Raw genomic sequence first — 72,089 nt, 5'->3', positions numbered from 1 at the left:
GCAGGTTAGGAAGCTGTTACCAAACCCAGGCACTCTGGGTAAATGTGTGACTATTGCTTGCATTTCAAAGAGAAATCTTGCATTCTAAACTCGGAGTCTAAAACCAGGGCCTATTGGGCTGAGACCTGGTGAAACAGAAAGAAGTGTTTGGACCTTGTGACCCATTGTGTGACATCTGACTATGCTTATAGTAGCAATGTGAGATCTTGAAAAGTAGGGCAGTCCTGAGGGAGGCATCTAAACTCTCCCGGGGCCTCAGTTACCCATCTATAAAATGGGAATAATAATCGTCCTTTTCTCCCACCTGTTCTCCATCTTGTCTATTTATCCTGTAAACTCACACACAGGAAGGGACTGTCTCTTACCATGTGTATGCACAGCACCTAATACAATGACTCAGATGGAGACCTCCAGGCATTACTGTAATACAAAGGATCAGTGTCATCCATGGTAGCAGGGACTACAAGAATAAATGACCCAGGGCCCTTGGCTTTGTGTTTTCCCTGTACCTGTGAGTGAACAATACCTTCTTGTGTAATTTAAACTACACGTGTCATTATCCACACTGATTCTCAGATACGAAGACCGTCTTCTGAAAGCACAACTTACCAGTGTGATGCCATGGCAACAAAAATGGGTGGGTACCACTGAAGTTCATAACAGGTATTGTAAGAGGCATCCCTGTTTGGCTGACAGTCAGAGCGGGGTGGGTGTTAATGATGACAAGAAGGATGGTCCAATAGCTAAGGTGCAAGCCTGGGTCTTGGGAGACCTGCATGCAATTCCACACTCTGCCACTGACTTCCTGTGTGACCTGGAGCAAGTCATGTGGGGTGGGAATCATAAAGGTTTTTAGGAACCTAACTCCCATTGAAGTCAGTGTGCTCATCTCACCCTTAGCCTCTCTGTGTGTCAGTACCTTGTCCGTACAAGAGGGATAATACCCCTGTCCCACCTCCCAGAGGTGTTGTGAGGATAACCACATTAAAGTTTGTGAGGTGCTCAGATGCTACAGTGCCGGTGGCCATGTAATTACCTTAGATGAACTCAGGATCATAGAAGATCTAGTCTAACCCCCTGCTCAAAGCAGGACCAACACCAATTAAATCATCCCAGCCAGGGGTTTGTCAAACCGGGCCTTAAAAACCTCTAAGGATGGAGATTCCATCACCTCCCTCAGTAACCCATTCCAGTGCTTCACCACCCTCCTAGTGAAATAGTGTTTCCGATTATCCAACGTAGACCTCCCCCACTGCAACTGTAGACCATTGCTCCTTGTTCCGTCATCTGCCACCACTGAGAACAGCCGAGCTCCATCCTTTTTGGAGCCCCACTTCAGGTAGTTGAAGGCTGCTATCAAATCCCCCCTCACTCTTCTCTTCTGCAGACTAAACAAGCCCAGTTCCCTCAGGCTCTCCTCGTAAGTCATGTGCCCCAGCCCCCCTGATCATTTTCGTTGCCCTCTGCTGGACTCTCTCCAGTTTGTCCACATCCCTTCTGTACTGGGATGATCCACTCTCTCCCCGTGCCTACTGCATTCACTGTGGGTCATTTCTCGCTTTCTCAGTCAGATCACCATGGACTAGCTGCTGCCACTCTTACTCATACTAACTAGCCCACCATACTCCGTTCCGTGTCATGCTGTGTCTGCACTGCAGGGATTAGACTGGCATAGCTACTTCGATACAGCTATGTCAGCATAACCCCATAGTGCAGAGGCCACCTACAGCAAAGGCAGGGGTGTTTCTGGTGGCATAGCACCAACCCCTATTCTTCCATTGGGGTTGGGGGGGTTAGGCTGGCATAGCTGTACCACGCTGCGGTGTGGCTTTCTCACACAGCTGCGTCCGCCTTACGTTTTAAGTGTAGCTCAGGCCAAAGGCTGGCAGAATCAGGCCCAGCAATATGCATTAGATTTACCGTCTTCCCAACATCCCAGTCCATTTGTTTTCACTAAACCAAGGTTTTTAAAATCATTCTTCTTCTTATAATAAATTCCACCATCTTCCCCTTGTGTCCCCCCGCCCCAAACCCTCGAGGTCGCCTTGTAAACAGACAAAATCCAGGAAACTCAGAGTTAACCCTGGTGTTCCTCCCCGTCCTGGTGCTGTGACCAGAATAGCGTCCTGGAAGTGCTGCAATGAGTCAGCCTTTACCCTGCATTCCCTGACTGGGCTAGTACAGCTTCACTGCCAGTCCCCGTGGTACCAGAAGGGTGGAGGCGGGTGGGAGAAAGTAGGCTGTAAAACATGTATCATTCACCGAAGGGGCTGTGGGCCTCCTGATTATGTTTCTGTTGACAAGGGGAACCTTCCTGGCAAGCCCCTAGTGAGTAATACCCTGATCCTGCAAGCTGCTCCAAAGTCAGTGGGGCCCCATTTGGGGTCTACCAACTTGCTGAAGTGGAGCCTCAGTAGGAATTTAGGGTCCAATGAAAGAAGGTTGGTTGGGGGCTTTTAAAGCACTGGAGTGATTTAGGAGCATATCCAATGGGATTTGTGCTCCTAGATCACTTAGGCCAAAATCCTCAAAGGATCTGGGCCTTCGTGTCCCAGTGCATAGAGCACTGGACGGGGCTCAGGAGACCCAGATTGTATTCCCACTCTGCCACTCTCCTGCTGAGTGACCTTGAGCAAGTCATTTCCTCTGTCTGTCCCTCAGTTTCCCCATCTGTAAAATGGGAGTAATAAGACCGATCTCCTTTGAGCTCCACAGTGGGAAAGCCTTTGAAAATCCCACCATTTACGGCTAGAGCTGGTCAAAGTATGCGGGGAAATTGTGAACATTTTCACAAAAACTCTGGCCCTGTCTTTTGCTGGGAAATGTCAGACTTTAAAATTTTTCAACTCACTTTAGTGATGAGAGTTCTTTGAGAAGTGAGTGCTGAGGATGTCTACCAGGGGATTTGTAAAAATCCAGTCTCTCTGCCCATGTTTTACCATTTTTTCCCCTCTACATATAAACTAATCTGTCAGTGTAATAAGGGTTAATTTTTTAGAAATCATACCCCTCTTTTGAGTCAGACTTGCGGGAAAAAAATCTGAACTGGTTTGTCTTCAGTTTATTGCACTTGTATTGTTTCGAATGGGTCAGACCAGAAGGAATATATTTTATTTTATTTTATTTTTTTTTAATCATATCAAAACCAACCCTAAATGATTTACTCTCAGCCTAAGATCTTGTGAACCAAAGTTTCACCTGGTGGGTTTTTATGGCTGAGTAATAAACCAATTCGGAGGAAAAAAAGGAGTGGGGGGGGCAGATTTGACAGACTGATACAATTTCCATTGCTATAATTACATGCCTGTTAATCATTAATCACATTCATGTATTTGCATAGCTACAGAGGCTCAGTGTGTTAACCTTTCATAGATGGAACTGTTCTACCCTGAAGACTTCACATCATTTAGGGCCTCATTCGGAGTCTACAGAAGTCAAGAGGATTCTTGCCATCTACTTCAATGGGCCTTGGATCAGGCTCTTAAAAGGGAGGAATTAGGCTCTTAAAGGGGAGGAAAATGGGGCAATTAACATCAGCGTAGATCCATGCAGCTTTGCAAAGCTTACAGGAGAATTTACCAGTCTAAGCACAAAAATTTGCCCTCCCCATGATGACTGATAAGTAAATAATGATGTTTTATACTCCAAAAAGAAAAATTCCCATCCAAGAAGGCAAGCCGTCATTTGCAAGGTGGGTTAATTTTGCAGCTGAGCGAATAATTTGCAGTGAATACTTTACCAGGTGAATTTAGCTTCTGTTTGAGGAATGTCTCTGAGCAGATTTCAGATTCCCTCTCTCAATCACAGGTGTAGGTTTTTGTGGTTTTAGAGCGATGTAGGGTTTACAAAGGCTGGGCTTCTCTGCTGCCCCTCCTGGACCGTCTAAGGCCAGGAGAAGGAGAGTGCAAAGACATCGGTAAGCCACTGTTGCATGCTCAAGATTCTGGGCTACTCTGCCTATGGGTTGCTCTACAATTGGAAACAGCTCAGGATCCCTTTACTATTTTGCATTATGGCCCTGCACATTCCTGCCACTGGCTCCACCCCAGCGCTGCAAACCATGTAGCCCTGACTATGACATCCCAGGTCCTGCCTGCAGGCTGTTTACAACCCCTGCATACCAAAGTGGGGAGCACAAGCCCTCCCCTTGAGTGTTTGATATTCAAATTTCAATAGGCATTGGTTAGCTGTGATTGGTCACTTAAGCCACAAGGTATTGTTTCCTTTCTCTGATTGGATGAGTGCGGCTCTTGTAACAAGGAGCAGGGCATGGCAAAGACAGGGGCTTTGATTCTGTAAGGGAGTGAGAGCCGATAAGGGTATGTCTACATTGCAAGTAGATACTGTGGCCTGTCTGACTTGGGCTCGGGTTGTTGAGCTGTTCAGCTGCGGTGTAGGCATTCCGGCTTGGGCTGAAGCCTGAGTTCTGGGACCCTCCCACCTCACAGAGTCCTAGATTCCGGGCTCCGTCCTGAGCCGGAATGTCTACACCACAATTAAACAGCTGCTTAGCCCGCGTCTGAGTCAGCTGGCATGGGCCAGCTGCGGGTTTTTAATTGCAGTGTAGACATACCCTCAGTGGGGTTAGGGAATTAAAATCAATCAATCAATCAATCAAATCCATCTTTTCCTATGTGGGCCAGGCAGGCCTCACCTACGGCATCGTTCCTAGGGGGAACAAATAGGCTGCTATCAGATTGAAGGTTTCAAAGCACAGTCCAAGTTATGAAGGGGGTAGTCAGAGCCTTGCCTGGCTAATGAAGTGGCCTTTCCACCGGGGTTCTGGCAAACCTTGTCCCTTTGTGGTGTCATGCAGCATCTCATCCCTGACCTGCAGTCTGCCAGTTTTGTTCACTGGACCTTCATTTCCAGCACGTACCCTCTGACCTCGTCTTGGCCTTATGCTATGATTTTGTTTCTGCACAAATTACATTTTAGAAGGAAATCAGTTCTTCTGATGGGATTGTATTAATTTACACAGGTAAATGAACAAATTTACAACTACTATGACGTTGTTACATTAAGTTCACAGGACAACTCAGACCATAGTCTTGTGAGAGGAAGAATGGTCCCGTTCAAATCATTGTTCTGGCACAGGCTTCCTGTGTGAACCTGAACAAGTCAGTTAATTTCCTTGTCTCAGATCCCCATCTGTAAAATGGGGCTAGCACTTCCTTACCTCACCCGGGTATTGTGAGAACAAATACAATAAGGATTGTGAGGCGATCAGGTAGTAGGTCAATAGGTACCACAGATAGATTCCAAATCTAGAGGAAACTCACTTTCTGATGATATGTGGCATGACCTTCAGCTCTGAATTGTTTAAGTTGGAGATGTTAGACTGTGCATTTTTTTAAATTGCTTGAATTGTAATACTCCATCCATGATTAGCAATGGCCCAACTCATTCAACCAAGGATGGTTACCTCGGTTATTATTTTCCTACATAGAGCACAACAATGCTGTCCAGATTGTTCCCCAAACTATCACCCTCTTGCAATACACCATACTTCCACCAGAGGTGGCATGTTAAAAAGAGGACATAGTATCTTGGGAAATGTTGATTAGTTGACAGTGTGAGGTCAGCTTCAGAGTAATGTCTGAGAAGTACATTAAAGTTATGCAGAGGGGATGGCTTAATTACCTAAGCCTAAGGTATGAAATACTCAGACACTCTGGAGCCAGTTCCAGAGTCAACTCATTTCTTCATCCTTCTCAGTTAGATAAATTGAGTTCCTTGCACTTTACGGTGTGTATTTTTCTGATGAGACAATAAAACCTAGGTCCTGGCTTCTCTACATGGACAGCTAAGATTCCATGGAACATTTTGTAAAAAAAAGAGTAGGGCAAGGGGCACTGGCCCAGTTTCCTTGGACAAACTTTCCCTTCATCCACATGTGTGCTCTGGGGTTGCTGCTCTCCACTTCAGAGGTGACTGCATTTCAGTGGTGTACATGATGCATTCAGTTCTTTGGGATCCTTCTGGATGGAAGGTACTGTCATCATTACGGCAACTGAAATGGTATTTTGAGGATGCCTGGTAGCACCCACCTTCATATCCAAAGCGTCCTCATCTTGTGCATTGGATATCTAAAATTGCACTGTGGATGCATTTGTTTCTTTTAAAGCAGTGGTTTTCAACCTATGGTCCGTGGCCCCTGGGGGTCCACAGACAATGTCTAAGATTTCCAAAGGGGTTGGCACCTCCATTTGAAATTTTTTTAGGGGTCCTCAAGTGAAAAAAGGTTGAAAACCACTGTTTTAAAAAGCCCCCTTGCATAATGCCAGCCACTCAGTGCAGGGTCTGCCTGTTTTCTTCCATTGTTGTTCTTGTACGGCTCTCAATACACTGAGCCACCTTCTCTGTTGAGAGGCTCTGCACTTGAATGCCCTAGTAATGACAACACCTTGCACACCTTTTCCATGAACTCCTCAAGCCATCTGGAAATCTTTCATAGGTTGGAGTGTGTGAGTGTGCGGGGGAAGGGAAGGGGGTGACTCTTCTATGAACTGGATGAATGCCCCGGCCCCAGGAAGATAAATTCCTCAGTAATTCACAGCGTTTTGAGACAAGTGTGGCCCAGACTGGGCAGAACAATATCTCTCCTGCTGGTCTGTTTCAACGAGTCTTTATTTCTATTATTATTTGTATTGTGGCAGTGCTTTGGACCCATTCACAGGTCAGGATCTCACTGTACCAGGCAGGCCCTGCCCCAAAGAGATTACAATAAGTAGTTGTTGTTAGCGCCTCTCCATTGTACCTTCTTTTGTTTTGATTTAACGTTGGGGCTAAACCTCAGCCTTGAGATCCTTGCAGTTTATTTTTCTAGAACCCCTCTTCCCCCTCCATGATGCATTGATGCTGTGTCCAATGGAACTCCCCATTCTCTCCTGACTCCTAGGATTCTCCAGTATCACAACAATGCAACTTTTGTTTGCTTGTACCACGCTGTTACTACTGGGAGTGTTAGTGGATTGCTTCCTAGGACCTGGTCTAAAGCCCATTGGAGTCTACAGGCTTTGGATCACAACCCCAGTGATCGATTGTTCACATCAACAACCACCACTTCCCCTCTGCATGCAACACTACATTGGGCATGTTTGCAGCCTCACCGTAAGATCGAAGGAGTGAGTGGCCAACCCAGACCCACAGAGGCAGCCACCCAGTCCATGTCAGGGTTGAGGCACAGGGATGGGTAAAGCTGATCAAGGAAAGTAACGAGATGTTGTAAAACATTTCCACCGACTGAAGTGGTTTCCATTTCATGGGTTTCTAAACACTTCCCAAGGTTCTTTTTAAAAATAATTTTCCCCATTATTTTTTTTTATCAAAAACATGATTGAAATCTTTTGTTTGCCAAAACCTAGCTTTGCTCTAAACACAACTTTTTGATATCCGTTACAATGTTGATAGAAAATGTTGTGGGAAACAAAACATTTCTTTAAGAGTTGACAGCTGTTACCAGTATTTTGAGGGGGTTCTTTTAGAGGGCAGCTTTTCAATCCAAAAACGGTTTTCATGCCCCTCGCAAAAATTTTCTGGACTGGATCTTCGACGGTGTAAAGGGGAAAGGTGAAGCAGCTGCCACCTGTGCTGTACCTGTCCTGTGGCTAGTGAGGACTCCCCATTCCCCACAGGTGTTGATGCAGCAAATTTTACCAACAGAAAAGACACGAAAAATTAGAAAATGAGCATTATGGGAGGCAGATCGTAGTGCATGCAGGTTACATATGGAGAGGTTTGTGGGGTTTCTTAATTCAGTCTTCTTCGTACTTTGATTTAGTGGTATATTTTATATTGCATTTCACTTTTATTTAAACTGTTGGGATATTGGATTAGGTGAGGAATCCCAAAATTCTTAGCTTTTCAAATAACATGTTGACGATGTTACCTCGTCGGCCCCACCACTGCCCCACCTGCCTTGGGAATCCATTTAACCCTCTTACTATCAATGCAACCAATCACAGAGCTTGGAGAGAACTTTATAAAAGCACACGTGGGCGTCGCCTGGAATGTTTTAGCCACATATGTGCTTTGTTTGCCATGGCACTTAAAAATGTCTCACCAGTGGCATGTGGGATGGAAGCAACACTTTAAATCCAGGCACAGAAATCTCCCTGTCACTAACATTTAGAGTTGGTGCCTATAAATCAAGGGGCAGGAACTGGGTCTGTGGAAACAGGCCATCTGTTTGTAATCCTGGGTCAATGCAGTTATGTTATAAAGGATAAAAACATATAAGGGATAGAAATTCTCAGCCTTTGGGGCATAAGCTTCTCACTAACTGTTGATTTAGGAAGGAACTTCTATGGACAGGTTATTCCATAACAAAATTTTGCTGCTGATGTAGGAGCACGTGATGGGCATTTGGCCAGACCTCCATGTTGCTTGGAAATAGTGCCTTCTCCAGGAGCTTTATGGGATACATCGCCAGGGAATCAGGAGATTTTCCCACGGAGTTATGGGTGCTTGATCCCGCCTCTCAAACATTCCTGTGGGAACACACAAAATATTCCACAAAGCCTTGCAGTATCTCCCAGAATACACAGCTGCTTGGAGCTGATGGGAACTCTGGGATATTTACCCAGAAGGCACTGCAGCTGAACTGAGTGGAGCCCTAGTGTGGATGGTGGGCAGAACTTCAAGCAGATTAAGCACCATTAGTCACATCTGGAATCTTCACACTGATCTACTTGTGCAATAAGCAGGGCAAAACGATGTATAGAATTACAAAGAAGGTGGCACTCTAGCCTAGGCCAGGCCTTTAGGGTCAGCTGGTATGACACAGCATGGCAATTCCTAAATGCGAAAGATCAGGTCTTCACCTGATGTATAAGAATGACTTTAATGGAGCCACGATGATATACATCAGTGGCTTCTAATCTGTTAAACTGCTGAGGCAGAAATTAATGAAAAGAAAGTCAAGGCGGTGGAGATATGTGGGGCGGAGAGGGGACAGAAGAGAAGAGATGGGAGGTTGAGCTGCTAAATGAAGTTGAGGGATTAACCACATTAGCAGCCTCTTAAAGGGTGGGCCCCAGTCCTCCCTGCTCCCTCCCCTCTTCCTCCCTTACTGTGCTCCCTCGTCACCATAGGGGAGGGAGTTGGTCCTCTAACAGGCTTGTTAATGATATTGTTGTACATTTTCAAAAGGCTGTTAAATGGTGTCATTAAAAAGTGGTTCCTCCCTCCACAGCTCTCCAGTATTTTCCTCTGACTGGCAGTCGGAGGCTGGGTGGGGGAAGCTATTCTTCATAAGTCTATCAATAGGATGTTTGCTGTCCACTGAAATATAGGTAACAGCTTTCTTCACAAGTCTTTCAACCAAGTGGCACCAGCTCCAACCACCAGCCATTGGCCGGTCCTAGCATGACCTGACATTGGTTATTTTTTGACGATGCTCCTTAGGGTCAAAGTGTAATGGTTAAACTTTTACCCCCAATCGGGGAGATTGCAGATTATGTATTCCTTACGCCACCCGTTCCTAAACCGAATTTCGCACCCCTTGATAATCTGTACCTTATTCCCTGATAACCAGAACCTTCTGTGCTTAAACTCTGTACCATTTTCTTTTTACTTCAACATTATCTTAATAAAATTATTAAATCTGTTCTGTAGTTCCTAGATTGGGCAGATTCTGCCCTGGCTGGCAGGGGAAAGGACTAGATGACATAACCCGTCTCCTGTGTGTAGCACGGAGATTGCTCATCTGCCATACCCCAAGCATCATGATAGCATTAGTACTCACCACCTCTATATTATCTTTCCTCTTCAGATCACCAGTGCATTAGCATTATAACATACAACAACCACTCAGTGTAGGTCTGACTGATATGGAAACTGAGGCGGCAGAGAGATTACTTGAGAGGCCTAAAGTTTCAGAGCTAATCGATGGAAGAATCGGACATAGCATCTAGATCACCTGTCCCCTTGCTCTGACCACTAAACAATGCTCGCCCCCACCCAAGCACAAAAACACACGCTCGCGTGACAATATTCCAAATGTGCGCTCATGGTTTTAAAGGGCTACTTGCATTTTTTGAGGATCCAGAAAAGTGATTTTGGTTTGTTTTCTAGCATGTTAGCAGTTCAGAGGGTCCCAGCCCTCCTGGCATCTCTGCCAGGTGGCCTTCAATTGCAGAGATGCCAGGGAACGTAAGAGATCCATTGCCTGAGCTTCCCCATTTCATTCCTCAGTGTAGGGGCAGTACGAGGACCTTAACATAAAAGTTGTCAGTATCACAATTAAAGAAACCTGATTATTTGCATTATGAGAGTGCTTTGAGATCCCTGCTGAGATTTGGGGCCGCATTGTGCCAGGGGCTGAACATACTCCTAGTAAAAGACAGTCCCTGCCCTTAAGAGTTTATAGTCTATGCAGACAAGACAGACAAAGAGAGTGTTATTATTTCCATTGTACAGATGGGAAACTGAGGCACAGAGCTACTAAAGGCCAGGCTTTCAGGTATGCACAGTCCCCAGCGCCTCCCCATGAAAGCTGCTAGATAGTAGTTCTCAAACTTTTTGTATTGGCAACTCCTTTCACACAGCAAGCCTCTGAGTGCAACCATCCAGCCCCCACTCCCAGGTGGCTGGGGCTGGGGCTGTCAGCCATATGCGGGATTGACAGCCCCAGCCCTGCTGCCCGGGGGCTGACAGCTTGTGACTCTCACAAAACCACCTTGCAACCCTCCGAGGGGGCGCAACCTCCAGTTTGAGAACCCCTGTGCTAGATGCTAAGCTCTTCTGGAAACCTGGCCAAGGTCGCACAGGAAGTCTGTGGCAGAGCTGGGAACTGAGCCCAGATCTCCTGAATCCCAGGCTAGCGCATTAATCACACAGTCATCCTTCCTCTTTCTTATGTACACAGCAGTTCTGCAAGTAATAACCCCTGGCGGTGGTGTGCTGTCAGGGGCTCCCCTCGGCAGAGTCGTCTCACACCCAACTAAAGAGAGGCATGTTCACCCCCTCCTCCTTGATGCTGCCAAGCCATCCCTGCTGCTGCTGCCTCACATAAAGGCTGCTGCAGAGCGCATTTTGGGCCTTGGGAATGGACCAGGGTGCAGCAAGTGGCAGGTATTTTAGAAATCGTGCTCCTGTGGGGGAGGAGAATGTCCTCAGGGCCCCCTGCAAGGTCCTCACCTCACCCCATTACAAATTACACAAGCGGAGCACCATGCTGTCCTGTCAATGTGCTCAGCGGATTTCTCAGCAGCAGAGTATAAACATTTCCAGAGAAGTGCACTTAGTGTACATTCGTTTGCCAAGTGCTGGTGCCTCCCTTCCTTGGTTATGCTTATGAGAATGTGTTTTGTTTAAATGATAAAACAAATCATTCATCTCTCCCCCTCCGTTCTGTGAGCGCACACCTCCCTGGTACAGCGGGCCTATCCCAGGCAGAAGGGGAACGTTTTTGTAAGGACCTCCTCATTTATAACATTGGCAGTTCACCACCAATTTCGTAGCAGAGCTTCCTGATCGAACCCATCCCAGTGTGCACTGACTCCAAGAGCAACATCATCGTTGATAGTACAGTAGCACCTAGAGACCTCAGTGCAGTTCGGTGCTTATGTACAGACCACAAGGGGCAGTCTCTGACCTGAAGAGCTTACCATTTAAACGGACAAGATGGAGAGAGAGAGAAAAGGTAGGAGAGGTAATATCCTTGATTGGTGGAAGGTACAAGCTTTCCATGAACAGTAGTTGGTCCAGTAAAAGGTATTACTTTACCTACCTTGTCTCTCTCCTATCCTGGGACCAGCCCAATTACAATAATCCAGCAGCCAAAGATGGAGAAAGGAAGCATTATTACCTCCATTTTACGGATGGGGTACTGAGGCACAGAGAGATTAGATAATTTGACCCAGGTTGCACAGGAAAACCAGAAGCTGACCCCAGCTCTTTTGAGTTCTAGCCCAGTACCTTCACCCAGCACCATTGTCTTTCTCTTGAAAGAGCCTAACCAAAGAACTACTCTGTTGTGGAAAGCCAAAGGACTAGCAGTCCAAAAAGTGAGTCAGAAGAGGAGGTAGAAACAGACAATAAAATGCCCTGTTTCTTCTCTCCTCAGGTTTTTGCTGCGCTGAGGCTGCAAAATTCAGGTCAGAATTCCCAACGCCGTTTGTTGGATCTAAGAGTCCAGCTCATTTTAAATGCTCCTGGAGCTTCAGAGAGGGCGTGGCGGGGCTGAGTAATGAAAGACAGCAAAGGTGAGGGTCTCTGATAAGGTGGGAAGTGGCTTCTGGAGAACACTTAAGAATCACATCCAAAGATCATCCTGAAGACAATGAGGACTAGACACAAGGACCCACTGACTGAAGTGCAGCAGCAAGAGAAAAAACAGTCAAAAGACATGCCTGAAAGATACATAGCTGGGATTCCAGAATTCCTCAGAGGTATTTTGTCTTAGCCAACATACGGTGCTGTTTTAAAGCAATTAATTACTCAACAGACGTATCTCCGCCATTCCACCCTGCTTAGAATCTCTATGGCAAATCAAGATCTAGTATATAGTTCATAAAATGTGTCATGTGTACATTAATTGTAACAAGATGTATCAGACCCATTTAAACTATTACCCATTTGTGATATTTCCTGCCTAAGGCAGGACCAAGTATGCCTATTATATTTGAAGATCTTGTGGATTTTCTATGAAGAGAGAGAGACCCATAGACAGAAGTAGAGTCAACCTGAAGGCAGCTGTAGAATACATCAGGAGCAGGGGGGATCTTGGACCATGTCCACACATATAAGTTGCACCAAACCAAAATTTAACCAAAATTTATTTGAACCCCTATATGGACCCACTTATATGTCTTTAAAACGGAATATTTTTGTTTAGCATGTGCCTGTAAATTTATTGCAGCAAATGAAACCAATATAAAACAGATTAAAATAGATTTAAGCATGTCCACACGGGTTTGCATCAGTTTATCTACAACAGCTTAAAACCATACCTGTAGTCAAACTGTGCAATGTTGTGTTTCAGCCAGGCTTTAGATTGTAGGGATTTGCTACTGACAGAAGGCAGGTGTTGTAGCATGAAACACTGCCTTTGTGTTGCTGCTGTTCCACAAAGCCATCCAGCGGGGGACAGAAGAATATTGCTGTTTGTTACTGTGTAAAGCCTACGGGCCCCAGCTGATATCAGAGCCCTAGCCTGTTAGGTGCTGCACAGACGTACAGTGAGACACAGTCCCTTCCTATCCCAACAGGATTCCAATCTATAAAGTTTCTCATCTGCCCTCCTGCACCGTATTTCTCAGGCATCACTGGCAAGCTCTTTTAACGTAAAGATTATCCCATAGCCCTACACAGAAAGTCATAATTCTATGTATTTGCACAATGCTATAAAGGCCAACTTTGTCCCTTGTTATTTGGAAGGGCTGATTGTGCCTGTCAGAGTTTCACATTTGTGCTTAAAGGAGTTTGGACTTTCCTCCCCATGACATTCCAGTAAGTATTTCCATAGAAATGCTAGAAAGAAAGAAAGAAAGAAAGAAAGAAAGAAAGAAAGAAAGAAAATGGTGATATGGTTAGCTGTCAATACAGCCTCAGAGCTATTTATCTTCCTTCTGCTGCTACATCATACCTTCTTTGGATCAATTCACCTCTCAGGGAATAAACTCAAACGAGGTTAATCCTGGGTTTTGCCCTCTCCCCCATTTCTTCCTACTGACGTAAGGATGATATTTGCCTGAGGCTTAATGTGTTTTTCTTTATTTTGCTTTGATTTCCAAACACCCCCCCCCAGTTTCCCCCTCAAATACAGACACACTCCTTTAAAGAAGGGAAAATAACCTGCCTTTTTTCTCTTTCGGTCAACAGCTCTTTCTTTTGTGTCTTTCTTTCTTTCTTATCCTCCCCTCTCTCTCTTTCTTGACACAATGCACTATTTATTTGCACTGAAGGATAACTAAGAAGCAATTAAAAGATCAAAGGCACAAACACAAGTGGATCCAATGGCAACTTGTGGGGTTTATTTTGTTGTCTGTGGTGATGTTGTTGATGATGAAGGCTCACCCAACATGCTGGCTGTTTTCACTGAGCTGGTGAGATACCTCGCATGATGGGGTCATCTTGTCCTTACAATATAGTTTTTGATTATCATTATTGTTCACCCTCTTTGTTTGCTGTTGCAGTTGTTTACTGGAAAATCACTTGTTTTTTTCTCAGAGAGATTAGCCCTCTCGCCCTCTCTAGGTTTCTTTTGTCTACTCAAAGGAGGTGCTGGTGGCAAGTTGGGGGAAGGGAAGTCAATTCTTCTCTCTGGGCTGCTAACAGCCCCATTTGACCACCTTGGATATGGTTTTGTTTTTAAACAAATGGGGAAGGATCGTTGTGAAAAAGAATACAACTTTCTTTCTCATCTATTGAAAGTTTTACATTGGATGAGGTGTAAAGGTATATGGCCAAGATTTCCAAACCAGGGTGTCTAAAGTTAGCCTCATAAATCCATAATTAGGCACCTAAAGAAGTGGCCAGGTTTTCAAAAGTGCTGAGCACTTAGCAGCTAATTTCCATTGAGGTATGGAAAACCAAACCACTTATTTAAGTGCCTATATATGGATTTAGGTGACTAACTTTAGGTTTCAGAGTAACAGCCGTGTTAGTCTGTATTTGCAAAAAGAAAAGGAGGACTTGTGGCACCTTAGAGACTAACCAATTTATTTGAGCATAAGCTTTCGTGAGCTACAGCTCACTTCTCCGATGAAGTGAGCTGTAGCTCACGAAAGCTTATGCTCAAATAAATTGGTTAGTCTCTAAGGTGCCACAAGTCCTCCTTTTCTTTTAACTTTAGGTTGAAAATCTTTCCTGTATGTATGTATGTTTTATCAGCACCATGCCCTCCTCCCTGTTCTGATGACATCTTTAGTTTAAGGACATTGCACTGGCATTGGGTTGTTTGGTGGGTCTGAAATGCAATGATACAATCCAGACATGGAAAGAAAATTAGGGTCGAATGATGTGATCCAAAGAACAACCTGATGAATGAACAGATTCTTGAGAGGGTGATGTGTCCTTTAGGAGGTCAAAAGCCTATAGAGAAAGTACCAGCCCTTCTCCCTCTTTGGTTTGTCTTTGGGAGAAATCTTCTAAATTCCACTTGTTTGGAGAAATCCTTCAGTCGATTCCCAACCTCAGCGAGAAAAAAATCAATTATAAAAATAAAGCATTATTTTCTATTGTTTAAGTGTGCGTTGGCATGTTGTAATAATGTAATCACTGAATTTCATTAACTATTTGAGCACTGACTGGGACTTGGCAGTTCAGGAGACCTGGGTTCTATTCCCATCTCTGACACTGACCTGCTGCATGACCTTGGACAAGTCAGTTCACCTCTTTTTTTCCCTCCTACTCTTTGTCTTGTCCATTTAGATTGTAAGCTCTTTGGAACAGGGCACTGTTATCTTACTTATACATATCTGCAGCGCCTAGCACAGTGGGGTCCCTATCGTAGTGCAGGTCTCTTGGCACTACAGTAATCAATAGCAATAATAATTCATTTTACATTTTACTCTGCACAGCTTTATATGCACAATTAACTGTAAGTATGGGAGAATTCCCATTATCTTAAATGGGATTATTCATATGCATAAATCTTTGCAGAATGGGGCTTTAATTAGGTTGGTGGACAACTAAAAGTGAGCATGAGAGCCAGAATACAGCAATAGGTGCAGAACACACTGTATCTGTCTGCCCTAGATAGGCAAAGTCTCCATGTTTACTTTGGGATAGCAAGGATGTTAATGAAGTTATGAATGATTAACTGCTTACCAATCACAGTGAACAACCCCCTCCCATGCCTACCTCTTTGCTTCTGAAATCCTGCATGTGTCAAAGTCACTTCAGTCGGTAGGTGACTGTAAATTAAGGCCTGCCTCCCATACCAACTTCTTCACTGACTGAAAATCACCTTCGCTAATCACTGAAACATGTCGTTACCCCAGGAGTTATTTTGAAGGTAATGTGCAGGACCAATGGTGAAAAAGCAACTATTGAAAATAAAGATCAAATATTAGAGTAACCATCTAAATTTTATTTCTTGGAAAGTGAGGAATTTTGACTCAGTTAAGGAGCTCAGCGGATGTTGTGTGAAAGGAGGAAAGATCAGATTCAAGATGAAACAGGCATCTTTTAAGAAAAGTACACTGACTTGGATGAAGAGGTTTCAGTGTGGAAAATGGGTAGTTCTCCCCATGGAAAAGAACTATGTAGACTCACTGCTTGGTACCCATTGGCTTATGAATTACGACTCAGCTGATATTGGATTGTTTTCCCCATAGGGATCCTGGTGAAATTAAATGAAACACCGATGAACTCAAAGGCAAACATTCCTAAACATTTGGTCGCGTTAGTCTGGAACATGGTAGCCCTAGTAGGGCATTTGGCCACCCCAGAATGAGCTGCTCTTTTTTGAAAAATAAAAACTGCATTCATCTGTTCACATGCTTATTGCTCACTTTACCTGCATGTGAAAAGCAGCATGCAATGAAAGCAGACACCCTCCTTCTGCCCTCACCCAAAGGACAGGGATTTTTTTCTGCATGGAGCAGTAGCTGCATTCAACCCCCTGAGAGGAACATTCTATGAAACCATGTTACTGAAACTTTTTCCTAGTGTGAGACTCCGAGGGTTACACGAGAGAGAGAGAGAGAGAGAGAGAGAGGGAGGGAGGGGGAAAGAGGGGTTAGATAACTTCTGCAAGGTTATTGGCTGAGTTGCCTTGATCGTTGTTACAGTAGAAGTTGGAGCATGCCCATTGGATGGTGTATAAAAGAAGGGGCAGTGAGTGCTCTCAGCCTGTCTCCTCAGTTGTGGAGCAGCTAATTGAGACTATAGCTGCAGCTGGGAGAACCAAGCCCCACCAGCTCAGACTCTTGGAAAAGCAAGAACAAGCCAAGAGACAGCAAAGCAAAACCAGCAACATCCTCGTAAAACAGGGACTTGACACACCAAAAACCTCCCCCCCCCAAAATTAAACTAAACAACAAACCAAGCAGGACAGAAGCATGTCAGGAGCAGAGAGATACATGGATGAATGCTCCAGCCACCCAGCCTTACTCCAGGTCTGCACACAAGAAGTTGAAAGTAGCAGTGGAAGTTTAAAGGTAAGGGCAACATTAAACAACCCATGCTGGACTTGTCTCTAGTGCCGCAGCAGGCAGAGGGGGCAGCCAGGGGGCTCGCTGAGCTAAGATCAGCCCCATCAGGCTTTTTGATGGTCAGCCCAGCAGATCCAGAGCCTCCTCTCTGACTCTTCCTTCTGCTCAGCGCGCGTGTCCCCAGTTCACAGAAGGACGCGGGGTTGGAAATGAGCTGAAAAAGCTGCCCAGCTCGCTGCGAGAGATCTCTCGCCTGCAGGAGCTGGGGGCCGGGCTTGGCGCTTTCTTTTTTTTAAGCAAGGCAGGAGGGTTTGGGTTGTGTCGCTTTGGACTCATGCAAACAACGTGATTACAACCAGGAGCCGCGTTTGGCTGGCAATTTGTATTTCTTGTTGCTGCATCCCGGCATTTCCTGTGTAAGTGAGTGATGGTGAAGTCCTTGCAAGAGGGTGCAATGGGATATTTGCAAAAGTGACCGGTGTAGGAGGGCGAGAGTATTTATGAGCTGCTTCCCCCTCACCCCCCCCCCCCCCCTTTCTCCCTTGGTTGCGTGTGGAGCTTGGGCTTTGGAAACAGAAAAGCAAGAGTTCCCGCCTGGCTGCAGTTCCCCTTTAGGGTCGCTAGAGGGACCTCAAATGACGGCTGAGCCGCTTCACTTTAAATTAGAGGACTTCTCCCAGTGGGAGCCTAACAGGTTAAAAAAGGGAAGGGTGACACAAGTTGCTGGCTAGGCTGTAACAGCATTGCGCTGTAGGGACTCCTCTGGGGGCTGGGTGTATATGCACAGCTACAGAGGACTGAGAGGAGAGCTGTGCCCCTGCAAGGGGGTGGCTCACCCTTAGAAAACTGGTGTATGTCTGCACACTGCACCTGGTGGGACACTGCTCTTGACTAAGGGGAGGGGAGTTGAGATCTGTCACTGGGGGACTGCAGGGAACTCGTATGCTCGCTCTGGACTCCTGAGTCCTTGTATGAATGGAGATACTGGCATCATGCCGGGATTCCCAGACTGGAGTTGGAGTGGAGCAGTTTTTTTTTTTTAATGGATTTTCTGCTCCTTGTGCATGTGTGCATACGTTCATTTAAAGCTCAAAAGTAAATTAGAAGCATTGCCCTTGTATACCAGCACCACAGCCAGTATCGGAAACTGAATAGCAGGTGATCATGGGAGAATGATATATGGAACTCACTAGGAATGTTTATTTCATAGGCAAATACTAAGATCACCTTAAGTGTGTGTGTGTGTGTGTGTGTGTTTATATTAGAGGGCTCAAGTCACAACATTCTGATCTGCACTCAAATTATGGTGTTTAGATCTCATTTCTAGTATACGAGGTCATGCAAGGTCACCTATGGGCTATTGGACAGAACTTGAAATAGACCTCTTCTAACAAAATATTGCATGCTTTTCTTAAGTCGTTTGGCAGGGGGGAATATTAAGATTGTGCATTGTGTGGAAGGGACAGACAGTTCTTTAGCTTCAGAGCCTTAAGAGAGTATTAAACGCTATTCTGAGAAACACTGCAGCATGTTCGGTCTCAGAGGAATGAAAATTCGGAGAGGAAAAACAAGAAAATGAAGCCAAAATGGAGTGAGAGTTAATGGTTGGCATGGAGCCTTCTACTTTGTGTGGAGTCTTTTTTTTTTTTTTCCCTTCCTTCCTTCCCAATTGCTTTTCCCTACAGTAATTGTTTTAAGAGAGCAACTTGGAAAGGTTTTAGCACTCTGTTCAGCGGTAGGGAATTGGGGCACATGAGGAAACTTTGATTTAACATAACTGTACCAGCAGATGTGGCTGCCTTGCTTTCAACCAGTGGTACGTTAACAGGGTTTCTGATACACTAGGTCTTGCTCAGGCAACACTGAGCAATCAAGTGTAAAAATAAGACTTGTGTGGGTGGTTTTAAATAGACACTTTGGGAGAGCCTCTGTTTTAAACCCTTAGATTGGAACTTCCCTATACAGAGTATATAGTTTTCTTCCTAACACCAGGACAGGCTGTAGAGCCCAAGGTTTGCAGAAGTAGGTTTTGTTTTTTTGACATAACAGGTTGTTAGGCTTTTATTTTTTCCCCTGGGTTTGTTTGACTCTGGTTGCATATTAAGGAAACAATGAAACCCCATAATCTGGGGCAGTAAAACCAGATGACATTTCTGGTTTGGGCTTCTCTGGACCAAAACTGACAAGTTTGGTGGTGGGGAGAATGGGTCACAGATGCAAAACCCGCTCTGATTTGTTGACAGGCACATGTTCACTTAACCTGTCAAAGGGGCTTTCTGTGAAAATTCATAAAGGGATAAACAAATCCACTTTTCCTGCCCCCCCCCCCCCAAAAAAAACAACTTGTTGGGCTTTTTCCCCTTCCCAGCAAAATTTCAAAGCCAAAATCTGTGTGTGTGTGTGTGCGCTTTCTACTGACTATCCTTTACTATAACCTGTGTGGGAGGATCACTGGCTGGACCAAATTACTACACAGAGTCTTCCTCCAAAGCCCAGTGAAGTCACTGCGAGTCTTTCCATCAATGACCATGGGTTTTGGATCAGGCCCCAGCTGCATAACAGAGCATTGTAAGAAGGAATTGCTCTAGTTTCTAAAATAAAGCAAACACAGGTCTTCTTTTTAGAGAGACAGAGAATCTGGTGCTTTTCCAGGATATCACATAGGTGCCATGCAGGTGGTGCACCCTCTCCTGTCCACTCCCAGTCCATATCCTGGGACTGAGCTCGCAAATCCTACTTTGGTTTGTCTTTGCTTTAAAAGCTTCTATATCTAGAGACAGGCTGGGGCGGGGTGGGTGTGGGTGTGGTTTACTAGCTTCAGTGGGAGTGGGATAAAATACACACATTGATCACTTGTATGAGATAGAACGGAAAGGGTTAACCGTGCTCTGCCAAGACCTAAAGCCAGTTCAATGTGTTGTGGGAATATCACTTGCCAGAAAACTCCAACCACCACAATTTCTGATTAAACGGCTTAACTCTTCTCTCTTTATCGTTCCACTTGCTTTGCTGTATTTGCTTCCAAAACCTGGAGTAAATCAGAAAAAAGTTAAATGAGGCTACTAACACTGACTTTGAAATCCCTTCTCCAGATTCTGCCAGCTGTCTTTAGAAGAGTTAAGCAAGATTGCATTTCCCTTTTTAATGCAATAAATCAAATATTTCTGGGCTGCATACCAAAGTTTGTGCAATACACTCCCGAGTAAATAATACTGAGTACCCGTTTCACCTTTTTCTAGTTTGATTCCCCCCCGGCCCCCCACATAGTTTCCCCAGCAAAGACTATTGTAGCTAACACCTACTGTACAGAGAGAGATCCCCTCAATCTCCCAGTGTGGGACAGAGGGAGCTGAGGGTATGGAGGGAACCCCCCTCCCAGAGTGGGGCACGGAGGGAGCACATTTCCCATTTAAGACACAAGAAAGTAAGAGCTAACATAGTGTTGCCAGCCTCAGGCATATAACAATCAAGAGTCAGGTGCCAACAAATCATGAGATTTGCTTAAATCATGTGATTTTTAAAACTAGCAAACTTGGGGTTCATGTTATCTGCCTTCCAGTGTTTGAGAGCTGACCTTTCATCTCAACCATGAGGGCTAGAAACTTCATTTTTTTTACAATAAAAGCTAAGAGTTTCATACAATCAGATGATTCCAGTACCTAGAGCTTTAAGGAAACACCGAATATCATGAGAACTGGCAGCTCTGGGGCTCACTAAGCATGTTCCTAGGAGACACACTGGCACGTTGTACAAAGATTAGTCCTCAGAAAACTACTGATGTTACCCTGAAGCCACTCCCTAGCAACTCACTTCCAGAGTAATGCATAGCATAGGCCTCCTTCATAATACCACTGTGCCATCCGACATGGCACTGGGCTCTGAGTTCCTCCCCCTTCCTATACAGGGAAGGCTTTTTGTGTGTTAGAATGGCAAAGAAGTCACAGTAACATCGGATGCAGGTCTTGCGCAACAGACCCACACTTGTGACATTCTAAATATTAAGATGAAACACCTTCCCCTGCACTCTTATAACTTCCAGACACTCCCAGGTCTCTGGAGTGGTAACAGCACCTCTGTCCTGGGTGTGCATTAAGTCAAGGCCTGACTTTCAACGGTGCTGAGTGTCTGCATTCTCCCATTGACTTCAGCTGGAGTTCTGGATACTCAGCATTTCTGAAAATCAGGGTCCACATTCTTGTTTATGCTGCCAGAGTGGTATCAAGGGGCCCTTAGAGAGGACGCGTTTCCCAATGGTTTGGGCATCAGCCTGGGATCTGGGAGACTGGCTTTGCCACAGACATCCGGTGCGACTTTGGGCAGATCACTCACTCTCACTGAGCTTTGGTTCCCCATGTTTAACTGCCCTATCTCTGAGGGGTGCATTGGGGATAAAGTAATTAAAGACTGTGAGGCACCCCAGCAGGATGGTAATAGGGAAGGCACATAAGTACCTGAGATAGTGTAATTGAGATTCAGGAAGTCCCTGTGTAACTGCCAGGCAATCTCCTGCCTAATATCGTTGAATACATCACTCATTATGTCTGTTAACTTAGGCTTAATTCTCCCTTGCCCTGTTACATGCGTAATTACTTACACCAGTGCAAAGTGGGTGTGAAATGCTATCAAATGGGAATTGCAGCTTTACAAACCCATTCTGTAGTGTAAGCGACTTCCTCAGGGGAAGAATTGGACCCACTATCTCTGACTCCAATCTTGTAGATCGGGCCATCTCTCTAATTTGATCCTTCTGGTAGAATGAAACTCTAAAGTGGGCCAAACCAAAGGAGGAACTGGATCAGTCAGGAAGTTTGGTGATTTGCCTGGCCGGGAGCTCACACAGGAGAGAGGCATCACAGGGGTCTAGTAGCCTAAGCACCGACCCGCACACAAGGCACTTCTGCATTCTCAGCTCAGCTCTGGTACAGCGCCTTCGGTTGGCCTCTTATTCTCCAGCACTTGAGTGGAGCTGACGTACCCAGCTGACTGTGCTGTACGTAGCTAAAAAAAAATCTATAACAGCAATAAGGGAGGCTCTTCCACAAGCTTCAGCTCACGACACAGCAGAGTGCAGGTATTCTGCATAACCTCCCGTGGACACTCACCTATTGCTGGCATACCACAGCACAGGTGTGACTGCTATTTCAGCATATCGGAGTACAGCTCAGGGCTTGTCTAATTATTATTAGGGTTGTCAAATGATTAAAACAATTGCAATTAGTCATAGGTTTAATTGCACTGTTAAACAATAATAGAATGCCATTTATTTAAATAGTTTTGGATGTTTTCTATATTTTCAAATACATTGGTTTCAATTACTACACAACACAAAGGACACAGTGCTTACTTTGTTATTATTTCTGATTACAGATATTTGCACTGTAAAAAAGATAAACCAAAGAAATAGTATTTTTCAGTTCGCCTCATGCAAGTACTGTAGTGCGATCTCTTTATCATGAAAGTGCATTACAGGGTGGGGAATTACAGGTAGGACCCTGTAGATATAAACAAACTTGTCTTAGCAATTGACTGAACAAGAAGTAGGACTGAGTGGACTTGTAGGCGCTAAAGTTTTACCTTGTTTTATTTTTGAATGCAGTTATGTAACAAATATACATTTGTTTATTGCACTTTCACGATAAGGAGATCGCACTACAGTACTTGTACGAGGTGAATTGAAAAATACTATTTCTTTATCTTTATTACAGTGAAAATATTCGCAATCAAAATAATAACAGTAAGCACTATGCACTTCACATTGTGTAGTAATTGAAATCAATATATTTAAAAATGTAGAAAAACATTCAAAAATATTTATAATAAATTGAAATTGTTTAACAGTGAAATTAAAACTGTGATTAATCACAAATAACTTTTTTAATCAAGGTAATTTGTTTTGAGTTAATCACTTGAGTTAACTGCGATTAATTGACAGCCCTAATTATTATTATTTTTTGTACTGGTATAGCTGTACCAATGTAGCTATAATTAGAGATGAAAACCCTGTATGGACAAGCTTCACCGGGACAACTTTAGTGGCACTTAGAGGCCCCAAATTAGGGATCAGGGCCCCACTGTGCAAGCCATTGTGAAAACAGCCTCTTTCTCTGAAGAGATTACTATATAAACTTGCCCCAGTTTCAGCCCCACTTTGCCCCAGTGCAAATGCATCTGTGCTGGGGCTTTGCATGAGTGTAGCTTATATCAGTGCAAAAATCCCTGAAACAGACAAGCCTTTTTAGATAGCCACTCTGAAATGTGGTGGAGGGTAAATAGACACACCTGAGTAGGGTAACCAGATGTCCTGATTTTATAGGGACAGTCCCTATATTTGGGGCTTTTTCTTACATAGGTGTCTGTTACCCCCCACCACTGTGCTGATTTTTCACACTTGCTATTTGGTCACCCTGTACCTGAGTCAGTGTGGGGCAGATGGTATGCTGCAGGTGAATAGGATTCATGCTCTTGTCTTGTTTCAGCTCCTCACTTGTTCACTAGCAGTGCTGGGGAAGCAGATGGTAGAAGCCTTTTATCATCTAAGGGAATCCTAAGTTTGATTTACTTGACCGGTGAGGGACCAATCAGCCTGGGTAACTGAGAGAAATAACTTGCATCCTCCCACTTGCAGTGGGCCTGGAAGAGGCAGCTTTTGTGTTGTTTTTTTTTTTTTTTCAGTACAGGGGCTTCTCCCCACTCTGCTTCTCCGGTAGACCCTGACTTAGAGGGACGACTTTCTCTGGAGGGGAGAGGGATATTCAGTCTCTCTCTCTCTCTCTCTCTCTCTCTCTCTCTCTCCCCCTCACCGGCAATTTCATTTGGGGCACTGATTCACACTAGAGGAACAGCTCCTCTGCTGAACAGTGTGGAAACATTGTGCAGGAGCCGGTGTCGCTGAATGAGCAGAGAAATTACAATGAGCTGAGGAGAGAACGAGGAGCCAAAGACAAATGTTACAGTAAAACTAGCCACTCTAGGGACACTACGCTACAAAAAAATAACCATATTTAAACTCATATAAAACATGCTTGTGGCCCAACAAGCTTTCTAAACCTGGTGGAGTTTTACTTGTCTGTGTGTCGAGAAAATCATATTATAATGACGTTATTGGATAATTTAACCCTGCTAAGGACTGTTTGACTTCATGTCCGTGCAGGCAAGAAGAAACAGCATTATACACACAGCTGAGCCAACCTGATTTCACAAGAGTGCAACGGGTTGATTTTTTTTTTCATAGTGAAGACCCCCCCCACCCGCCATGGTGCTGTGTACCTCACATCTTAGCCAGAAAAACTTCCTGAGTAAGTTGAATATTGCCAGCCATTTTCAGCCCTAATCTATTTGTATTATATTAGTGCCTAAGACCTCATTGTGCTAGATCCTATACACACAGTAAGAGACTGTCCCAGCCCTGAAAAGCGTACTGTCAAAATAGATAAGATAGCCAAAGGGTGGAAGAAAGGCAGTATCATCCCTATTTCCCCAGTGGGGAACTAAGGCAAGGGCAGATTAAGAGACTCGCCCAAGGTCATGCAGCAAGGTTGTGGCAGAGCTAGGAACTGAACCTAGATCTCTCTGACAACAACAGGCAGCGTATCCCAACTGGAATTTAGGAGGCTTCCTCCTGCAAAGTGATTTTGTAACCAGAAAAAAATAGGCTTTGTACACTTGTGGAAGTGACCTCGAAACACCTCTCCCCTTCCAGATTGGGGTGAGATGTAACTGGAGAGGAAAGAGAGCAGATTGAATGTCCTCCAGGCACTCTCTGCAAGTGACAATGTCACAGAGGTCAGAAGGCCCATACAGAACTTGTCATGCAGTCAAGCCTGCTGGGTATTCCAGAGAATAAACATGGCAAATGGATAAATAAAGGTCTATGGGACTGTGTGGGATTGCAGCTACTTTAACCAGGAGAAAGTGCAGCACTAGGTAGTAAATATGCTTTTTGCTTGCTTGCTTGCCTGTCTGGTTTCTCATTACATTGTTCTGTGGAAGGGAGGGGAAAAAAATACACGCAAGGTAAAAATCACCCTGAGACCTGTCTGTCTGGAAAGAACCAGCATTCAGAGTAAGAGGAGGGGTTATAGACTAGGCAGTTCATTGGATCACACATGACCATATCGGTATTGGGTTAGATTACAGCATCAGTACCATCTCTGTCCTCAGAGCCTTTAATACAGGGCATTTAAAAGGGGCTCTGTACCTAAGTCAGTGGGTCATTTTTGGGGTGGAGAGTAAACTGATGGCACGCGTTTACTCTGTATGGGGAGAAGGGCTGGGGGCCCAGCTTAAATGGTAATTTAAGCCTGGAGGTGCTGGCATTTTCCAAAGGAACTGAAGTTTTTTCCACAGAACTGGAGTGTATCAGGTTACACTGCTGACAAAAACTCTCCCTCCCGGTATGTGTTTATTCTCTCCTGGTACATGGTAGGGATGGGGAGACTAAGGGAAAAACCATTTGTGGGTAGCTCTGCTTGGGACTAGGCCACAGCTGCTTCTTTGGTTAAGGTGAAGGCTCTGGGAAGGAGGGGAAGAGCCGAATACAGGTCACTTGGGGCCTAATGCATCACTGGCGTAACTCCATGGAAGCATTTGGCCTAAGGTGTTTAGTCCACTGGGGTCTGTGGCTACTTGCTGCTCTATTTTCTCTGCTAGTGCACACAGGTGGGTAGAAAAGGAGCTGTCTTCCCTGTTCTCTGTCAAGACACCTGTCTGGGGTGGAGGGTGTCACTGCCAGGGCAGGGGACTTCTAATGAGTTTAGACTAGAGGTACCAGAGAGGAACCGATGGGTCTAGCACTACTCCCTTCAGAATATCCCATCAGTTCCCTTGTGTGGTTAGGATGGGGATGGAAATATATAGCTGGATACTAGCTTGCTTGGAGAGGGATGGATCAGAGGAAGTGACCTTTGTTCCAGAGCAGCTACCCCTTGTGTTTTGGACATGACTTATTTCTGGGTTGTGAAACAGGCAGCTCTCTGTGCATGGCAGCTTTCAGAGCAGACCCACAGTGCTGACTCGCAGCAGGGGGGTCACTTGCTTGCCTGATAGATGTTCTTAAAGTGTGACCCTAGCTAATGTTGCAGATAAAAGTATACAGGCTTGTGGTCTGGGAGAGGATTTTATCAGGGTTCTTTCAAGATTCAGAGACAGACAAAGCCCGATATCTTAGTCCTTCTGCAGAGGGTTGTTTTTTTGCCCAGATTGGTCAAACATAAAATTAAGCAATCCCCTTCTGAGGAACTGACTGTGGTGGGATAGGGATGGGGGTGGGAAGGGGGAACTGATGACAAGTTTCTTGGTTAACCATGGTGCTCATGTGAGCAGGAGGTTAATTGGAAGTGGGGGACGATTTGGTTGTCCTTAAGCCCTATATCAGCTGCTTGTGCAATGACACTGCCTATATACCACCTGCTACCCTAGTGATGAGCTGCAAGCTTAGCTTAAGCCCCAGGGGACATTAAGCAATCAGAAGCCTCATAAAAATGGGATAATTGTGCTAATTAGAGATCACAACCATGAAGTTGCTACATCTGGAATATGACTGAAGTGCACAGGAAGTACCGAGGTAATGCCAGGGAGCATTGGTCACGACTCCCAGCCCAGGCCATTAAATCAGGTTAAAGCCTTTTCATAGGAAACACTCTAGCTTGGAAGGGTGTATGAAAATGAAATCATGGCTCAGTGATATTCCTCGTGTTTCTCAATGGAGGTGCAGTGCAAGCCAAAACCTCAGTAAGTGACTAAGAGCTTGATCCCATTGAAGTCCCCACTGAGCTCAGTAGTGCAGGGTCAGACTCTAAATGTCATCAGAACATAAGAACAGCCATACTAGATTAGACCAATGGTCCATCTAGCTCAGTATCCTGTCTCTGACAATGACCAGCCCCAGATGCTTCAGAGGAAATGAACAGAACAGGGCAATTATTGAGTGATCTATCCTTTGATGTCCAATCCTAGCTTCTGGCAGGCAGAGGTTTAGGGACACCCAGAGCAGGGGGTTGCATCCCTGACCCTCACTATTAGCCATTGATGGACCTATCCTCTCTGAACTTATCTAATTCTTTACTGAACCCAGTCATACTTTTGGCTTTCACAAAACCCCCTGGCAAGGAGTTCCACAGGTTGACTGTGTGTTGTATGAAGAAGGACTTCCTTATATTTGTTTTAAACCTGCTGCCTATTAATTACATTGGGTGGCCCCTGGTACTTGTGTTATGTGAAGACTTGCTAGAGCTTATGCACTTTTCTGTTTTTCTCAGTAAAAAATTTGACTTCTAATTTTTAAAAGCCTCTTTTACTCTGTTTAGCCATGGTGGAAATTTTTTGGTCCGCTTACTTTTTAAAATATATTTGTGGCATACATATAGTTGGAGCCTCTATTATGGAGGTGTGGGTGGGTGGGGGTTTAAATCCATGCAGCTTGCAACTATTTCATTCTTGTGATTGTTCCTTTTAATTTCTGTTTAACTGGCCTTCTCATTTCTGTGTAGTTCCCCTATTTTGAAGTTAAATGCTACTGTGGCGGGTTTCTTTGGTATTTCCCCTTTACAAGGAAGTTAACTTTAATTAAATTATGTGCTATTACCAAGCAATTCAATTGTATTCACCTCTTAGACCAGATCCTATGTACTATTTAGGATTAAACCAAGAATTGCCTTGCCTTGTAAGGTCCAGGACTAGCTGCTCCAAGAAGCAGTCATTAATAGTGTCTAGAAATTTTATCTCTGGATCGCGCCTGAGGTGACATGTTCCCAGTCAATATGGGGATAGTAGAAATCCCCCCGTTATTATTGGGTTTTCTGTTTTTGTAGCCTCTCTAATCTCCCTGACCATTCACAATTACTGTCACCATCATGGTCAGGTGGTTGGCAGTATATTCTTATTGCTATACACTTATTACTCAAGCATGGAATTTCTATCCAGAGAGATTCTGTGGTACAGTTTGATTCATTTAAGATTTTTACTATATTCAACTCCATGCTTACTTACATATAGTGCCACTCCCCCAACAGTGCAATGTACTGGGTCAGTCCTATATATTTTGTACCCTGGTATTACTCTGTTGTATTGATTATTGTTGTTCCACCACGTTTCTGTGATGCCTGTTATCAATATCCTCATTTAATACCAGGCACTCAAGCTCACCCTGTCTTAGTATTTAGACTTCTTGCATTTGTATACAAGTACTTATAAAATTTGTCAATATTTAGTTGTCTGCCTTCCTATGATTGACTGTTTCTCTTCAGTTCCTACCTGTACTTTATCAACTTCTATCCTCTCCTCCTTACTAGGATATAGAGTATCCCCTTTAATAAATCCTCCCTTAAGAGATGTCTGTCTGAATGTTGTGCTGCTCCGCACCTGTCAGTTGTCCCCCAGCCCTTAGTTTAAAAACTCCTCTACAACCTTTTTAATTTTACATGCCAGCCTGTATATCTGGCCTGAACTGCAGCATCTTCCAATAGGAGGATTTTAGGAGTGTTGCCAGGTTAGGAAGACTAACAAGTACCCAGTGTACTGGCTTGTGGGAACACAAACCAGGACTACAAGGGACAGTGGCAGATCGTGTCAGTTTATGCCCTGTTTGGACCTGCAAGTGAGGATATGATGTGCATCTTTCTCTTTGCTACTTCTTCATAACATGTCTTCATACAAGCTAGTGAAATCATGTGTTGGGCATGGATATGAGGCCTGAATTACAGAACTAGGTCAGGGGTGTTCTGAGCGGAGGCTCTGGTTCAGGTCCATCTCTAAAAAGAAATCAAACATTAAAATTGTAACAGAAAAAAGATGACACTTACTGGAGGAGTCCTTGGCTCCCCTTCATATTTCCCCGCCATGCTAGGCCCATGTGGCCTTTTATTTTTCATGATCTAAAGGGACTAGTAACCATGGTAAAGTCAGATTATTTCTATCACTGGTGGGTTGAGCTGTACTCTACTATGAAAGTTGGTAGGAAGGATGGCTTTGTGGATAGGCTATTGGGTTGGAAAGGAGACTTGAATTCAATTCTTGGCTCAGTCACAGACTTCCTCTGTGACCCTGGGCAAGTCTCCTCCTTTATCTACCCTATGCCTCTCTTCCCCATCTGTAAAACAGGGATCAAACCATGAAGTTGGATAAAATCCATTAATAATTAAGAGTTGTTCAGATGCTGTGGTGATGAGAGCCACATAAGTACATAGATAATACAGCATTTTTTCTCTCACTAACTGTGGACCTCAAAATTGCCTTATTCTACTTGCCATCTTGCCATTCTCTCCCCCTGCAGTTCTGACTGGATTTCAGCAGCCACATTCACTATGCTGCTTTATTTCAGGGTTTTCTCTGGAGGGGCTCATCACTGAGGTATCCCTGTCTCCAGTCATGCATGATTTTAGCCTCTTCGCTCCTGAGAGGTGGTATTAGCTCCATTTTAAAGAGGCTGAAAGTGGGACACTGAGGTAAAGGGGCTCGCCTGAGGCCATCCAAGGGTGTGTGATAACACTTCACGGAGTTACATACACACCCAAGAGGAATCAAAATCAGGCCCTAGCATGCTAGGGAGGGGAATCGGAGGTACAGATTTTGTGATGGAGGGCATTAGGCATTGGCCTTTAAACCTTCTGGAGATCTGGGTTCAAATCTTGATAAGTTGGTGGTTTAATCCTAGACTATTGGCCTGCATGACCACCACCACCACAACCAACTTCCCCACTCCCTCTTCCCAGACACACATTTGGCAGTCAGTGCTCAGAGGCCTGGGACTGGAATAGAAGGGGATGAAGCACGTCAGTACTGAGGTTCATGGCTGGAGTTGAATAGAGAAATGATAGTACATAACAGTCCCACAGAATCACAGTTTAAATTATTGCTATAGAAAACAGCCCTACCTATGATGCCTTAGCCCTAACTTTTGGTGTCTGAAAGAATAATGTTGTGTTTCCATAAGGAAGAGATTGACAGTTCTAAGGGATCTCTTTGTAACCCCACCTTTAGTCTCCCAAAGATTGTATTCAAAGCTTGGCCCCTGAGATTGACTGAGCAAAAAGGAGAAGATACATCTGATGGCAGCAACTAAGGCAACCGTGCGTCCTTGGCCGTGACAAAACTGGGAACTTCTCTCAGAGGCAGAATCTTCTCTGGGTGACTGAGAGGAGGTGTTACTTTGTGGGAGCCAGCTGTATGCAAGTGGCAAGATGAATGTTGTCTGGCAATTGCATGTTTTTAACCACTGTCAGAAGAGTCCGAATGCTTCACAAATAAGCTAAAGAGCACGTGCTTCTCCTTACACAAACAGTCACAAGCCCTCCTATGCATACACACATGCATGTTGTGCTTGGTGCCTAGAGAACACTCAAGTGGGGTTCAGCACCATAGTTAACATTTTGAATTTGTGTCTCTCAGGTGCAGAGGATGTGTGCTTCTAGGCGGATACTGCTGCTTGCGCTCACCTTCCTGGCATACACGGTGGACTCCACGTCGGCATATGGCACTGCTGAAACGCTCTGTGGTGGGGAACTAGTAGACACACTGCAGTTTGTCTGTGGGGACAGGGGCTTCTACTTCAGTAAGTAGCTCTGGCATTTTTTTTTGTGTTGAATTGACTGGCTACTTGGGCATCAGGGAAGCCGGAGGGGCATGGAGCAGGAAATGTTCTCCTCCAAAGACACATTAGCGCAGACGCAATCACACATGCTTCTTCATCCCTATGGATGAACAGGTGACTTCTAAGAGCACTGGTCCCACGTCCCTGATGGGCAGCTCACACTACTAGGATTCAGTTCATTTCCAGGGAGACAGAGCTCGTTCTAAAGATCTCTCTGACCGAAGGTGCCATAGTCTGGTATCAACACCCCCATGTGCCCAGCATTAGATCTAACATAACTTACCCTGGCTCAATGCACTACCCACAAAGTGAAGGCTATCGGAAATACACTAGCAGTTGTGATAAGACACGTGCAAGAGAGTAGAGAATCTATGCCCTCTTTTATGTCACCTTACTCCCATTTTGCACTGATATAAGCGACTACCCAAGGAGCGAGACAGGGGAATCGGGCCCCAAGTGTGATGAAGATTCTACCATACCGGCGGAAGCCCTTATTTTTCATGCATGTGGCTGTGCCAGAAGTGTCAAAAGGAAGCTGCCCATTATGCTAGGAGTATTCGCTGGGCGGAAAACTCCCATATCTGAGGTGGAGCAGGGAGATTGCTGGGAAGTTGATCACACCAGTGCAAGAATGCAATTGCCATAACGATTTTCCCAAGCCATTTTCTTATTACTGCATGCTCAGTCTGTGCCCTGCACGTGTGAAAGCTTGTACATACACCCAGACACACACATCCAATTAGGCATTCTGCTTACAGTTTTACCTGCGGCTTACGGACAAAAGCTGCCAATAATAACATAAATTGATTTCAGAGGAAATGCTCATTTTTCCTTTTTTATCTGTGCAGCTCTGGTTGTCTGCATTTGTCTGTTTCAAGCCACTCCCAGTGAATTTCAAAGGCCCCAAGCATGGATAATGACCCACTGCTGAAAATAGTAGTTAACAGTCCTTTCCCAACCTGTTGCTCTATCACTGGTGTCAAAAAAAAATTGGTTAGCTGCCGGCATACAGGGCAAAAATGTCTTCGGCGGCGTTCCTGGAAATATGGTAGAGACCCAATCACATCACGCTTTCCGTCACAATATCACATTGTTTTGTCCCGTTTATACTAGCAGCTAAAAGATTCAACAATTGTGAGGTATAGGAGGGAAAGGAGAGGAAGGATGAACATACTGTGGTTAGCACCAGGCCATTTTCCTCATGTAGACAGGGTCACACTTCATCCCTTACGTTGGGCAAATTCATTTCTGCAGTGAGGATGCAGCTCCACTGGTTTCAGTAGAGCTGCACCCTGAATTTGTCGCAAGAGTCTTGTTGAGGCATTTCAATCCAAGGACACTATTTCTCCCTCCCCCAGTTAAAGAATAATTCCATCTTGCTATTCGCTTGCTGACTGAACTGCTTTAATCTAATTACAGGAGTAACACTGAAAGACAAGTATAATTTGTAGGAAGATGGCCAGGAGAGGTAAAGGTAGATAGCAAATGCAGTCCCTGTTATAAATTCTCCCCTCCCTTACCACCCATCTGACTTAGGCTAATTAGTGGCAATTCTCAATCTCAATTGGTAACCAACTGTATAGGATTTATTGATATCTAGATCTCAGTTTTCAGGGGGAAGGGGAATGGCTACATTTAGAAAAGAACCCAAATCTCAGCTTTGAATTTCCACCCCCAAAGTGTTTTGGTCTGAACTTTGAGGTTTGATTCAGCACAACTGATGTCGCATCAGTTCTGTTGTTTTGCCTCATCTCACAGGAGCAGAAGGAGGTTCCAAAACTTGCATAGTGCAAACCACATTGAGATTGTCTCCTGGACCCATCACCTACAATTCATGGTGGTATAGAATCATAGTGTCATAGAACTGGAAGGGACCTCGAGAGGTCGTCTACTCCAGTCCCCTGCACTCAAGGCAGGGCTAAGTATTCTCTAGAGACCATCCCTGAAAGGTGTTTGTTCTAACCTGCTCTTAAAAATCTCCACTGATTGAGATTCCACAACCTCCCTAGGCAATTTATTCCAGTGTTTAACCACCCTGACAGGTAGTTTTTCCTAATGTCCAACCTAAACCTCTCTTTTTGCAATTTAAGCCCATTGCTTCTTGTCCTATCCTCAAGACGTTAAGAAGAACAATTCTTCTCCCTCCTCCTTGTAACCACCTTTTATGTACTTGAAAATTATCATGTCCCCTCTTAGTCTTTTCTTTTCCAGACTAAACAAACCCAATTTTTTCAATCTTCCCTCATAGGTCATGTTTTCTAGACCTTTAATCATTTTTTGTTGCTGTTCTCTGGACTTTCTCCAATTTGTCCACATCTTTCCTGAAATGTGGTGCCCAGAACTGGACACAATACCCAGAACTGGACACAGTGTGGTGCACTGTCCCTCGATTGGCCATCCCAGTGGCACAGCAGTGTAATATTAAGAATGCTACTAAGAATTTTTAGCTGTACTGGTGTGATTGAGCAGCTGATCATAAACTGTCACCAGCTACTTTTCTGCTGACCACTAGCAAGTGCTCCAGGGGCTACAGTTCTGGAAGCTGGTTTGGAGCACTTCCTTTCTGTTGGTTAGCTTAGCTGCAAGAGTTTGCAGTTCTAGCTACTCTTTCTGTTCTCATCTTCTGCCTTCCACGTTTCCTTCTGTCAACAGACCACATGCCAAAATTCTGCTGAGACTATAGGACCAGAGACTTGCTGTACTAGCCAATTGTGAAGAGGATAGCTCTGTCTGGGTCTAACACCTCTTCCTCTCTGTCTATATATAGTTGAGTGTCTGTCTCTCTCCTTTTGGGCGTCTTTCTCCCCTCCCCCTCTCTGGGGAGGAAAGGGAATGGGGCTTTTGTTTTGCTGACATACGGATCTCCTTTCACCTCAAGTAACCCTTTCTTCCAGTCCAAAATAAAAACACTTTTGAAGGCAGATAAGCAGCTTCATGCCAAGTGGCAAATACTCTTTTCTTCTCTCGATTTTTCTGAAGGGTCCCTGTGCCCAGGGAGAGGAAATAAAACCAGCCCAAGCCCATGTTAATCCTTTACCACCTAACAAGGGGTGCTTCATAGGACCTGCAATGTAAATCAAATTACACCTTGCAAGTCATGGGAACATGTCACTATACTGAGACACTGGGCACAGAGGAGCATAGCATAGAAACATGCTTATTAGCTCTGAAAAAGCCCTCCGTGGTATCTGAATTAGAATGTACCCTAATGATCTAAGGAACTTTCTCTTTAGTTTATCTCCTGCTCATTGTGCTGAACTGAGTATTCGGAAAATTCTGGCTTTACTTTTCAAAACTGGGGCCAGATTTTTCATAACTGCTTAGCACCGGGCAGCTCTCATTGAGAACGCTGGCTGCTCAGCATGCCATTTAAACAGTGCTTAATTTGTAGTGAAAGAGGTGCCGGGGCTCAAGCAATTAGGTGCCGGGGTTCAAGCAATTTTTTTTTTTTTACTTCCATAACTGATGCGGCAAGCCCAGTAGCGCCGGGGCTACAAACTGCCAAGCCTAGAGGTGCTGGGGCTGAGCTCTGGCAAGCCCTGGCACAAATTAAGCACAGCATTTGCATGCATACAGGGGAGCTGAACCTGTTGGATAATCTGGCCCCACACACATTGCTGAACTCCTCCTGCATCCATCAGAGAAAGGTCTAAACATTAAAATGTTTTGACTTATTTCATGCATCGCTTCTCTTCCAGCACTGGGATTTTCATAGGAACCCACTGCTATACATCAGTATGAAAGGAAATAATTTAAAAAAGTCAATTAAAATTAAAGCACTAGGCAGGCATCGCTGGGAGGCATAACACTGTTGCATTTAGGTGCCTCCATTAGCCCTGGTTGCTGTAGTGTCTGAGCACCTCTCGAACATCCTGGGCTTGATTCTCCATTGCTCTGCACTGTGGTGTTGCCATTTGCACCAGTGCCTGGTGGATGCAAGATCCCATCAGATCAGAATGGCAACACTTTATACCCACTTTAGACCGGTGTCATTGACAATACAAGGTGCAAAGCAATGGAGAGCTGGGCCAATGTATTTATCTGGTGAAGCAGGGAAGTACACCGGAAGTACACAGTGTAGGGGACTAAAAATTAAATTCACTTGGGAGAATCACAATTGCCAGCCTCAGGTGTTCATAAATAATGAGATTATCTTAAAAATATGCATTGGGTTCTTTTTTATATGCCCTCTGGATTCGGAGTCTTTAGGACTCACATTTTCAAGCTCTTCTGCACAAGATCAAGAAATATATGAATGACATGAAAGGGGAGATTACTTAGATTGCAAGGTCTTTGCGGCAGGGTCCATCTCTTTGTTGTGTATTTGCACAGCGCCTAGCAAAATGGGTCTTGGTCCATGCCTGGGGGCTCCTAGCTACCATCGCATTACAAATAATAAATATTAATCATGACTCCCAAGAACCGCAGCTCTAAAAGAAATACAAACGATCATGGAGATTGTCGGTGTTGAAACTAACTTTAATGGCGGTGCCTAGTTAATTACCAGAGGACCATTTCTGCTGGGTTGTTAGTACACAAGGATGACACTCTGAGTCAGTGCTGGTACTGGCAACTGAGGGGACGGGATAGATGAGAGAAATCATCTCTTTTTATAGAAACCATAAAAAAGTTTTGAACTTTTGAAAATACTTTTTTGCTTTGTCTGGTATGGTTTCTCTTGTAAGCTCTGTGGGACAGGGATTGGCATTGTCTGTGTAGCAACCCAGTACAACAGGGCCCAGATGCTACCGTCGCCCAACAGCGATAAACGGAAATGGAGAGTATGTACTTGCTGCTCCCCAGGGTCCCAATCCTGTAGCCCTTACTCCTGAAGAAAACTCTGTGAGAAAGCCCACTGATGTTTAAATGGAATTCACACATGAATGAGACCTGCAGGAATAGTCCAAAGGCAACAGTTCTTCTGGGCGCACGCCTAATTCCAGGCCTTATATCTAAAGGGTGTGGGGGTTTTTCTTTGGTTTAAGCCAGTGGTTTTCAACCTGTGGTCTGAGGACTCTGCCAACTATGTCTAAAATTTCCAAGGGGCCTGCACCTCCATTTAAAATTTTCTAGGGGTCCGCAAATGAAAAAAGGTTGAAAACCACTGGTTTAAGGGGGTGGGCCAGTGGAGATGTTGTTTCTTTCTATTCTGCATGGAAATGAGCTAAAACCGTAATATTTAAATCTAGATCTTGTGCACCCCCCAGGCGATAAGGGTTGAAGGAATATTTTGATCTGGGATTCTGCTTCAGCTCCTCTCCATTTCTGTATTTAGTGAAAGAGGATGCAAAGGTGTTTTGCAGTAGCGGAGAAAAGTGGGGAAACAACAGTTCTGAGACATGCGAAGAATGCACATCCTCCTTCAGCTGGTACCAAATATGTGATTTTTTTTCCCTCCATCAAATCATTTCAGGAGGAAATTTGGGGAGAGACACGCTGAAAACATTTTGCAATGAAAACTCCTATGACCCTCTCACAACGTAGTATAAACCTCTCCCTTTGTAGCCAGGTCCTCCGCTGGTGTAGATCAGTGGAACTTTTGCCAATTTATACCAGCTGAGGATCTGGTCCTAGAGGTTAAGTGATCTTGCAGGACTTTTGGACTGTTTGTATTTGAGCAAGGCACTTGTGAAGATTTTCCTCTGAGGCTGATGAGAGGAGAGAGTGGCAGAAAACCAGCTCTCTAAAATGAGTTGGATGTCAAAACACCAAACTCTGTGTGAATGTTTCTGAGAAAGGCTCCGACTTGCTGCTACCCAGACCCTTCTACAGTCCAACGCAGTGATGCAAAGGCAGCATTGAAGGCTATCGTTCTGACCAGGAAGCTTTTTGCACCAGTGTGAGTGACTGCACTATGAGCAGGATGATGGTGATTTAGGCTCAGAGGCATTAGAATGAGGGGTGCAGGGCCAAGAGTCTGACACCAGGGTTAGGGCCTCAGCATGAGCAAGGGACTCCTGCTATGAGCAAAAAAATAAAACAGAACCAGGGAGAGGGGTGGATAGAAAGGAAGACCTGGATCTGGAGTTGTTGGAATAGGGGCAGTGGAGGAGGGGGGAAAGGGGGGGGTGTCTGACTTCTCTGTAAACAACAGCTCCTGTTTCCTCCTTTCCAACAGCTGATAAGAATTTAGCTCTTTCCAACAGCCACTTATGCTGACAGGGCACATTCTTTCTCTCTGCCATTCCTCACAATAACACTCGGAAAAAGAAGGGGCGGGGGGAGGGAGTTGCTGCTGGGTGGGGGGGAGGGGCGGGGGGGAGGGGCAGGCGGGGGGGAGAGGGGGCGGACTGAGACAATGGCTGTGGCTGCCCAGCCATCTGACAAAGGCTTTCTTGTTAGTCTCTACATTCCTCTGACAGGGGAGAGGGGATTGTTTACACCCAAAGCCTCATTCCATTTGGCTTGGTGCTTGACTGATTGGAGAAACCGGGGAGACCGGAGAATCCTAAAATTTCTCCTGTGTGTGGCACACAAACACGCAGCGCGTACACGCTGCTTCCTCCCTACGCAGCCATGAACAAGTACATGCGTTTCCCCCACCCCGTTCACAGACATGCATGTGGTGCGTCCCACCCCACCCCACACACATACCGCTATGCACATAGAATCGTAGAACTGGAAGGGACCTCGAGAGTCATCTGGTCCAGTCCCCTGCACTCACGGCAGGACTAAGTATTCTCTAGAGCATCCCTGACAGGTGTCTGTCTCCCACGCAGTCTCCCTCATGCATACATCCCCGTACGTGCGCTCAAATGTCACTGCTAGTAGCAGTTTAGATTGAGAAGCTGATGGCCGGGGGAGCCAGAGAAATTCAGGGATGACCAGTCTAGCAAACCTGTCCACACTTTGTGGCTGGCGTCCTGGGGCTGTTTGAATTAAAGGAACAGATCAGCCAGCACCTCTCCTCCTCTGTGAGCTCTAAAAACAAGCTCCGAACATTAGGTAATATTCTGGTCAGTCTGCTTTCTCCAGATACCGGCTCTCCAGCAATGGGCTCCCAGACCGGCAGCATGACCCAGTGTCACTTGTTGCTATGTGGCACTCCTATGAAAAGCAGAAAGGTGGCCACCTGACGTCTGCCCAGCCACGCCTGCCACACTCACTTTGATTTGGAAGATCTGAATGTAGGTGACGTGAGCAGGACTGGATCTTCTTCCTCCAGCTCCTTGCTAGGTCACCTAGGATATGCATGTGCATACACCCATGGGCCTCCCGCAGTAGCACTTGTTTCACATCATACTAAGGGAGAGGGAAGAAGTGCTATCAAAAATCCTGTTTGCTACTTACATGCATGACAAAGCTGAGGCCTGCAGTTACGCTGCAGATATTTGCTCTGCGGTGTAAGTATTAAAGTGATAGTAGAACCTACATAACTATAATAATATTACCTAGCTCGCTTTTCATCAGTAGCTCTCAAGGTGGTTTACAAAGGAGGGCAATTTTAGCTTCATTTTACAGGTGGGGAAACTGAGGCACGGCAAGGGGACGTGATTTGCCTGCGGTCACCCGGAAGCCCAGTCGCTAGGTGACTGAGCGCAATCGCTTCTTCTTGCTGCAGTCACAAGGGCCAAAAGTATTCAAAAACATGGGTGCAGAAAATTAGGTATCTAAGTAGCACTGGCCTGATTTTCCCACAGATGCTCCATAGCCCACACTGAAGTCACAGGGAGATGCAGGTGCTCATCACCTCTGAAAACACTGGCCAGAGACGATGCATAATACTTTGCTATGAAATGCACTTGCACTGCCCCAGCAGCGTTCACGTGCGCTAATGTTACTGCTAACTCTGCTCTTTCTGTATCCTACTTCAAACCAACCCCCTTCCCCGAGGGGCTTCCCAACTCGGGTGTGGGCTGATCGAGGAAGGGTCCTGTTTTTAAGTGATAATAAAAGTGCTAGGGATTCTGGGTAACCTGGTACATATCAGCAGTACGGGGGGTTGATTTCAGAGGAGCATGCTCAGTAAGCATAGGGCTTTAACGGAATGATTGATTTATGGAGCAGGAAAGGAAGCAGGTCTCCTTGTGAAAATACAGTCATTAGTTAAATAGAGAACACAAGGGGAAAGGTAAACATTTAACTCTTGCACTAATCTGGGAGTGAATGGCTGCTGATCCCTCTTCCATCACCTCTGCCAAAGAATAGATTCCCTATAGTAGTGCGGTAATACAGCAACCTAACCTCCTTCCATGTTTCAGTGACATTAAGGCAAGAGGCCACAAATGGGCCAAAAGCCAGGAAATTCACCCTTCAGTCCATGAATAAATCACATTAGGGAACTAACACTCACCCCAACCTAGTCCAGCAGTGTTATCACCCTTTACTAGACATTTCCTGGCTTCTGTTGCCTTTGGGTCATTATCTAGAAGTAGTTTCTGGTACTGAATATCCTTGTTTGTTTGTTTTTAAAAGCACTAAATCTTTCATGAAAGGTTGTATTGGCTTCTGGTGAGATTCAAATCCCCGGCCATCATACAATTATGTAATTGGAAATGTGTCCTATCATAGGAAAATAGTTGGCAGCAAAGTGAGCAAGGAAAACAGCAGGCAGACGGTTACACAGCAACTTCTCAGGGTTTTCAAGTGTTTTTGTTTGTTTCCTTTTTGGTGGGAAAGGAATGTTGAGTTTGGGGAAAAGGATTGAAGAATGGAAGGTGGAACTAGCAAAAGCAAAAACACAAGGCCATATTGGACTACTCACCTGCCAAACTAAAGGTGGGAATTTCAAGAGTGTTTGGTACTGCATTGACTTCAATGGGAGCAGAGTTAGGCCAATGAGGTGTATTTCTGAGAATCCCACACATAACTGTGTGCAGTAGATATTGGTTAAAATTGTCAAAAGTGCCTAAGTCCCATTTTCAAAAGTGACTTAGGCTGGAATCTGCCAAGAGATTTAGGTACCAAGTCCTCATTGAAATCAGTAGGAGTTAGGTGCCCAAATACCTTTTTGAATCCCACCCTTAGGCTTCTAAGTTACAGTGAAAGTTAATGGAATTTAGGCTCCTAGTCACTTAGGTAAAGCACCTAACTGATAGCTAACTTCTCTCTTTGAAAGAAATGTTAAGTCTTTAAAACATAATCCCTTCCCCAGACCTATGCACTTCAGCACCTTAGGACAGAAATGCTGACACAACCTTCCACTAGTGTGAATGTGAATGGAGTACTATCAAAAAGGGTCACTGCTTTTTCTTGATTTTCACTTTACACTCCCTCTCCTTTTCCTGGAATCATAAATATGCTAAATATTCGAGCTGTTACTAGTTTTTCAGACAGCAGGGACAGTGCAATACTTAGATTCTACTAGATTTCAGTTGCTTATAGGAACAGGTCCCGTGTCTGTAATAGAAAAGGGGACATTTGTCTTGTTAGCTCTCCTGCATCTGAGTATGATCAGTGTCAAGGTTCCTTCCCCACTCTGAACTCTAGGGACCTGTATGAAAACCCCCTAAGCTTATTTTTACCAGCTTAGGTTAAAACTTCCCCAAGGTACAAACTATTTTACCTTTTGCCCTTGGACTTTATTGCTGCCACCACCAAGCGTCTAACAAATATATAACCGGGAAAGAGACTGCTTGGAAACGTCTTTCCCCCCCAAAATCCTCCCCAACCCTACACCCCCTTTCCTGGGGAAGGCTTGATAAAAATCCTCACCAATTTGCGTAGGTGAACACAGACCCAAACCCTTGGATATTAAGAACAATGAAAAAGCAATCAGGTTCTTAAAAGAAGATTTTTAATTGAAGAAAAAAAGTAAAAGAATCACCTCTGTAAAATCAGGATGGTAAATGCCTTACAGGGTAATCAGATTCAAAACATAGAGAATCCCTCTAGGCAAAACCTTAAGTTACAAAAAGACACAAAACCAGGAATATACATTCCATTTAGCACAGCTTATTTTATCAGCCATTTAAACAAAACAGAATCTAACGCATATCTAGCTAGATTACTTACTAAGTTCTAAGACTCCATTCCTTTTGTGTTCCCGGCAAAAGCATCACACAGACAGAGAGAACCCTTTGTTTCTCTCCCCAGCCCCGCTCCAACTTTCAAAGTACCTTATCTCCTCATTGGTCATTTTGGTCAGGTGCCAGCGAGGTTATCCTAGCTTCTTAACCCTTTAAGGTGAAAGGGTTTTTCCTCTGGCCAGGAGGGATCTTAAAGATGTTTACCCTTCCCTTTATATTTATGACAATCAGTTATGCAGATAAATGATTGGACAGCTGTGGATCCCTTCTTAGTATGAACTCAGACAGGTATTCCCTCCCTCTCTGCATAGGCCTGCATTTCCCATCGACCAGGGGTGGCCAAACTTACTGATCTTCTGAGCCACATACGATAATCGAGGGCCGGGCGTGCTTGCTGGGGCTTTGGGGCTTCAGCCCTGCGATGGGGTGGTGGGGCTAGGGTCTTCTGTGCTGTGGGGAAGGGGGTCTCAGCAATGGCGTAGCCAGGTGGGGAAAACAGGGGGAGCGGAGATAAAAAAGGCGCCACCCGGCTGACCTGCTGCTGAAGACCCAGAGCACCACTGGGCGAGTAAAACTTAAAAAGGCACCAAAAAATGTAAAAGGTGCCACTTGTGCTCGGTGGGGGAGTGGCCGTTGCCCCGCTCCCCCCCAGCTACGCTACTGGGTCTCGGGGCTTCAGCCTCACAGGAAGCACCTGTCGGGGCTTGGGGCTCCAGCTCCACTCCTGCTGAAGCCCTCAGCCCCCGCAGGTATGCCCTGTGGGGCGGAAGCCCTGCCTGAGAGACCCCCTCCCCGCTAGCCCCACCACAGAATAGAAGCCCTGAGCTTCTCCTGTGCCCGCCCCCGAGTCTGGTAGATGAAGAATGGGAGGGGGGATGAGTTCCTCCATGAGCTGCATTTTAACTGTAAATGAGCTGCATGTGGCTCACGAGCCGTGGTTTGGCCACTCCCGCCATAGACATTGATGGGAGTTAAACACACACAGAGAAGAGTACATCCACTGTATCTGTAAGTGAGGCATCTGCCTCTCTCCCTCCCAGCTGTCTTTACTGTTTACCTGCTGATTAGTGGGTATTACAAACTGGAATACATGCACAGACTCACCAATGGGCCAGGCAGCTCATATGGACACACCCACAGCAGTCATGGGGTCTTTCCCTAGAGATAACAAGGCACTAAAATGCACCCTTTTATTTCCAGCAACTTGCAGCCAGTCACAGGGAACTGGCCACTGCTGCTGACCCCAATCAGGGTAGGGCTGGGGTTGGAAATTAGAATTAAATGGGGAGCCACAGTCCGAAGCATGGGGCCGGGGGAGAAGGCTGTGCCTTTAAATACAATCCAAATGCGGGGAGTTCACATGCCACCAACATTTTAATGAGAGAAATAAACTCCCAACAATGCTTGTCTTTTTCCCTTCACTGAACTTTTCTAGGAAGAAAACCATCCTTCTAACCTTCACGGCTCGCTGATTAAAGGTCGTGCCTGAAATGTTTTCAGAAAAGAAAAAAAAGAAAATAGATCTAGCCCAGCTTCTGGAATCATTTAAAAAGATGTTATGAGTCAGCAAAGTCCCCTATAGCAGCTCAGATTCACTATGGTGCCTTACTTGTTCTGGTGACCTTAAAATGTGGCTGTGTGGAGAAGGCAGAAAATGGGGATGTCCGATGAAATAGGACAGCGGTTGTGTTTTTTGGTTTTGTTTTAAAAGCAATTAAACTACTGGTAGGTCTCCGGGGACTTCCTTTCATAGTACATATTTACTGTACTTCAGCAACATGAGAGAGTGTACGTCTCTGCAGAGTTGGTAGGTTAGTCTGAAGAATGTTCTGTGTAACCCTGATGAAAAATGTACTAATGTTATATGGGTCTAAAGGGGCTTTATCCCTAAATTGCTGTTCCAATATGGAAGGGGAATGAGATCTACTGTTATAAGGCACTTTCATACCAGTCTAACTGTGTCCATGCTAGGAGTTGTACGTATAACTACATCAGTAAAAAATGACACCCCTAACTGAAATATCTACACTGGTACAAAAATTGTGCGCTGTTTACATTGCAGTAGTACCTAAAATGTGCTAGGTTCCGTGCAGACCTAGGAAGAAGAGAGGACAATCTAATTCAAAACCACTGGTACCTAACTGGTAGGTCTGCCATTTCAGGTAGACCAGTGGGACGAAATAACAGAAGATTCAACCGTGGTATAGTGGAGGAGTGCTGTTTTCGGAGCTGCGACCTTGCTCTTTTGGAAACATACTGCGCAAAGTCTGTTAAGTCTGAGCGGGACCTCTCGTCCTCTTCTCTTGTGGTCCTGCCAGCACTAAGCAAGGTAAGTGAAGATTGTATCTAGAAATCAGCCACTCTTTAAAAAAAAAAAAAAAAATCCCACTGGGAGAGGAAAGTTCTTATCTCTAAGATCTGCTGCTTCTGCAGTAACAACAGTACCTAGAGACCTTCATGGAACATAGAGTGAATATCTTCAGTGGGGAAATAATGTAAAATAACCTGTCCAAAACAAACATATAATAAAGTGAGAGATCAGATGACTAGATGAAGTAAATAAAGAGAGTAGGGTAAATAAAGATTAAAACTGAAAGGCAAGGGAGGACTCAAATGAGTTTAATAAGAACAGAAAGGACCACCAGATCATCCAGACAACTTGTGCTGGCCGCTACAAAGTGGAAGTAGCTCAGTCACGAAAAGTAGTACTGGCTACTGGAGCAACAGGAAAGCATTGTAATCTGGTGGAGAAAGCGGGGGACTGGGCATATGACTCCAGAGTTCTCTTGCTGGCTCGTGTGTTCTAAGGCCTCGGCTACACTGGGGGTGTGGTTCGAACTAAGATATGCAACTTCAGCTACGCTATTTGCGTAGCTGAAGTCGAAGTATCTTAGTTCGACTTACCTGGCTGTCCTCACGGCAGGAAGTCAACCGCAGCGGCTCCCCCGTCGACTCCGTTTACTCCTCCTGCCGAGGTGGAGTACAGCCGTCGATTTGGGGGTCAATTTATCGCATCTAGACAAGACGCGATAAATCGATCCCCGATAGATCGATCACTACCCACCGGTCCGGCGGCTAGTGAAGACATAGCCTTGTTGAACTAACTCACCTCTAGCACTGATCTGCTGATGCAAGGCACCAAGGGCCTGATTTTGCCCGAGGGACTGAGCACCCTCAGCTCCAAATAACTCCATTTGAAATTGTGGATGTTCATTAAAATTCCAAATTGGACCCTGTAAATGCAAATTGCAAGATTAGGGAGATGATTGATTCTCCTTTATGGTTCAGTAAAACCATCACACCAAGAAACAAATTGAGGCCACTTGCTTCCTCCTGTCTCATTTAGTCTTTCCTATCCTCATTTAGCTAAAGAAAAAATCTTGCTGTTAATAATAGTAATACTTAAAGTTTATATAGATCTCAAAGCACTTTATAAAAGAGGACAAGTGTCATCCTCATTGGGGAAACTGAGGCCCAGAGCACTGAAGTGACTAGTCTGAGGTTACAGAAAAGTCAGCAATAGAACCAAACCAGTATCCCATCCACTGTGCTATGCTTTCTCTCAACAGCAGCAATAACTGGCAATGTCTGAGGGAGATGGAACCAAGGGCTAAATTCTTCATTTTAGAGACACCTGCCTATTTTTTGTGGGGAAAAAATTAACATTTAAAAAACGCTCATCCTGCTTGATATTTGCAGAAGGACCATCTGGGCTGTGGGAACAAAGTTGCTAGCATTTCCTAGTGGACAAATACATCGGCCCCACATACAGTCAGGAAGATGAATACATTTGGGCTAAATTGGATTGCAGAGATATCTAAATATCTAACTAAAAACTAGGTTTTGCATCTGAGCAGAGCCCTCGAGTGAAAGCAAATCTAGAAGAAAATGAATTGCCATCCATAATTGCCTTTAGTGGCTTCATAAATACTTCTGCTAGTACAGCAAATCCTTTAAATGAATCCCCCTTTCTCCAAAAGCAGTAACACACTGTCAGGGAAGAGAAGAAAAGCAATGAGAGAGTGCCCATCACAGGTAACTTCATACCCACCAATGCACAAGAGCTGTTAAATATCTCAAAGCCAGGAGTGAGATGTCACCCTTTCCCTCCTAATGCAGACTTTTTGCTTTCAGAGCCTCAGATTGGGCAGGTCTGCCTAGCTGGGTTTCACTGGGGCAACAACAGCCCACGGTGTCATGGGGTTTTCAGCCAATGGTCTATTCAGAGTGACCCTCATTTTGTTTTTCCTTTACCACCCCACCCCCTTTCACTTCTTTCAGGATAGCTTTCAAAAACCCTCGCATGCCAAGTACTCCAAATACGATGTGTGGCAGAAAAAGAGCTCACAGCGCCTACAACAGGGAGTTCCCAGCATCCTCCGCGCTCGCAGGTACCGGTGGCAAGCCGAAGGGTTGCAAGCATCTGATGAAACCAAGGTGCATCGTCCCCTCATCTCCCTGCCCAGCCAGAAGCCCCTGGTAGTGCAAGTTTCCTCAGAAACATCAGGGAACCGGAAATGAACTGTGAAATGGATTCTATATATTTTTTTTTTTTTAAATCTCCTGGGGGGGACTTTTGAGGCCTAACTTCCCTAGCCCTTAGCCCTCTTGGCTGCGAAGCAAGAGGGATATTGCCTTTCCACCCAGAAGCAATAAAAAGGGGGCACTGTAACACCATTTTAAAGAGAACCAAACAACTGACATAGTGAGAATGGGATTACAGCATTGTCAGCAACAACATAATTTCTGTGGCATTGTCCTTTAAGCATTAAAGTGTTTTTTTTTTAAACTTCTGTTTTGTTTTGTTCCCCTATCTACCCAGTATTTTCAAGCCCATACTTAAAAGGGACCGTTTGGCACTTGAACTGTTTTAATATTGGGCAGGGCATGATATCCCACGTGCCAGCAGCAGAATGCAAAAGAAAGAGCAAGAAAAAAGAATACGAAATTGAAAAACAGAAGAGTCCATTCCATGTCTTTCTTGACAAGAAAGTGAAAAAAAATGGGGCAACATTTATTTGGAGGGGTTAAATTTTTTCTCATTCCCACCCCACTTTTTTGTTTGGTGTTTTTCTTGTTTTTGTAAAGAGCAATTTTTTGTTGTTGTTTGCACCTTTACTTAAAAACAAACAAAAAAAGTAACTGAGAAGAAATTCCAAGAAGACCCATCTGAATTTATTTGTGTGTGTATGTGCTTAATTACAAGATTCCAAATCGACTTGCACCTTTTTAAAATCACGGATGAAGTGTGAGAAAAAGGTAAAGGAAAGGGGGGAAAATAAAAAAGAGGAAGTGAACTGATGTTCACTTTAAATAGAGGAGGCGTCTGCATTGCACATTTGCCACGGATTTAGTTGATTTATATATATAATATATATAACTTTTTTTGGCAAAAAGCACTATTTTTATGGGACAATTTTTGTGTAGTATCTGAAGAGGGATTGTAATGTTTAAAATGTGTTATGGTGCTAAAGTAAGTTGGAAGGGGGGAAAACCCAGAAATAGCAGGGGGTGGGGTGGGGTGGGGAGGGAAGGGAAGGACAAGATATTCAATACTGAACTTGAAATTGTAGCTTTTCGTTTTAGGAAAAGTGTGATAAATGTGTTTCTTTTCTCTTCTGAAATATAGCTTGGTCATGACCATATGAGCTAGTTGGCTGTCACTCACATACACAGATGCACGCACATGCAGAAATACGTCTATACGCATTTGTTTAGATCAAAAGGGAATTTTTTGAAAAAGATAAACTATTCTGATGTTGTTAAGGTATCCGAGTTACAACTCTAGGCCCCTATTCTGCAAGAACTTAGGCATGTGCTTAACTTTTCAACCTGAGTGTAGTTCCATCAACTTCAGTGGGATTACTAATAGCGTGGAAAGGTAGGCATACGCTTTTGCAAGATTGGGGCCCTAGCATTCACATCAAGGTTTGTGTGTCATTCATGGAGTCTTTTTTGGTCTCCCTCTACCACTTTCTCTCTGAAGGCTCACTGAGGCCCCAGAGGCATCCAGTGGGACTATTCCCATGTTTGAAGTTTGGCACAGTATCTTGCTGAATCAAGGCCTGCATGAGTTTCCTCAGAAGCAATAGCTCCATGACTGATCATCTCCTTACCCCACTCCTTCCCTTGCCTCCTCCCTTTTCAAAAGGGTAGGCGCAGACTCTACTCCACTGTGATCCTCTTACACCATTCCAGGACAGGTGGGCAGAATGGTCCCTCAGGGAATATCTCCAGCCTAAGGGGTAGAGCTGGCAAAATGATTCTGTACCATCCTTCCTAACAAGCCTGGTCTAGGGAGGATGGCATAGAGAGGCTGCAGTCAAAGCTCGCTACATTCTGGTTATTTTCACTTTAGGGGACCATGGAAAGTCTGAGTGTAACGTAGAGCACTAGGCTGCTCTGATTAACACTGGAGATGGGGCAGACCCCTGAGACAGCCACATAATTCCAGAGGTGCAAAGGTGTTTTTTGCGCCTACTGCAGAATCAAAGCTGATGCCTAGGAGGGAGAGGAAAGCCAATTAGCTTGCGGAGGCTCAACACCGGGGTGAGCAAACAGGTGTGTGAGGTGGGTAGAGGGCTGTAAAATAGGTTGGTTTAATATATATAAAATCTCTCTAGGAACCATAAAAAGGGGGAAATCAACTAAATTTCCCTCTGATATACTCTCATTTGCTAATAAGATGGGGACACTCTGTTAACCAGTCCTGTACTTGCTTTGCCTTATATAGCCAGACATTTAAAACATTTTTTTTTAAAAAAGAGACTACTTGAATTGTATTCTATTTTGTGGTTTTGGGGAGTGAGTGGGAGGGGCTGAGAAGGGGGAGGATATTAATGTATAATCCTTTTGTTTATTAATATTACCTTGCAACGTTGAGCCATGAAGCCTTTGTTTTTAAAAAAATGGCACTGCAATATACAACAAAAAGCAAATCCTTTATTTATTTTATTATTAAATATATATGAAAGAAAACTAAAATTGGTCCAAATTTAAATGGTGGTCTGGGAGTGGGTGGGGAAGGCACAGAGCAAAGAACTGATTTTTCTCTTTGTGTGTCTTTTTAAAAACATAGTTTTTATTTTTAAAAAGAGGGGGAAATGGAGGGAAAAAAAAAAGCTTTCCTGGATGCTTTGTACCAAAAATAAATATTTTTCTTAAAAGTGGAAAATACCTATTAAGCAAATAAATATCCATCTGGAATATGAAGCATGCCTTTTTTCTTTTCACTTTTATTTATTTTTGCTCTTGGGGAAGGGGTGGGGAGAAAGTTGTGCCAAGGGACAATATTCATAAAGGCACAGAGGAAAATTCTTTAAATATCCTCTCTTTTGGCTCAATCCTGCAAGATACTACATATACTCTGGCCCTGATGTAGCAAAGCACTTATAAGCAGATGAGGAATCCAACTGAAGTCAATTGAACTCACGCATATTGTTATCATATGCTTATGTGATTTGCTAGATCCCTTTGATAGGTTTTGCTAGGGCTCAGCGCTTCACAAGTTTTGGCCCTTTCTAAGGACCCAGTAATAGCTAGAGTTCTGGCTTACAAGAAAAGATAGGCCTAAGGCACCAAAGTTCAGACTAAGATTTGAACTTCCACGTGATTTGGGGTCTTGAATATTGTGGGCCTCTCTGCAGTTGTGTGGGCCGAGTTCACAGGTTGCCGCTTTGCACCTTGTGTAGGCATTTGCACCAGTGCAAAGTGGAGGTAAAATCCTACCACTCTCATTTGGTTGCAGTTTCTACCCATGCATAAAGTGTATGCAGATGATGATAAGAGCCAATGGTGCACCAGGTCCTTGGGTCCCAGTTCAGCAAGATACTCACACACATGCCTAAGTGAGTGTTTGCACAGTCCCTTTGACTTCCGTGGCACTACTTGCATGCTTAACACTAAGCCACTTGCTTAGGAGTCTTGGTGAATCCGGCCCTCAGTCTCCAAGTGGAAAGGCTCATGAACTTCAAAACTGAAGCCAGCAGTTGAAGCACCAGAAAAGGCTTTTATTTGATTTTTTTTAAAAAAAAATATGCTTTAAGAGTGGATTTTCTGGGAGGTAGTATTCCTCTTGTGCTTTATGAATATTCAACTGGGTTTTCATTGACATTCACCCAAGAGTATTCTGAATAGTTGCCTCCCTCTGAACACTTATTTTGCTGTCTGCACAGGGAAAGGGGGTAGTTTCAAGACATTTGGTTTAACTGTACCAAAAGATATTTCTAAAGACTACAACGACTCCTTACTTGGTTGCTGTTCCTTGTGTGAGCTGCCACAGGCTCAGTCCCTCCATGTTAGAGGGACTTTTTTAAGGCTTCAGTGCTGAAACTCAGTAGCACTATAGAATTAGCGTAGCGCACAGACCTCCTCTCCTGCACGGTATGGGCTGTTTACTCCGTGGTAGCTCTAGGGAATAAGGGAAAGTTTTAACGCTTTCCTTGCTTCAGAAAGAAGGCTAAGGCATCTAGAGATGATACAGATAGAACCTAAAACGTCAACCAAACCTTTTCCTATCTGCGGTCCCTGGTTCCCACGGGGAGCATAAGCAGAAGTGCTGGAAATACCAAAAGAAAACCCTCTCATGATGTTTCCAGCTCTGTATTGAAGATGCGAGAGGTTTGGTTCAGGTTTTGAGTAAGCATTCAAATTCAACCTTTGAAGTTTGGCCCATCGCTAATTGCATGTAGTGGGTGGAGCTGTGACGTAACACAGGAACTAAAAGGGAGTCCTGCAGCCGTAATTTGATCAAAGTCATTGAGTTAAACAAAGTATCAGTAGGTGTTTCTCCTTTTGGCTGGTTCACTTCACTTGGCCAGAAAGACTGAACGGGTTAAGCTCCATATGGAACTGGGCAATGCCTGGTATCTTTAAGGAATGAATGACTTACCCTTTTCTGACACATTATGTTGCTGGGGGCTTCTGTTTAGGGCATTGGACCAAATGGGCTAAGCTACAGAAATATTTTCTCATCGATAGTGTGGATGGGGTTGGAGTCAAGATCCTGCAAGTGAGAACGAGAGGGATTTCAAACACTATTTAGAAGTTCTCTTGTTAGTCCCACTATCTGATTCACCTTATCCCTATGCCTTGCAGAGCACTGAGGTCTGCTCCAGGTTACATTGGTGTAAATGAACTCAATGGATTTATACAAGTAGAACTGATCAGAATTTGTCCTTGTGCTCCTCTGTTAACTAACTACAACAGTTATAGATCTGGTAAGGGGCCACATTTGCTTGTGTGGAAAGAACCAACCTAGTTAGATGACTAAGAGACTTGAACACCCAATTCCCATTAATCGTTTGAAAATCTCTGACCAGAAACTTAACCCAGTTGGTCCAAGTCTGTCGCACTGATGACATGTCTCACACAGACTTTCCGTGTGGAACTGTGCTCGTTCAGACAGTGCTTCAGAGAGCAGAGGGCAGGGGAAGGACAATTTTACAGCTTTTTGTTTCAGCACAGCATCTGAAACTGCCAGCACCCTATGGGCTTCATGGAATTCCTCTGGTGCCACAGAAATAACCACAAAAATCATTTCTCTCCTCCTATCCCATTGCCATTCTGGGTGATGATTTTAGGTATTGCTTCTCTGTAGGTTTGCAGGGGGAAGCAGGGCCAGCTGTTTTCACACTAAACATCTTTGTTGGCATTCATTTTCAGCATCATACACTGGGATTTTGGGGGTGCAACTCATTTATGGAAGTGGCACAACTAATTCTTTGGCTGCAGTGTTTAAAGCGTATAAGTTAGTGTCTCTGCATTTGGGGAAAATCACTTTTTCTTCGTATACATTATTTTATGGCTTGTTTGCTGGTAAACACCAGAGCTGTTCTTCCAACCTTCTGTGCATAGCAATAGCACTTTAGGGATGGAGCAGGGCCCCCAACTGGTTCCATTGTCTTAGTATCGCACAATAGCTTCATCCACTTCATCCTGCCTGATCTCAAAGGCTCAGTCTTTTGGTGATGGACCTAGCTGCCTCTGCACTAAATGAAGGGAAGAATTGTATTTGTTGTTTAAAAAACTGGTTTTGTCATTGTATGTATTACTGTCCGCTCATGTTTTATATGGTGGGGGATGGGGTGGGGTGGGCTGGGAAGGGTATTAATGTATCTTGAATCATTTCACTTGTGTGCACTCAGCCTAATATGCAAGACTCAAACTGCCCGGATTCTGCACCTATTGTACTTTTCATTTGTATCAATAAAGCAATCAGTTATAAGATCCCCTATGGCCTCTGGTGTCTGTTTCATTTTTAATGAAGAGGTACAAAATATCACTCCCAATTCTGCAATGACATTCGTTCCGAGAGATCTCTGCACTAGTATAGAGACCCCAGTGACTTCAAGAGTGCTCAATGCAAGCACGGGGTGAGCCCGCAGTGGCGTCAGCATAATACAGCCTGCCATTAGGTACGATGCAATCAGCCAACACTTATTATGCTTACATAAGAGACACTAGTGCATCAACTTAGTTCCAGGACCACTCTATATAATGACTTCCTCACTTTACCCTGGTCCCCAGTGAAGAAAGGGTTAAACCTGGCTCAGTTTCTCTCTGCCTTTTGCAGAGGATGAGCAGGAAAAGGGTTGTAAGCATGGCTTCTGGTGGTAGCAGAAGGACCGTAATGCCTTTGGGTGGCAAGGCTCTTCCCCCAGGTCTGGGTTGAACCTCCAAGCTGGGGCACCCCATCTCGCAACTTCACATTCTGCTGGCTCACTTATTTTTATTTGTTTGAAGCATCCCTCAAAACAAGACCTTGTGGACTGCAGCTGTAATTTTCTGCTGAGTCCATTTCACTTGCTTTACAAACCCCTGTTGCCCCATGCTTGTGTGTGTGCGTCTGATTCCCAGCCCATGAGGGTCCTCTCAGCTGGCAGATTCAGAGCTTTGGCCCTTTAGCTCAAGCTGTACCAGCTCATGCGTTTACCTATGGAGGCCCCCGGTTCATTCTCTGGTGTTTTGGCCAAGATGGTGGCTGTCACTGAAGTCAGAGATCCTGCAGAGAAGGAGGGAAAATGGGAGCCCTCAGAGCCAGTGGAGGTGTTGAAGAAATCTGCTGGGGTGCAGTGACTATTATATGATGGATGTGCAGCAGTGTCAGCTTGGGAGACCCCCCGGCACAGGGCACATTCCTGGTAGGGTTAGTGGTGGTGGGGAGGCTAGCTAAAGGGAGGGATAGAGGGAGGGAGAAGATTGGGAAGACCATTCAGGGTGGATCTGTGTCCTGGCACTTCTGTGCCCTTGCCATGGCCCATACAGGCAATATGAAGTGAGGGCTACTCTAGCCTGAATAGAGGAGGTACGACCTACCTCCGCTCTGTCCCCGCACCAGCAACAGGAATGCATCTGGCCCCCTCTGCCTGCATTTTTTTTTCTGCTGTGAAATCGGGATCGTTAGAATAATTTCCACTTTACAGGAATTTAATGTGGAGGTGCTTGTGAAAAGTCTTCTGATGGAAAGCTTTAGAGAATTGCTAATATTGTTTATGCAGGAAACACAGCAGCACCTCAGAGTTACGGACACCTCGAGAATGGAGGTTGTCTGGAACTCCGAAGAAGACTTCTGCCACACAGGGGATTGGGTCTGCAGCTGCACGGAGGGGGTCAAGACTCTGGGTGTGAGGGAGGGGGAGTTGGGGCGTCTGACCCTCAGGGCCCCAGGTGTGGGGCTCGGGGCTTCTGCAGGAGCACTGGGGCTCAGCACTTTAGACCTGAAAGGAGCGCTGGGGCTCGGAGCTTCAGTCCCACAGCTCCATTCCCCTGGCTTCAGCCCTGCGGGGGGTGCTAGGGTTCGGGCCCCGTCTCCTGTCCCAGCTTCAGTGGGGGACGGGGCACACCAGGGCTCAGGGCTTTAGCTATAGGGGGAGTGCTGGGGCTGAAATCAGTGCTCTCCTCGTGCCTAAAGCCCCAAGGCCCAGTACCCCCTGTGAGGCTGAAGCCAGGAGCAGAACTGTGGGGCTGAAGCCCTGAGTCCCCCTCCTACACCGAGAGCCCTGGTGCACACCCCCTGACAGCTGCATCCCCAACCTCCCGTGGCTAAAGCCCCGAGGCAGTACAGTATTTGTTTGTTCTGGGGGCTTTTTGGTCTTTGCTGCTGCCTGATTTAGGCCTTCTGGGGGCTTTTTGGTCTTTGCTGCTGCCTGATTTAGGCCTTCTGGTTCCACAGGGTGTCCGGTTGAGCAGTAAGTCCGTAACTCTGGTGTTCATATCTTTCAGGTTCTGCTGTATACACTACTATTTCCAAGTGCTCCACTATTTAACAGAGGAGACTCCAAACATATTTGTTGCATGTGCAATTCAAAAAATGACTCCCAAGTAGTTCCAAGAGAGAAACAACAGGATCCTGTGTCCTAGGATAAAGGCTTCCTTGGCGTTTTGAGGATTCAGGCTGGCTGCTGCTCTTTTTGCTTTCCCAAGGATTCTCTGGCTCTGGGTGTCAGTGGGGAGTACTCTGCAGCAGACATGACTTCAACCTGCCGGAAACGCATTGGCCATTTAGGAATCTTGGCCTGGTTCTCTGTTGTGCTACCCACTGTGCATATACTTAGAAATGTACTTGCTCATTAAATTCATGCCAGCATTTGCAGGGAGCCTCTCGAGAGCTTCCTCTATCCCACTGCCCCTCCCTTCTGTTTCTTCTTGTTTTGGCCAACAGCGAATGGCAGGCTGAAAGTTCCAACTTGCTATGCTCTTTCTCGACCACATGATGTAGGCTTGATACAGGAATTCAGGAGTTCAGACCAGATGACCATAATGGTCCCCTTCTGGCCTTAAAATCTATGAAGTTTGCTCTCACTGCATCTTTCCAGAGCATTCATTCCACAGTTTAGTGCTCTAGGATGAATAGTGTGAGATACGGGTCAGATGTGTCTAATGAAGAATGTTGCATGGCAAGTTGAGCTGGTTGGACAATGTTGAATGTATCTCAATTTTGACAAAGTCCAGGAGGAAAGAATCATGAAAAATGCCCTGGGTTTTGGCCAGCTCTAATGGCAGGGTAATTGACACATACCAGTACAGAAGAAGGAGCGAGATCAAGTTCTATCCGTCACGCCAATAACAGAGTCCCAGCACCTGTCTGGGATTTTTTAGTGATACTAAATAGATGTGGTCAACATTAACAAAGTGTCCGTGACAATTTCATGCACATTTTCTAACACATTTCAACTCATGTTAATAAAATGTCTATTCACAAAATTGTACATAAGAATTGCGGGCATGCATCACATACCCACTTTCCCCAGGCAGAAGTAATGGACTGTTACCTCTCCTCAGTACCTCCCTAGCATCATGTCCATCATCATTTTCTTCACATAGTACGTGACATCCTTGCCCTGCAGTTCTTCACATCTTACACAGCATCCTTCAGTTTTCTCATAGATATTCCTAGGAGCAGAGGTCTCGCATGTCAACATACCAGACCTTCTGAGTTGGGGGCCCGGCATTTTTCCACCTGTTGGATCAATCTCTTTGCACAAGCAAGTGCTCTTACAGGCCATTTGCTCAAGTATGGATGAAAAAAAGAGTCTTATGTCAACAAAGTCCTGACTTGGCAATGATTGTCTCAGACAAGAAGTCCTGATATGATCATTCTTTGGGGGAAGAGATTTCATGCTGATGCAATAAATGCCCTCCACAGTCACTCAGCAGGAATATTCCTTTGTATTATGTTGTTTTACCCCCCCTTCTCCGCATAGAAGAAGGCTGAAATTTTATAAACAGACTAAGGGAGCTGTCTAGGTATTTGACTTCCTTAGGTTCATGTGAAACTCCCAGCCCAAACTCTGTAAAACCACTCTCCATAAAGAACTCCATGTTGGTGACTGATATTATTGTTAATTATCCCTCCCCAGTATAGTTTTTTTGCAAATGGGAAGGCAACTTCTCCAAGATGGCACCTCCAAAACCATGAGCAACATTTCACAAACCACCTGTGAAATGTGGATAATGTAGAACTGGTCAAAATTTGTCAAACAGAAATTGTGAATCAAAAATAGCCTTTTATAAAAAGGAAATTCATGAAAAATTAAGAGGGTATTTTTTTAAAGTTTCACTGGGGGGAAAAAAGCCCTAGGAAACTAGAAAGTGAAACATTTGCAGTTTTTTCCTTCCTCCTCCTTTTACAGGGGCAAAAAAAGAAAAAGTGGGTCAAAACCAAACAACAAATATTTTTTTCCAAAAAATTTTCAAATAAACCAAAATTCATTCCTGATAGAAGCCCACTGAACAAAAAAAAAAATCTTTAAAATTTTCCACACAAAATATCGGCCATTTTTGGACCAGCTCCAGGCTAACAATACTCTCTCACCTTTTTGAAAGACTTGGGGTGTATTAAGAGCACGAGGCGGGGGTCAGTTTTTATAACTGTGACTTTACTAATTGCTGCAAGTAGATAGCATAAGGCAGCATGGGCCTGTGACACTCCTGAGGGGTAGCCCAGGTTGTGAGGCACTTCACCATCACCTGCCTGTAGCATAAGGCAGTTTTGTCTGCTGTGGATTAGCCCCTGAAACCACCAGCCTCAGGCACCACAAGCACTGCCTTCCAGGCCTCTGCAGGCCTCTCTCTCTCTGTGCAAGTTAGCGAAAGACACACACCAGTCCCTGAGTCTTTGGAGCATGCTGTGAAGTGTCCAGCTCCTTGTCCACTGAACACTCACATAATTAGCAGGCTGAGGTTGAGAACACACCAGCTTGTAAGGTTCCACGCAGGATCACCACTTTGCTTAAAACCACAGCAGTTAGACATATTTCTAGTGAGAGTAGGAATAAGTTTATTACCAAAGAACAGAGCTCCAAGTGATAGTGGGTAAGAATATTGGAAACATATGGTTACATACAAAAAATCATAACATGCTTTCTGGAAACTAAACTTTGCTAACAAGTTACCCTCCTATCGATAGAAGTTTATCTCACCCAAAGTTCTCTCCTGCATTTTCAGCCAGGCCTGGCTGAGACCCCATTTTCATGCAGCACACTTATTGTCTGTTTACTTCCTCAGTGAAGGATGCCAGGGCGTCTTCTTTGTCCCCCAGATATATTCAAGCAAAGTTGTGCACCTCGAGACAGGGTTCACCCCCCTGCCCACCTGCTACTGATTGTTACTTTTCTCTTCTGTCTTTGAAGTTTTCACAATCTTTCATTAGCAATAAGTTCAGACTGGTGCGAGGAGACCCCTTGTGAACCATATAATACGTAACTGACATGTGAACAGCCAGATAGATAACATTTCTTGGCTGGCAGAAAACCTGTTTTTCACCTTTGCTGGTGACCAATCCCTAAACACAGACCTTAAGAACATAATTTTCAGTGTATATACGTAACTCCTTACATAACATGCATACACGTTTCACGGCAATATTAGTGACTAGTGAGACACCGGTTTTTATTTGAGACCTTTCATGACACTCTTTGGTGAACTAGAATGTACTTGCCAGACCCAGGAGATCCCGATGTCCCCTCCGTGCCCCCTTGCCAGAAGGCATTAAGAGCTTCTTGGGTCAGAGTGTCCAACCTCCCTTGTGCTTGTCAGCCTTCATAAAAATTCATTGTGAGCAATGTATATGGCACAGCAAATAGCAGTAGCTAGATGAAAAGTTCAGGGTTATATAGGCATTCTCCAAAATTACACCTGTTTCTGTCCATGGATGAAGCAGTGTACCATGGGATGTAAATATAAAAGATCTTGGGAATGGCAAAGGAGCCACTCACTGGAACTGGGAGATCCCAGTCGCCATAAACAGAGCTGTCCAAATCCCTGTCATGACCTGGCAAGGCATGAGAAAAGCTACCATTTTCCCCAGTAGGGGAGAAGGTCCATTACAGAACTGGGTAGTGGGAATCTAGGACTGAATGAAAGTTGGAGAATTACTAACACAAGAACAAAGTAACTCCAGTTCCAAGTAGAGTGTTCATTGTTAAAACAGGCTAGAACATGTCAAGATAGAACTTAACCAAATTCCATCGTTCACATGGTCCCTCCAAGTTAGAATTGGGTTGTATTAGAAAGAAACCCACAGAAGAGTATAGCTGGATTGAGGCAAATTTGGGTACAAAGCTAGGGCAAACTGGTTCACAGTGCCTGGAAAGCTGATAGCACCCCACCCACACAATATTTTGCTAAGGAAAAACAACAACAAAACACAGGTGGAGAAATGAGTGTGGGGGAATCAGAACTGGGGAGAAGGTATGGGCAGAATGGCCTGTGTTTGATTCATCATATGCATATGACCCAGCCAACCAGCCTCTGGTAATGACTGAGGGGAGCAGTCTTCATAAAGAGAGACAGTTAGAAGCGGGAGCATTGGAACAATTTTTAGAGCAGGGGTGCTGAGACCTATTGAACCAAACTGTAAGCCCTGTGTATGATGGAAACCACTTCAAGCCGGGGGGTGCGGCAGCACCCCCAGCATCCCTAGTTCCAGCGTCTATAGTTACAAGCATGACCCTGTTCTTCAAATGGACATGAACCTGAAGTGCTCTTTGGGTTTACCAATCAGTAATTGGAAATCAGTTAGATTTACTATCAATGATTCTGCACAACTTCCGTGTGAATGTGTGTGTGTGTGTGTGCACACATGCACACAGAGTCCTAAGAGTAGCGAAGGTTACAAGTACATATTGCTAGGGCAGAGTTCCTCCCCACATCTCCCTCAGTAACAAATCTGACCATGGGCAGGAATTTTTGATACTTGATTCGTCAAATCAGAAGGGATACACTGGCAAAGGTAATCTTTGTTTTCTTCACAGCTGGTGCCTAGCTAAGGGAGTGAGGTGATTAATACAATAATATACTAATGCTTCATCTTCCAAGATGCTGTTGCTTCTTTTCTGCCTCCCTTTCCCCTATGCTATCTGTGCTTAGTGAAGAGGCAGGGATGTAATTTCTCAAGGCCTAGACGTCAATATGCAGGGTATTTATGTATGAAATTGAATCTAACAGCGTGGGAGGTTAGACTGGAGGAAGAGGGATCCACAGAACTCGCCACTGCCAAGTTATAATACAGCAATAGCCTCCCAACATTCTTCTACTCTCTTTCTATGTTTGGGATAGGGTGCCCAGAGCTTGTCGGGTGCAACAAGACAGAGAAGGGATGCTTGCCATTGGTAGACTGCAATCAGAAGCACCAAAGAAAAGGTGCAGTAAGATTACTTTGTAGCTAGTGACCTAAACTGGTAAGCAACAAACCTCTGCTTCTGGCTCTGGGAAAGTCAGCTTCATTGCTACCTTCCCAAGGGCCTGATCCAAAGCCCACAGAAGTCAATGGCCATTGATTCAATAGGCTTTGGAACAGACTTTAAGAGTGCTTTTATCCTAGTTAATTCAGTCTTCACCCAAAAGAACGACAGGTCATAAGAAATTCTACCTTAATCACTGTTTTTTCCTTCTGACGTCCCTTAGTCTCCATCTGGCTTTAGGGTTCAGGGGCAGCAGTACAAGAAGCCCAGAAGTTAGTTAAGCTGGAGACTGACTTCTCCTTTTAATCTCACTGGAGAGATTCCTCCAGGCCAGAGATTTGGACCATCGATGTCACAGTGTGTGGAAGCTCAAAAGGTTAAAACCAACTAATTAGACTAATATCCTCTCTTATCTGTAGGAGACATGTCCTCCCTGGGTTAGGATACCCACTAATGCTTGAACATGGGGAAGCGTGGTATTAAATTAAGAATGGATCGTCATTTCAGCTCCTTGCACAAGACTGAATATGGACATAAGTTTCTTCTTCCTGGAACTCCTCTTGCTCAGGTGAGGTATTGGACGAGAGTCCCAATTTTCATTACCACGGTCCCTACATGAAACAAAAGGCCTGTCTTTCAGAACTCATTTTTGAAGGGTCAGATTGAATGAATATGATAAATATATAAAATCTTCTCACCCAGAAACAGGCAGTCCCTTCAGATCCTGGAATAGTACTGGGAATCCCAGGAATAAATTAAAATAAAGGCCAATTCCCTTTGTTTTTTTCCCCAAAGAGGCTGATTACTTCAGGTTAGTGTTGAGGTCTAACACTTGCAGTGGGATGAGGGGAGGAGAAAAGCAGGCTAATATGAACATGGGAGCCAAATTCCTCCTCTCACTGCAGCACTCTAGGCCTTTCCAGTCAAGGTAGAGCTTCTATTGTTGGAAAAGTGAAGAGGGTGATTCACTGCTCAATGATCATAGAAACTGAGTTCCTCTGCCATCCCAGAGGAAAGCCTTCTGATTATGTCTGAGGCATAACTAAGGAATCCAGCACTGCATACCTTAAAGTTATTTACAAAAGCACATTTCCAGGAATTCCAGTCCTGATTTCTGCCTTTCTATCACAAAGAAAAGGTGATGCCATAAATTATCATTTGTTGCCAAGACTTTGTTTGTGCCCCTGAATGTGTTTCTTGCTCTTATAAACAGCATCAAGGTGACGGCCAGACCCATCTTGCTGTTTACCCAAAATAAGGGAAGACAGACACGTTCCAGAGATCTGTTTACGAGTCAGGCCATCTATAGTTATGTAATTATACAAGCCTCCCTGCCAACAAATTGTTGCTTGGTGGAAGACAATTAGATCACGTCTCAGGGCTGCAAAGTTGCACAATACAGGCTTTGTGCCACTGTGCCATAATCCTGGAATGTGGCGTTCATGGCATGTGAGACTGAGCCTATTTTATCAACCATCTTGGGAGGAAGAGCCAGCAGCAGAGGAAAATGAAGGCACAATGGCAGAATGCCAGCTCCTCATACTTGGTATTAGTATTAGTTAGAACAAAGTTAGCCAGCCCCTAAAGGCACATACTAATAATGGAATTACCATTAAAGGATATGGAGTGGTTTTGGTTCTGGATCTTGTATTGGAACGTTTCCTGTGCTAGAAGCAAAAGAGAGGTGGTAAATTGATGCTCATGCCCCAGGGCAAGGACAGTTTTGACCCCTCCATGAAAATATGATGGGAAGTTTAGATGTTTCACTTCCTGCATTTCCTGGCATGCTGACAGATTTAGGATTTGCTGGAACTTCTCGGGGAAAAAATATCCAAAGTCTGGAAATATCACGCCACCTTGGAAATGCATTCATTTGGAGGGGAAAGGTGATTTCCTGAAAACAAATGAAGGAGCTGGATGAAAGTTAAAGATAGAAGCAGATTCTTGAAAATGAGGACTACACCCTGTTTCTGAGTGTCATGTCTCATGTATGGCATGAACTTTAGCACTGTCCATTTCACAAATGTACCTTGGCCACTGTATAACAGATTACCTTTGGTGGTCTGCAATCTAAACCAGTAGAATTTCATGCCAACACGAAGGGGAACAACCATCAACCTTAGGATTTCTCCTTCACTAAACTGATGCAAGCAGGAGTGTTCAGGGAGGGTGGAGCTATACCTGAAAAGCATTCTACAGGAGGCAGGGCTACATGAAGCAGAACTGGGTCCCTGGTTTCAGACAAGAATGAAGCACAGAAAGTAATGGTAATAATAAACAAAGTACCTGATCTCCTCAATTTCAAACAGGTTAATTCACTGATGAGGAAACTGCTCAAGGCCACAAGGTATTAGTGAAGCAAGGAAATCCAGAAAAGGATTAGACATGTATATGGGGTCCCAGGGTGCAACATGTACTGTGTGACCACTGAGCCTTCTGTCCCACTACTGTGGGCTCTCTCTCACATTGTGATGCTGTTGGCAAGCTACAAACCTCTGGCAGGTACTGCACTTACACAGACATCTACAGGCAGGGACACACCCAAATGAGTTATATGAATGCTTCTCCCATCCACTCATGAACCAACAATAGAGAGGCTCTAGATATAGGCGCTGACTCCATGGGTGCTCCGGGGCTGGAGCACCCACGGGGAAAAATTAGTGGGTGCTCTGCACCCACCGACAGCCAAATTCCCCTGTTTGGCAGCATTAGCATGCTCTGGGAAGGAGGGAGGAGCAGGAACATGGCACGCTCAGGGGAGGAGGTGGGGAAGAGGTGGGGCCGGGGTGGGGATTTGGGGAAGGAGTTGGAATATTGGCGGGGAGGGGGTGGAGTTGGGGTGGGAACTTTGGGGAAGGGGTTGGAATGGGAGCAGGGAAGGGGTGGGAAGAGGTGGGGCCTCATGGAAGGGGTGGAGTGGGGGCAGGGCCAGAGGCGGCGGGGGAGGGGGAGTCGAACACCCACAGGAAAGAGGGGAAGTCAGCACCTATGGCTCGACAATTCCCCCCAGCTCCCCAGTCTTGCACCCCAGAACTGTATCATCTTGCCCAAGACAGAAGCCTGACCAGTGTAAATTCATCATCCAGCCCGCACCTCCCTTGATGTGGAGAGGACACACGCTAGCCTTTGTAAATGGAGCTGAGATTTCCTAAGCACCTAAACCAAAAAATACTGTTTTAGGTAAAATATAAAACAGATTTGTTAACTAGAGAAAGATATATTTTAAATGATTATAAGCAGAAAGTGTAGAGATCAAAGTTGATGACCTAAGAAATAAAAGTAAATTCACAATCTGAGTTCTATAAACTAAACAGGCTTTGAATCAAGTAGTATCTTACCCTGATAGATGGTACAAACAGGTCACAGATCTTCAATACACAGGCTGGAACTCTCCTCCAGCTCGGGATCACCCTCCCCAGTGCAAAGTCTTTCTCCTCCTTATGTGTTCCCAGGTGTTGAATTGTAGGGGAAGTGAGGCCAAGTCATGATGTCACTTCCCCTCTTTTATAGTTTCTTCCAGCTTGCTGGAAAGATCTATGCTAACGATGTGGGAGTCTTCTCCCATTGGTCAAGCATTCTCTGTTGTCTATGTGCTCTCTCTCTGAGATGGTAATTGGGAGACTGGATTCCATCCAATAGGCCATCAGCGCATCTAGCTACTTCATTGTTGTACCTGAAAGGCTGTTTGTGAGAGTTCTCAACCTCACAACATCTCTCAGTAACACACACATAGCAAAACTTCATAACTCCACATAAAATGCTAGCACATACAATCCAACAGGACATTAAAGTTCAACATATCAGGACTTTCAAAATGATACCTCACAAGGCATACTTTGTACAAAACATATCATAATGATATGTCAGTGGTGAATATGGGGATTCCAGGGTGCTGCTTCAAGTACAGACTGCCATAATGATTAACAAGAATATTAATCATTACATTATGTAGGAGAAACATGTATAAAGGATGGAAGCTATCATGCTTCAGGAGCAAAGCCAACCACTAGCTGCCTACTCTTCAGAAGAAACTTCCTCCATAGGCATGTTAGTTGCTCACATTGGAGATTTTACACCCTCCTTTGAAGCATCAGGTATTGGCCTCTGTTGGCAACATAATATTTGACTAAATAGACCATTGATCTGAACTAGTATGGCAATTCCTATGTTCCTATACTTTTTTTTTTATTTGGATAAAATTCTGTCATGGTGACTTTTTACCATTAACAGGAAAACAGGTGTCTCTAGTACTAGAATAACAATTTGATACAGTTCCACATGATAAATTATTAGCTAAATTGGAGAAGGTGGGGATTAATATGAAAATTCAAAGGTAGATAAGGAACTGGTTAAAGGGGATACTACTGTGGGTCATATTGAAAGGTGAACTATCAGGCTGGAAGGAGGTTACTAGTGGAGTTCCTCAGGGACTGGTCCTAGGGCCAATCTTACTTAACATTTTTATTACTGACCTTGGCACAAAAAGTGGGTGTGTGTTAATTAAATTTGTAGGTGAAACAAAGTTGGGAGGTATTGCCTATCTGGAGGAGGACTGGAATATCATACAAGAAGATCTGGATGACCTTGAAAACTGGAGTAATAGAAATGGGATGAAATTTAATAGTGCAAAGTGGAAGGTCATGCACTTCGGGATCAACAACAAGAATTTTTGCTATAAGCTGGGGACTTATCAGTTAGAAGTGACAGAGGAAGAGAAAGACCTAGGTGTACTGGTTGATCACAGGCTAACTAGATGCTGCCAAAGTGATGCATCCGTGAAAAAGGCTAATTCAGTCATAGGATGCATCAGGCAAGATATTTCCAGTACAGACAGGGAAGTGTTAGTATTCCAGATGAGGTCTCACCAGTGCCTTGTATAATGGTACTGTGTGCAATTCTGGTCTCCCATGTTTAAGAAAGATGAATTCAAACTGGAACGGGTGCAAAGAAGAGTTACTAGGATGATCAGAGGAATGAAAAACTTACCTTATAAGAGGAGATAAAGAGTTTGGCTTGTTTAGCCTAACCAAAAGAAGGCCGAGGGGAGATATGATTGCTTTCTCTAAATAAATCAGAGGGATAATTACCAGGGAGGGCGAGGAGTTATTTAAGTTAAGCACCAATGTGGACACAAGAACAAATGGATATAAACTGGCCATCAACAAGTTTAGGCTTGAAATTAGAAGGTTTTTAACCATCAGAGGACTGAAGTTATGGAACAGTCTTCCACAGGGAGTAGTGGGGGCAAAAAATCTAACTGGCTTCAAGATTGAACTTGAAAAGTTTAAGGAGGGGATGGTATGATGTGACTGCTGGCAGCAAACATCTTCAGTGGCTGGTGATGGGACACCAGCTGGGGAGGGCTCTGACTTACTACAGACAGTCCTTTCCCAGGTGTCTGGCTGGTGGGTCTTGCCCATATTCACAGGGACCAACTGATCGCCATATTTGGGGTCAGGAAGGAATTTTCCCTTAGGTCAGATTGGTAGAGACCCTGAGGGGTTTTCACCTTCCTCTGCAGCATGGGGCACAGGTCAAGTATAGGTTTCAAGTAGTAGAAATGGCAGATTCTCTGTAGCTTGAAGTCTTAAAATCATGATTGGAGGTTTTTAATAACTCAGACAGAGGTTATGGGTCTATTACAGGAGTGGATGGGTGAGGTTCTGTGACCTGCAATGTGCAGGAGGGTCAAACTAGATGATCATGATGGTTCCATCTGACCTTAGAGTATATGAGACTAATCATGAAGCTTATTGGAACTCATAAAAGAGTGCAGCCGCAGTGCAGATTAATTCCTTCACAAAAACAGTACATTCATGTTGACCAATGGAACCAGGGATAGGATAGCTGTACCCCATTCTTCTGATTACATATATGTTTTCCTCTCAAAACATCCCAACCACGCCTCCAGTTAGTGTGATCAGTGCATCTCAGCCAATAATTCATTAAAAAAAATTAAGCCTCTTTTTCTGATTGAAATTGTCCGAGCAGTTTAAGGTTTTGAATATAGTATACAATATTTGCCATATAATTTATATAAACAATTCCTGGCCTATACACTGTTCCCAAATAGTTCATTGCAAGTACTTACTAGTTCACAGTTGGAACTGTTTTAGTTAGTTTTGATTGGACAAACAGTTCACATGATGTTTTGTTCCCTGATTGGATGCGTTTTAACTCAGAATTATATTTACAGTGCTTTGAAGAGCAGTGAAATAGTTAATAATGATACAGTTAAAGTATCACCTTTAGCATCTAAATTAGCTCCCACTGAAACTAATGGAGCAGTTCACACCTTGGATGTATTGTTTCAGACTCTCTGCAAACTCAAGCAGACATTACTTCATCATTTATACTTGGGACATGTTTTGAAGGTTTTCTTTGCAATCATAAGAGCTAGAGACTTACTTTTCAGAAAAATGAATGCTAAGACTCTGCAGAAGAACTGAGAGGTCTGTCAGTGCTCCATTCACACACCCTTCCTAGCAGTCCTTTGAGCCTCCCCCTCCTAGGGGCTCATACCTCACACTTAGGAAAACATTGCATTGAGCCATCAGGTTCCAGAAGAGTAGGGATATCTGAAGAGTACGTTAACAAAACTGAGATGAAAAATGTACATATGGAGTTAATTTACACTGTTTCCAGTTCACAACAGGGTAGAGTTTCAGAGTAACAGCCGTGTTAGTCTGTATTCGCAAAAAGAAAAGGAGTACTTGTGGCACCTTAGAGACTAACATCCATGAAAATAACTATTTCCAATCAGTTATGAATTTCAAGCAGCTCCCTATATATTTCTGGGAGCTACGTACAAACTACTCGGTGTTGAAACAAGCCTAATCAATTGGCATGAATTCACGTGCTCTGTTTTCAGTTGTGCATGATTATTAGAAGGTTCACGGCAACACAGAATTTGCTGGATCAGAACTGACCATCTTACTTTGCGATCCCATTTCTCACACTGATCATGCATTCTTTAGAATGTGGTTAAAAAATAACCATGCTGCACCCAGAAAGTTTTGGAAATGTATTGCTGGGGCGATGGGTGGAGATGGATTCTTGCCGTATGCGACAATCAGCTTGTTGACAGTCTTTGTCATTTTTGTTACTGTTAGCGTAACTGCAGATGCTATTCTTAGCAATAAGGAGTCTAATCTTTGGGGAAAAAAAATCTTATTGTGTTATTACTACAACAATAACTTGTAGCAGGGAGGAAAAAGTGCAGGCCAAAAACATGCAGTCCTGTTAGCCAAATAAGGACCCTTCCAAAAACAGCTCTACATTTTGGAGGGCTTAAGGAAGTGCTTGGGGGTGGAAGGGTGAATCAGCACTCACATGTCACACCCACATGAATAATACCCTCTCACTTTCCTTCAATTGTACATTGTGATAAAGACTAAGCTGCCCTTTTTGGTATTTCAGTGCCTGCCCAAGAAAAATCAGAGACGTGAAGTTATATTTCCTGAACCTTCATACATTAATTTAATTCAAACTAAACATGCGAATGTGGATTGGCAGGAGTCAAGAAGTTTGCTTTGATGGGTTTTGCTTTTTACTTTGTTTGTTCAAATACTCAGAATACAGACTAATTTTGTTTGCGCTATATTTATTATTGTTTCCTCTACCTCTGAGTGCTTTGATAAATGGATCGAGGAATTGTCTAGTATTACTGCATCACCTGGAAGTCCCTGATCCAGCAAAATCTTAAAACATGCTTCAACTCCACTACCATGAGCAATCCCATTGATTTCACATGCAGAGGTAGAGTTAAGTATAGGTCCATAAGTGTATGCAAAACCAGGGCCTAAATTTGTAACTTGTGAGTCTCAAATTGTGCTCTTCTGAGTGGTCCAGGAAAGTGTTTCTGTAACACTGCATAAGCATCTGCTCATATACGTGCAGAACACCCTCATTGTTGTATCTTGTCCAGAATTTGCAAGATTTTTGAAGGCCGTTTTGACTTTCTGAATTATAATCACCCGCCTTCAGGCTCTACTTGGCACAGCTGGCTCACAGCAGGACAGAAGCAAACTGAATAAGTGACAAATGGATGTTGGAGCAGTGGGGACTGTTGGCAATAAGAGAAGATTAGTTACAGAGAGAGAGAGAGAGAGAGAATTATATACCAAGTAGAGGAAATAGGGGGATCACCAAAATGGGGAGATGTAACCAAGCAGCAAACACTCATCGTATGAAAGTAAATTTATTTTTCATCTGAGATGCTTCATACTTTTTTGACTCCATATAAGCCAAGCATCATAGCTACCTAGACTGTGTGGAATCAGGTTTGAACATCTGGAAAAGGAGACCATTAGTATATTAAGGAGTGACCCACCAAGTATGACATGTTTAAAGATCTACTGAAATCCGCTTAGTATCTTTGACAGTCCTGACTGAACTTTCTCACTTAGCTGAGTCTGGTGCTGATAGTTTAGATAACCTAAAACTAGAACAACCTGGAACACTAGCATTAACCTTAGGTCATGGGGATGATGGAACATTGGTGCCATTAACATATTGCCCGCATTTTTCCTTTTTGACATTAGATTAGGATTGCACTATGAATGTTACTGATCTAGACTTCAGTTCAGGAAGGCAAGGTGTTTTGCTTAAGTGCTTTCATGAATGGGGATGAGAATAAGTGAGACATTGCTGTTTTCTAAGGATTCATCTGCATCAGGGAAATTGTTCTAAGGCATGTTACCTAAGGTTTAGAAACTTATTTAGCTAAATGGGTTCCTTGGTTTGAACACTCTTATTTCAGTTAATGAGTGCCTTTTGTAGGCATGTCCACACAAAGCGAATTATACTGGATTATTTAAATCCATTTCTCAACCCATTTATTTAAATCAGTAGCTTTTTCTCAAGCAGATAAGGCCAAAATCCAGCCATAGATTATCTGGAGTTTCACACATACCTTGTTTCTGTTGTTGCAGTCTGCTTGGCTGCAGGCTCATCGGGAGCAAGTGAAAAAAACTTTAATTAGCAAAGTTGGACTAGGGGAGGACAGGGGAGGACTCCCTTGGCCTTTATATTCATTGGAAAGTAGAGGGAGAAAGGCCACTATTAGATTTTGTTTTGTCTTCCTTAGAAGGACTCTTGGAGAGACACAGACCACTGGGCTGCTGTTAACACAATAGTTCTGTCTTTTTAAACTCCTAATGTATGAATTAGTTTTAGAGCCCATGCAAGTGAAGAAGCGATGCATCAGTTACCAGAGTGACAGACCTGAACCACATGAGGTATATGTGCCCACTTAAAATTAAATACATTCAGGAGTCAATTCACAAAGAAGAGTAGGGGTACTAACCTGGGTTTTAGTACAAACCCTCAGAAGGCGGGGGGAACCCTGCATTTCTATGCCCATTTAGAATGGGCTGTAGGAACATTCTGGGGACAGAGAAGAGAAACACACCACCATGCCCATTGTGACTTAGGGTGACCAGATAGCAAGTATGAAAAATTGGGACAGCGGGTGGGGGATAATAAGTGCCTATATGAGAAAAAGCCCCAAATATCATGACTGTCCCTATAAAATTGGGAAATCTGATCACCCTATTGTGACTAGATGCCACATTGTCTTTCTATTTTAAAAAAAAGCCAGTTCTACAATTTTTTTAACACAAAACTGGTACCTAGATTTGGTTTACAGACTCAAGAGTGGTTCACTGTCACACTTCAGAGATCCTGGTATGTGATGAAAGTCTTTCAAATCCCAGATGGAGTTTTAAGGGTCACCACCAACTTTCTTCTTTTTCCCTTTATTATTCTCCAAACCCTGACTCTCCTGGAGGGATAGCTCAGTGGTTTGAGCATTGACCTGCTAAACCCAGGGTTGTGAGTTCAATCCTTGAGGGGGCCATTTAGGGATCTGGGGCAAAAATTGGGGATTGGTCCTGCTTTGAGCAGGGCATTGGACTAGATTGACCTCCTGAGGTCCCTTCCAAGCTTGATATTCTGTTCTATGATTGCCAGAACAATGAGATCTGAGCAAAGACTTCTTCATATTTAAATGATATATTTGAGGAAGGGGGAACATTAAAAACCTAGTTTGACCTCTGATTTAAAATTCAAAACCTTTAAATCTATCCCCACGCACATTTCTCCAGCCTCCATTTCATTTGATGTTGTGCCACTTGGCTAATCAAGAGGCCAAACGGCTTAGATTTTCAACGCTGGGTTGTCAGCCATTTTAAGGCCTCCAAGTGGCAACTCAATAAGCCAATGCCACCACAAAAGGAGACACTGAGGGTAGGTCTACACTGAACCTGGGAATGAGGCTCTGAGCCCTGGTAGACAGACTTATGCTACCAGGGCTCGAGCTAGCACATTAAAAATAGTATATTTTCCTATGGCAGGGGGGAGTTCAAGGTATGTCTACACTGCAGCTGGGAGAGAGCTTCCCAGCCCAGACTTGCACTAGTGAGACTTGAGTTAGCCTGTTGAAAAATAGCAGTGTTGACGTTGCAGCTTGGGCTGCAGCTCAGGCTCTCAAGCCAAGGGAGTCAAGTGGGCTGCCTACCTAGGCTGAGAAGCTCTATCCTAGCTACACTGGAGACATACCTTGAATTTCCACTGCCATAAGGAAATACTGTTTAAGTATTGACATGGGCCCTGAATGAAGCAACCAGGCAGGACATCCCCTAAAGATGCATCTGATGGCATATGTCAACTCAGCTGTGATAGAAATAGAGGTCATCTGTCTACCCTCAAGAGAACAAATGCAAAAGCCCTGAAAAACGTTTACTTCATCATCAAATTAGAATGTCACCACTTCTGATAATGAAGCTGAACATTTTTTTGCTTTATTATCTCACCTGATTATAATTAACGATAAAACTCCCAGGTCATTTGGTGACTGCTGCTTAACATGCTTACCTCATTGTTTTCTTGGTCTTCCCCATCTGTGCCGGTATCCATCTGTTCTCTCACCCAACAATTAGATTGTAAGCTATTTGAGGCAGGAAACAATCTTTCTGTTCTGTGTGTGTACAGCGCCTAGCACAATGGGTCCCTGATGAATGACTGGGGCCCCAACATACCCCAGTAATATGGGCTATTCATAATTCGCAAGTGATTCTCCTCAACTAATTGGAAGAAGATGGTGTGGTTCATACACCTCTTAGCCCCCTCCCATTCCCCGCACTTTGTTCTTCTCAAGATTATATGTTAAAAATCTGAGTTATGGAGAAAGGAATAAGTACAAAACAATCACAGGACTGCTGCTGGGATTTTATCCTGGTGCTGTCAAATGAAAGGAGCTGGAGAACAAGACCAGCTACTGATGATTTCCTCAGAAGTCCTGGAATTAGAGTGCCATGGGACAGTGGTTGGTGCTTCTTTCCGCATAAATGATACCCAAGAGTCAGTCTCTCTCTCGCACCTCTCTGCATCATCAACTCCCGTCACACATTGATATGAATGTGAAACATTTCTTTTACAAATAATTCTTCCTAGCTCCAATGCTTGAGTGTAACCAGTCTGAGCATGCTCTGTAAAGACTAATCAAAATGCTATTGACAGGTTTCCAGGTCTTTTCCCTCTCCTCACATCAAGGGGAGCCCACCTTAATTATTATTTAGGGAAAGACAGCTGCTTCTTGTTTGTATCATTAATTTATTCTGTTTCCTGAAGGGAAGCTTGGGTGAAAAGAAGCCATAGATAGCTGGAATGCCGCTCAATGCCACTGACTGTACAGTCCAAGGTTAAATACAATAGCTACGTTTATTTTTAAAATTATTATTATTACTGCTAAGCTCATGCAAAAGGTACAAAGTAAGCCTCCTCTAGTACAATGTAACTAAGCTTTTACAGTAAAACTACTCTTCATCACAACTTTCTCCTTACCTCCCACACATGAAGGGATGAAGTATTAACTAAAGATGCCTAAAACTAAAAGCTCAACTATTTCAGTCCATTTCACATAAAACCAAGGAGATGTGTGAGGAAAAGTGGGGTTCTGTTTCTAGCACTTCTGACCACCACACATTTTGGTGACCCTGATGCTAACACCAAAACAAAACCAAAACAACCTCATGAGCTCCAGGAATGACTGGGAACCTGGAGCCCAGCGCTTTGCTCATTAATGTCATTGAATGTGTGAAGCAATAAGCGTCGAACTCCACCTCACAAGCATTAAGACTTGGTGGTTTGGGAAGTTCAAAGGGAAATGATGTAGGCAAGTTCCAAATCGCCATTTAAAAGGTTTCTTGAAGTTATGTTATTTAAGCAGCCTAGCCCTTTTCGTCAACTTTGTCCCTTTTCTGTGATTTCCACATTTGAGTTAAGAGGGATAAAAATAAGGCCAATGGTATTTGATAGTTTCATGATCAGCAATCAGCTTGTATATCTTCTTATCCACCAGGTTAAGGTGATGGCCAATGATTAGATGTTTGCCCAAGTTTACAACACATATGATGAATTTCTGCCACATCTCAGGAAAGGGTTCTTTTGCGGGGAAATGATATCATGTTACCACGTGTGTTGATTAGCGTGGTTTAACTCAGCATACACAACGACCATCAAGTTTAAAATTGTGTCATCTGGTTGTGATTAAGTTTAAGGTTCTCCCTAAGTCTAACCATTACCTGGTGACAATTTTAAACATGACGGTTGTTGTTTACACGGTACCCAGTATAGTGCCAGTTAACACATGCTATGACACAATGGCATTTCCTAGTGTAGAGAAGCCCCAGGTTTGCACTCCATTGCTACAGCAGTGTGAGGTGAAACCCTGGAATTCCAAGAGGTACATTCAGGGACGAACTCCCTTCTCAAACCAGGAGAAGGTTGGGGGCCTTTTGATGGTACCATTTCCTGTTAAAAGGATAGGACTGTGAAAGATAAACTAAACTGCCCACTCCGTCAAGGAGGGAACAGTCTTGGCACCGACTGCTGTGCTGGGAAGCTAGGAGTGTTCCCAAGTCTATGTAAAGCAAGGTCGGCAGCAGTCTCCAAGATATTAATCTTTCACCTTTCATTCTGTGCCATGGATAATTAATCATTTGATTGTGTGACTTCTTGTAAGACAGGAAAAATAGGACAGCTGCTGCCAGAATTTCGAACAAAGTTATTATTTCATGTACATTTAAACTTTCTTCCAGTTCTTTGTGGGGTTTGATGGCATTGAATGAATCTTATCCAAACCCTTCCCCACCCAGGAAGAAGTAAGATGATATGGAAGTGCTTGTAGCTCCAGCGTGATACTAGCGTAGGTGCCAGTGATAGGGTAGCCACCATGGCTACAAACACCAGAAGAGCTTTGCAGTCTCTGAGTGGGAAGAGGAATTTGTAGTATGAAGCAGAGCAGCTCGTTCTAGAGGAAAAAGCTGAATGTGGCCCACACTTCAGTGGTGTTACTCTGCACTGACAACTGTCTATAACTGCAAGTAGAATCTGGCCAATTTACTGTTAACTCCAGAAAGCTGGAACTCATGCTGGAGAAGGAAATGCTGGAGTTAAGTCCTAAAAAGGGAACATTGTTATGCAAGAATTCCCTGGGAAATACTCCTGCAATGCACCCAGCTGTATTAGATCTTTAAGAGATGAAATTCATATAAACCTTTAAGGGCTGTCAAACCAAATGGATTCCTGGAACAGCTGACTATAAACTAACCTCACCTCTAATACCTCATGCTGTGGGGACTTACTTAGACTTCTAGGGATACATTAAGTGGGAAAAAATGATTTAAAGAAAAATTAAACTTCTGTCATATGAGGTAATGAAAAATGAAATAAGATGCCCAGAGGCTCCCTTGGGTAGTCTCTGGTGTCTCAGTTTGTCCAACTTAGTCCCACTGCATTTCCCTGCACAGTCCTGTAAGCCCAGGCTACCTGGAGGAGAGGCTGTGTAATACCAATAAAGGTACCTTCTAGCAATGTGTACATTTATACTGGAGTATACTGGGAAATCCCAGAGCTTCTAGGTTGGCTGCCTTGGATTTGTGTTCTTTATCTCCAGTCTCTTGGTTCATTTTCAAGGTGGGTAGGGGACTAATCTTTTATAATGCTGCACACACTCACTCTTAATGCACTGCAGAAGACCTAGGAGACAATGCAACGTAACAGCTGAGAATTCAATACCGGCTCACTTTCTCCCTCAAACACTTCTGAGCATATTCTCCTAAAGCCAAGTCTTAGAAAAGTCGTAAGAAGTTGATGACAATTTAAAAACTATATAGAGAGGTTGTGTGCATTAAGTCAATTCCATATCTGGTCACCTGTTTGGAACAAGGCTGGACTGGAGAGAAGT

At 44.3% G+C, this 72,089-nt stretch overlaps 1 protein-coding gene across 1 annotated transcript; it reads left to right on the top strand.

Annotated features, from left to right (window-relative positions):
* The first annotated feature begins 16,789 nt into the window (after positions 1 to 16,789).
* IGF2 (insulin like growth factor 2) lies at positions 16,790 to 50,888 on the top strand. The gene is made up of 4 exons (XM_073347250.2): positions 16,790 to 17,111; positions 30,489 to 30,651; positions 42,821 to 42,987; positions 44,940 to 50,888. Exons 1-4 carry the CDS (start codon positions 17,013 to 17,015, stop codon positions 45,177 to 45,179), a joined length of 669 nt encoding a protein of 222 aa, XP_073203351.1. The 5' UTR covers positions 16,790 to 17,012; the 3' UTR covers positions 45,180 to 50,888.
* The last annotated feature ends 21,201 nt before the right edge of the window (positions 50,889 to 72,089 follow it).

The sequence above is a fragment of the Lepidochelys kempii genome, chromosome 6 (genome assembly GCF_965140285.1).
Source record: "Lepidochelys kempii isolate rLepKem1 chromosome 6, rLepKem1.hap1, whole genome shotgun sequence".
Classification (NCBI taxonomy): domain Eukaryota; kingdom Metazoa; phylum Chordata; order Testudines; family Cheloniidae; genus Lepidochelys; species Lepidochelys kempii.
Note: the sequence above shows the minus strand (reverse complement) of the source record. Positions and strands in the feature narration are given on the sequence as shown.

Excerpts from the sequence above, each read along its gene's own strand:
- IGF2 (XM_073347250.2), top strand. The coding sequence starts at position 17,013 with ATGTCAGGAGCAGAGAGATACATGGATGAATGCTCCAGCCACCCAGCC. Across the intron at positions 17,112-30,488 it reads GTAGCAGTGGAAGTTTAAAG|GTGCAGAGGATGTGTGCTTC; the intron begins GTAAGGGCAACA and ends TGTGTCTCTCAG. Across the intron at positions 30,652-42,820 it reads GGACAGGGGCTTCTACTTCA|GTAGACCAGTGGGACGAAAT; the intron begins GTAAGTAGCTCT and ends CTGCCATTTCAG.